Source organism: Peromyscus eremicus, chromosome 20 (assembly GCF_949786415.1).
Source record: "Peromyscus eremicus chromosome 20, PerEre_H2_v1, whole genome shotgun sequence".
NCBI lineage: Eukaryota > Metazoa > Chordata > Mammalia > Rodentia > Cricetidae > Peromyscus > Peromyscus eremicus.
In genome coordinates this window covers 26313050-26373997 of record NC_081436.1, presented here as the reverse complement: position 1 = coordinate 26373997, position 60948 = coordinate 26313050, and the positions used below count along the sequence as shown (strand labels likewise).

Sequence of the window (60948 nt, the reverse complement as noted above, 5' to 3'; positions counted from 1 at the left end):
TGGGGTGGCTTACATTTTCAGAGGTTTAGTCCATTATCATCATGGCAGGACATGGTAGCATGCAGGCAGACATGGTGCTGGAGGAGCTGAAAGTTCTACATTTTTTTTTTTTTTTTTGAGTTCTACATCTTGGTGTCTACACTGAGCATAGCTTGAGCACAGGAGACCTCAAAGCCCACCCCCACAGTGACACACTTCCTCCAACAAGACCATACCCACTCCAACAAAGCCACACCTCCTAACAGTGCCACTCCCTATCAGTTTATGGAGGCCAATTACATTTAAACTACCACCGTCTCCCAGGCCACTAGCTGGCCTGTCTTATGGTTCCGGTGTGACCTCATAGGGCTGAGGACTTTGACCTGCTCCCGACTGTATTTCTGGATCCAATTGCTCCTCTTCCTGCTCCACCTACCTCTCCCATCTGTTATATGAGGAGCTTGGTCTCAGAACACCCATTTCTTCCTGATAGTCTTGGGGTTTGTGCACCTGCAATCTTTTCGTCCCAGACACATTGCACCCCAATTACTCCCAGACATCTCAGCTACAACAAGCACTTCCTAGGTCTGGCAAAGAACAGCTCCAGAAAGAGAGGACCCTGAAGTAGGTGCCTCCGCCCTGGATTCCCCGGCTCGAGAACTTTTGTACCCACCTCATATGTGATACTCCGCCTCCTGCCAGACACTCCAAACCCAGTTTGGGATTGAAGGCATGACACACTGCTTCCAGAGCCAACCAGAAGGCAGCTTCCCAGCTCCGGCAAGTATGGAAAAAAAAAAGGAGGTGGCTCAGTGTGGCCTCAAAGAACACAGTGGTCAACACAGCATGGTCTCTCGGCCCTAAGGGGCAGCTGTTGAGAGGAATGTCTGCGGCCAGGAAAGCAGGGACTTCAGAGGGAGTTCTGGGGAACCAGGTGGTACAGGGCCCCTCCAGAAGAGTATTGCAGAAGGGTATCATGGAGAGGGAAGAGTAGGGGACACAAGATCCCAGACTCTAACTGGCATCGTGGGCAAGAAAGCTAAAGTGTCACTGGCTCTGGATGTGGCCGGCTCAGCAGGTGGCTCTGGAGGGTGCCGTCAACTGCCATTGCAGTCTGTGCGAGTGAGTGCAGAGAGCTGTAGTGAAAGTGTCCAAGCGTTAGCTTTGAGTTACACTGCCATCTTCCAGGGAGGAAAGTGAGCCTGGCAAAATTAAAGAGCCAGCTCAAGGGTCTGGGGAGATGGCTGTGTGGGTGAAACTGCTCTCTAGGAAGCCAAGTCCCTAGAACCATGCAAAGTCCCTAGAACCACTGCCGGGTTGGGATAGGAGGGGGAGATAGGAGAATTGCCCATAAGCTGGCTGGCTGGTTAGCCTGGCATGCACAGCACAACAGAAACTAAACCTCTCCTCAGAAGCTGGAAAGCAAGAACCGACTGACTGCCAGGCAGTGGTGGCACAAGCCTTTAATCCCAGCACAGAGACAGAGGCAGAGGGATCTCTGTGAATTCAATGACAGCCCAGGACAGCCAGGGCTACAGGAAAACCCTGTGTGTGTGTGTGGGGGGGGGGGGGGGGGGGGATGGGACGACAAAACAAACAAAAACAAACACTGACTCTTGAAAACTATTCCCAAACATCCAAATATAATAAACAAACAGACAAAAAACTTGTGAAAGACTCACCCCTTGGGCCTGGAGAGATGGCTCAGCGGCTAAGTGTCTTGCTGCTCTCAGCCCCCACAGGGTAGCGCTCACGCCCTGTAACCTCAGTTCCAGAAGATCTGACACCCTCCTCTGATCTTTTACAGGCACTGCACCCCGGACTCATGCATGTGGGCAAAAAACATTCATACGCATAAAATAAAAAAATATATATTTTTTTCTCTCAGAGCTGAGGACCAAACCCATGGCCTTGCGTTTGGTAGGTAATCGCGACCACTGAGCTAAATCTCCATCCATGTAAAGAAATAAGTCTTAAAACAAACAAACAAAAAGCTACCTCTGGCTGGGAACATAGGTTAGTGGGAGAGGGCTTACCTACCATTCATGAGGCCTCAGGTGATTTTGACAGAACTGGTCAGGAAAATTCCAAATGCTAGCTTGTCAAATGGGCATGGCGGCTCACATCTGTAATATCAGCACTTGGGAGGCTGGAGCGGAAAGGCTGCCACGAGTTCTAGGCCAGCCGAGGATAAAGAGTTAAATGCTGTCTCAAAATAAATAAATAAATAAATAAATAAAAGCCCAACCAACCAACCAAAATCCCCAAAGTGCCTCCTTGCAAGCACGAACCCGGACTCTCCCACGGGGCTATGCCGCGGGCGACCTCAAGGGGTCGCTGCGGCGAGGCAGAGGCCTGCACGCCTTGGGGGCGTGGCCCCTCCACTCTACCCCGCTCAGCGAGGAGAGTGCCGGGCCGGTGCGCATGCGCGTTGCCTACTCGCTCGCGCGGTCGGCTGGGCACCAGAGACATCTGCGGCGAAACCAGCCGGAGGAGAGCGCTGCCGGGGACATGTGGCGGCCGGTGAGGACCCCACCCCCGCACGCCCTGGACCCGGGCCCTGACTCTGTGCTCTCCGCACCCCTGCGTTGGGTCTAGTTCGGTACCCCCGAGGTCCTGGACCCAACCCAGGCCCGAGCGCTACCCATCGACCCCAAAGGTCCTCGGCCTCCCTTTGCTCCCCAGATCCCCCTTGGGAAGACTCAGCATCACTTAACCTTACCTCAGGGTCCTCTCCCTCCTGTCCTTATCCGCAGCCCATCCCACCGGGTCTCCAGGGGAAGCTGCTCTGTTTCCTCTACTTGCTTCTGGGGAGAGAGACACCCCATGATACCCGCTGGATTAGGCTTGCCCTCGCTTCCTTGGCCCCCTAGGGGTTCTGGCCTTGGAGATGTCCTCATCTATCCCCTGTCCTTGGAGTATGGCCCCTTCTGCAGTTGTATTGTTTTTAAACTTGGACTTCTCTGAGGTTGTTTTTCTAGTACATCTGGCCTTGCGGGTTATACTGATAGGCACAGAGTTGGGTTTAACTTTTGGCTTGCAGTGAGCTGCCCTGCTGTGGGCGTGCTTTCTGATGGAGTCTTGTCAACAGGTGCGGGCCTTTGGCACAGCCCTTTACAATTGCAAAACTTCTCCGTGTAACTTATCACTTAGTCTTCCACACAGCCCTAGGGAAAGGCAAATTTTGTTTTGTTTTTTCGAGACAGAGTTTCTCTTTGTATTCCTGGGTCTTGGAACTAGCTCTGTAGACCAGGCTGGCCTGGAACTCACAGAGATCTTCCTGCCTCTGCTGGGATTCAAGGCATGCTCCACCACTGCGGGACTGGAAAGGCACATTTTAACCTCTGATTAGGAGCTGCTGCCCAGTACAGTTGAGTCCTGTTGCGGGATGGTATTCTTTGTAACATCCACCTTTAGCTCAAATTTCCAGTCTCTTCGCTCCCAACTTTGGGAAATATTCTGTGCCTTGATTTCCCTTCCTGTTGAGGTGCACTGGGCCATCTGTCCTGTGCACCTTAGTCTGGTCACCTTTTTGAAGGGCCCTGCCCTGAGGCTTGACAGTCACTTCCTGCTACGTGCAGGCTGGCTCATATGGACATCGTTCATCTTCTGCTAACCCACTGAGTTTGGCTGTAGGGTTCTCCTTAGAGTATGGTGAGTTTTGCTGCTTCATGCAGTCATTGGAGAAGAACTCTGAATGTTTCTGCAGACAGATTGTCCACACAGTCCCTGTAAAAAGCTTGAGAACTACCAGGCAAGGCGGGGGGGGGGGGCACAGCACTGGGGAGGCAGAGGCAGGAGGATTTCTGAGTTCAAGGCCATTCTGATCTACACAGTGAGTTCCAAGCCAGCCAGAACCATATAGTGTGACCCTGTCCTTACAAAACAAAACAAAACAAAAAAACACAACCAAGCAACAGCATGAGAACCAGGTACAGGGAGCCTATGGCACTGTCCAAACTGGGAGGGGTGAAGGGGCTGTGGGACAGTTGTAGGCCATCATCACCACAGGCTGGTGAGTACGGACCTGGTCTCCTGGTGGAAGAGAACGCACTGACAGCCGTGTGGCGGTCGTGTTCTGAGCTGCCGCCACCAGTGGAGCTGTGGGCATCACAGGGACCTGGAGAGGAGGGTCATGGCAGACAGAGACATAAGACTCTGGGGTCACTGCAAGAATAAAGTGTGTATTTCCCCCACTACTGTTTATATAACGTTGAACTCGCTGGCGCTGCAGGCAGAGCTTGAGCAAACGGTATCTCTCAGCCTCTTATCTGAGTCCTTCCTTCTGCACTTCCCTGCCCCTGTGGCCTTGTTTTGCCCCAGAGGACACTCCTCCTTGGCCTTAGCTCCTGCCTGCAGTTTTCCCCACAGCCATGGGGCTGCTGCATGTGGGTCAGGGTTTGGGCTTGAGAACGGAACTGCAGACCATCTGGACCCACAACACTGGGTGGTTTTTGTTTGGGCTTTGTTTGGATTTTGGCAGGTCTGGCTGTAGGTTTGACACCCACCCCCCCATGCCTTTTGGGCCCTAAGATTCTTTCTCATTTGATGGGGATTTGAGAAGATAGCTTAGTGGGTGCTGGGTAGCCTATCCTAGAAGGACCCAGGCATGTGAGTAACCCTTGGAGAGGGTGGTAGCTCTGGGGTTTTCAGCACAGGGCTTTATCTAACTGACATCATGACTAGTATCTCCCACCTGACTGTGACCTTTTGCTGTAGATAAGTCCTGGTGGGGTAGAGGGCATTACAGGTACCTCCTAAAAGAATCTTTGTTCTACATCCTGAGTGGGGAAGGTTAAGAGGCAGCCAGAGCCCTTCAATTGCAGTGCTAATTCCTAAGAAGTTACGGGGGTGGTGGTGGTGGTGGTGGATGGCCCCTGGCCTGCAAGAGCAGTTTGTACCATGCTGGCAGTGGGGGAGAAGGCAGTGTGCTCCAACCAGTCCTTCCTCACCAGAGCCCCGACAGTGGTAGTCACTGGGAGCTGGAGCCTCCCATGTAGTCAACGGCAGCATGAACCTTTAGTGTCTTACCTGTGCGTTCTCAGTGTGTCCATCTCCCCAGCCTTTTAGAGATAAGAGGTGTAACACAAGTCCCCTTCTGGGCATGGGTGGACTGACCTGGCCACCAGCCTTGTCGCCTCTGCACTATGCCTTCTAAAGGAGGTTGCCATCTAGACACTGTATTGTCCCTACATCACCAGAAAACCCAAGGTGCCACCGACAGCTGGTGCTTGGCTGAGGCAGCACGGCCCGGTTGGAGATGAGCGATCCTGAGACACTTCTGAATCTCCCTGAAGGACCTTGTCTACATGGACGTTTTGGGTCATGAGCAATGAGCTCTCTCAGCTTGGAGCTCTGGGCTGTACCTTTACGTCAGCAAGGGGCTTATGTAGGCCCTTCCCGCTCAGTCTTGTAAGACTGGGGCTTCATGCTGCCTTCAGCCTGGGATTCTGGACAGGTTTTTGAGTCCGAGCTCTGTCCAGCACACAGGGCTTCCGTGTGTGAGATTTCCCGGCTTCTGTTGCCTTGGGTAATGTATATAGCCTGCCTTACCCTTTCAGCTTCCGGTCTGTTGGCAGAGGGTTTGTGCATCCTCTTGTGAGCGATAAGTCTCAAGGACCCGAGGCCTGTCCGCTTTAGTCACTCCACGCTTCTCTGCTCTTAGCAGTGACAAGCCTGATTCAGTGGCCCCCTTGAAATCTCAGCCAGTCCTCTCCTGTCCTTTTGCCCCAGCTACTGAAAGTCTTTCTGCATTCTCAGGGTGGAACCTGTCTGCCTGTGTTGGAAATGGTCTGATTTCCCTACTGAGAGAAGTAAACTGGTTTTTTTCCCCATTTGAAAAGCAGTGGGACCGAGTGGTGGTGGTGCACGTCTTTATTCCCAGCACTTGGGAAGCAGAGCCAGGTGGATCTCTGTGAGTTCGAGGCCAGCCTGGGCTACCAAGTGAGTTCCAAGACAGACTCCAAAGCTACACAGAGAAACCCTGTCTCGAAAAACCAAAAAAAAAAAAAAAAAAAAGAAAGGAAAGAAAAAAGAAAGAAAGAAAAGAAAAGCAGTGTGTGTTGAGGGGGTGGAGTGTGTGTGTGTGTATGGTGGCACAGGCCTTTAATTCCAGCATTCAGGAGGCAGAGACAGATGGATCTCTGAGTTCAAGTCCAACCTGGTTTATAGAGCTAGTTCAAGGATAGGCAGGGCTACACAGAGAAATTCTGTTTTGAAAAGAAAGAAAAGGAGGAGGAAGAAGAAAAGGAGAAGAAGAAGAAGAGGACGAGGAGGAGAAAGAGGAAGAAGAGGAAGAGGGAAAAAAAGCAATGGGAAGCTGATACTCAACAAACAATTCAGTCTGGAAAGTAGACTCGGGATTCTTATCTGTGTTAGATGGAGAGAGCTGAGGACACTGGGGACCAGCTCAGAACTGGCACAGGGCCAGAGCCTTGGAGTGCTATGTGGGGAAATCCTTGATCCCAGTGTGGCCTTGGTGCTTTGCCTGCTGGACACATACTCATAGTGTTTGGTATGTTAGGCAATGCTCCAAGGGTTTGTAAATCATTTTTGTGAGCTTAACTCACTCTTTTATTATGCAGTGATCCATACTTTCCAAAGCAAGAAACTGAGGCTTATTGAGGAAAATGAACTTGGTTTGCATAGATAAATGCTATAGCCAGGATCTTCTCCAGAGTCACCCAGGGGCTTCATTTGCTCTGCTGGTGTGAATAGCATCTCTAGTCTTTACCTTCCTAGTCCTTAAAATCCCCTTCTCCCATGACAACCCAGGCTATAGTGAGACCCTCTCTCAACAAAACAAAACAAGAAACCCTAAAAAGCACAATTTCCCCAAGTCAGGTCATAGTAAGAGTCTCTAGCTGATGGCAGATATCCCAGGCACAGAATCATCTCAGATTAGGGGCCCTGCTCTAAAATAGCGGTCTCATTTGCAGGATACTACCTCCTATCCTGGGATTTTGTTATTATAGAAACTCTTTTGTAATGTTTTCTCCCTTGTGCTACTGGATAATGAACCAGGTCTTGTGCGTACTACCCCTTTTTTACTCTCGAAACAGGGTTTGTCTGTGTAGTTTTGGTGCCTGTCCTGGATCTCGCTTTGTAGACCAGGCTGGCCTCAAACTCACAGAGATCTGACTGTCTCTGCCTCCCGAGTGCTAGGATTAAAGGCATGCACCACCACTGTCCCGAGATATTTATTTAATACTTAATTAAAAAAAATTTTTTTTTTTTTTTTTTTTTTTGAGACAGGGTTTCTTTGTGTATCCCTGGCCAGAAGTCCTGGAACTAGTTATATAGCCTAGGCTGGCCTTGAACTCAGAGATTCTCCTGTCTCTGTCTCTCAAGTGCTGAATGCTGGGATTAAAGGCATGCTCACTACAAACTTGCTATTGTTTGTTTTTGAGACAGAGACTCACTGTGTGGCTCTGGCTGAGTGGCCTGTCTTCTGCCTCTGGAGTGCTAAAATTAGTGTAGACCATGCCCAGCTTTCTTTTTACCCCCTAAGGCAAGGTATCATGTAGCTCAGGCTGGCCTCAAATACACCATGTAGTCAAGCATAGTGGTTTATGCCTTTAACCCCAATACTCAGGAGGAAGAGGCAGGAGGATCTCTGAGTTTGAGGCCAGCCTGGTCTACAGAGAGAGTTCTAGGACAGCCAGAGCTACACAGAGAAACCTGGCCTTGAAAAAAAATTTAATTTACAAAAAGGGGCTGGAGAGATGGCTCAGAAGTTAAGAGCACTAGTTGCTCTTTCAGAGGTCCTGAGTTCAATTCCCAGCAACCACACGGGAGCTTACAACCATCTATCTATAATGAGATCTGCTGCCCTCTTTTGGCCTGCAGGCGTACATGCAGACAGACCACTGTATACTTAAGTCCCGGCACCTGGAGGAAGAGGCAGGCGAATCGAGAGACAGTGGCCGCATAACCTTGAGCTGGATGGAGTATCGGGCAGCAGACATGGGACAGAAGCTTGTGCTTCAATAGCTGTAGCTCCAGTGTGCAGGCTCCACTTGGTTCCAGCACCCTTAGACTCAACACCTGACTTTTCCCACGTTCACTGACCTTCCAGAATGTAGTCACTACACTAGTGGGACACTTGGCCTAGATCCTTCACTTCCTCACTGCTGGATGACTGCCCAGGCCTCCTCTTCCGTACTGCCATTGGTACTGGAGACTGTTAGGGCGTGTGTCAAATGAGCTGCCAGGTCTATGGTACTGACAAGTCTCCCATCTGCCGAGGCTGGTTTCCTTGAAAACCAGGGCCTGTTACATACATCTCGTCTCTCGCAGAGCAGTGTCCAGTCAGTAGGCTTTTCTGGGAGGGTGTTACAGACCCTATCCTTTGACTTCTGTGTTATTCTTTTATTATTATTTTTTAAGATTATATTTATTTTATTATGTGCAGAGTGTTCTGCCTGGACGTATGTTGTATGTATTTTAATTGTATTCTCCCACTAATTAAATACTATTTAATTGTATTCTCTCTCCTCTTCCCACTCTGGATGATCCCCTTCTTTCTAGCTAGTCCACTTTCCACTTTCATGGTGTGTGTGTGTGTGTGTGTGTGTGTGCGCATGTGTCCCAGTGAATTTCATTATAGTCAGGAGCATGGGGCACTGCTTCAGAGGAGCATGGCCACCTTACCAGTGGCTTACTGCTGAGTCGCTCTCTTCTCCATGACGGGCTATTGATGGGTCCAGTCTTACACAAGTCTCATGAAGGTAACCATAGCTGCTTTGTACAAAGTTCAAGACTGCAATAGCGCCGGGCGGCGGTGGCGCACGCCTTTAATCTCGGCACTCGGGAGGCAGAGCCAAGTGGATCTCTGTGAGTTCAAGGCCAGCCTGGTCTCCAGAGTGAGATCCAGGACAGGTACCAAAACTACACAGAGAAACCCTGTCTCGAAAAACAGTAACAGCAAAGACTGCAATAGTATGTCATGCCCAGGGAAGAGCATTTCAGAGCATTCTACCCCATCCTCGGCTCTTCTCCCATGGTGTTCTTGAGCTTTGGAAAGGGTGATGTAGATGTCCCACTTAAGGCCAAGGACAGTCACTTGCTTATTTGACAGCATTTTGACTGGTTCTGAGTCTCTGCAGTTACGGCTGCCCACTGCAGTGAGAAGCTCTCTGACCAACGTGATAGTAGCACTACTCTGTGGACAGAAACATAATAATTTAGAAGACAATTGGATGGGCACGTCATGGCCACTTCGCCAACAGCCACTGCCACTTCCTCACGGGCCCTGTGACTTTCCCAGCTGTGGCTCTGCCCAGATTTCAGTTTCAGCTCTCCTTGAATCTTTTTGCTTTCAGAACAAGGTCCAACACAAAAGCCACTTCAGTGAGACCACGCTCTTCACATTTGGTGGGTGGGCATTGCTAACACTTCTCCCATGGTGTGGCCCACTTCCTCTGGCCACCGGTTAGTGGTGTCAGCACCAAGAAATAGTAAACGGCAGGTTAGGGGTGCCACCACAAAAGTGATGTTGGCCCTGATCACAGATAAGCCAGGTCCGGACGAATTTTCTTCCCTCAGAGATGAGGCATTTTCAGGAATGTCTTTCTGCTCCCGCCTTCGGCTTTCTCATCCAGTAGACAGCCTGGGTCTTTATTGCTAAGACTGGTGTCTAGGCAGCTTCCTGCCTGGAGCCCTGGAAGCACGGACAGCCCTTCCTGAGTGAGAGTTTGGGGATGCGTTGTTTGGTGTGGCTCTGCTCCAGGCTTCCGGAGGTGCCAGGCAGCACCAGAGGCGTGGGCCGTGCCCCTGTGTCCCGGCCCCTGCCAGCCTTGCCATCCACCCTCTCCACAGACGCGACTCTGCCACTTCCACTACACTCTGCTGCAGAACAGACAGAAGCCCTGGCCGTGCCCTGCCATATTCTTCAGGAGGAACTTCAAGAGCCCACTGGCCAGGTAATGAGGTCCCTGCAGCCAAAGGCGGGCCCCCTTCCCAGGCACGGAGACGACTGCGTAATCACAAAGATGGGGAGGCCCACCCCGGACCCCCAAACAGGATGCGTTTGTATCTGTGGCATCTTGGAACCTGAGACCACAGGGTTCCTGACCTGTGATCGGTCACACTCAGAAACATGTGCTCTCCATAAGAACTTTGTGATGAGCACACACTGACAAATTGGGAGGACTACAGACAGAGGTCCCCAGGCCATGAGAGACACAGGGGTCCTTTAGAGATGGAGGGTGGGATTGCCTCGATGGGGCGTCAAGCAAGGTGTGAGAACAGCCGGAAGAGGCGTGGTGGCTGCATGCCCTATGAGCAAGGAGGAAGGCTGTCCTTTTTCTTTTACTTCCTCCCTCCCTCCCTCCCTCCCTCCCTCCCTCCATCCCTCCCTCCCTCCTTCTCTTCCTTGTTTGTTTTTCGAGACAGGGTTTCTCTGTGTAGCCCTGGCTGTCCTGGAACTCTCTGTAGACCAGGCTGGTCTCAGACTCACAGAGATCCTCCTGCCTCAGCTTTCTGAGTGCTGGGATTAAAGGTGTGCGTCACCACTGCCTGGCTGGAAGGCCCTTTCTTTTAGTGTACCATGGCACAGAGAGGAGGCCGTGTGTGACATGGATGATGTTTCTGCTGCTGCTGTAGTCAGCATATGTGGATGTTTGCTGTCTTGGGCAGTATGGGACTCTAGTCTAGTCTTGCTTCAAGTTCTTGCTCAGTTTGGTTTGTGCTGGCTTTAGTACTACCAAGTCCCGCTTTCCATTAGGATCTCTTGCACCATCGGAGTGTAGACTGCAGATCTGTACTGACCTGCCCAATGAGGCAGCCGAAGAAGGCCACCTCCTCCAGCATCTGGCATTTGTGCTATTGTGGAGCCTAGGAAAAGGGCCTTGAATGTACTGGGTGTCTTCTGGTGGCCACATGGTCCCAATAGACGGGACTTAGAGTTGGCTCTGCTCAGGCAGGAAAGAGGGAAGCTGAGGCCCCAGCTCCCTCGGGAAGGAGCAGCGCTTCCAGCACCTGCCCATGTCTCCTCAGGACCTCAAGAACCAGGCTGCTGTGGAGGAGGGCGCTCTCGGTCACTATAGTGGGGGTGCCCTTGCTCCTCGGAGCCCGTTATTTCATGGCAGAGGCGCAGGAGAAGAGGAAGATCCGACTTGCGGTAGATGGTATTGGGCGCTTCGGCAGGTAGGAGGGCTGTGCCAGACCTGGGATAGCTTGGGTGGGATGGCCTTCTCCACATTCCTCTCCTCCAGGGGCTGTGGGGTGGTTCTCGGACTTTGCGGTTAACATGCAGCATGTAGACGGGAAGGTGACAGTGTCCCCACAGACGTTAGCAGGTCAGCCATAGCCTGGAGGGCAAGGGCTTCAGCCCTGGACATAGAGAAGCTGCTGAGATTAAAGGCATGTACCACCACTGCCTGACTCCTTCTCTGGTTCTTTTTTTTTTTTTTTTTTTTTTTTAAGATTTATTTATTATGTATACAATGTTCTGCCTGCATGTATATCTGCAGGCCAGAAGAGGGCACCAGATCTCATTACAGATGGTTGTGAGCCACCATGTGGTTGCTGGGAATTGAACTCAGGACCTCTGGAAGAGCAGTCAGTGCTCTTAACCTCTGAGCCATCTCTCCAGCCCCTTCTCTGGTTCTTAAAGAACTTTTCTCTTCCTCCCTTTTGCAAGTGACCCTCCTGGGACCATGATGCTGTCATGCCCAACACTGCTTCCTCTGCCCACAGTCCTCATCCCTCTCCCCACTGGAACTTAGCAGTCTGTGCATGAGTAGTATTCCGTGAGCTCATAAGGACCCAAGTTACTAGAGGCTGACCTTAGGCACAGGGGTTAATGGGTAAGGCCAGACTTTGGGCTTAGGGCAAAAGGACCCCCAGGATCTAACACACTCCCAGCCTGCCTGCGGCTGAAGTTGCCTCTGCCTGCAGGTCTGTGAAGGTCGGTCTGCTCATCTCCCTGGACTACTGGTGGTGCACAAATGTTGTCCTACGAGGAGTGGAAGAGGTTTGTCCTCATATCCCGAGCACATGCAGGGAAGGGACACCGGTGGTACGGGGTGCTGGGGGGACCAAGGAGTGGCTACCTGTCCCCAGCCTTTCTTCCATGCCTGTGGTCAGAACAGCCCGGGGTATGTGGAGGTGATGTCTGCATGTCACCAGCGTGCAGCTGACGCCCTGGTGGCAGGAGCCATCCGCAATGGGGGCCTCTATGTGAAACTGGGCCAAGGGCTGTGCTCCTTCAACCACCTGCTCCCACCCGAGTACATCCAGACGCTGCGTGTGCTGGAGGACAGGGCTCTGACTCGGGGCTTCAGGGAGGTGAGTCCAGCTGATGGGGAGGAGGAAAGAGGGAGCTGCCTCAGCAGCCCTGGCAGTGACTCCAAGCACATTCTTGCCAGGTGGACAATTTGTTCCTTGAAGACTTCCAGGCACTTCCTAATGAGCTCTTCCGGGAGTTTGATTATGAGCCGATGGCGGCTGCAAGCTTGGCTCAGGTGCACCGTGCCAAGCTCCATGATGGCACTGATGTGGCTGTAAAGGTATATCTATGCTGCTGCACACTAGATGGATCCCGGGCCAGTGGTGAGCCTGGATTTCAGTGTACCCTGGCCTACTGCAGGTACAGTACATTGACCTACGAGACCGCTTTGATGGGGATGTGCACACACTGGAACTCCTGCTGGACCTCATAGAGTTCATGCACCCCACCTTCGGCTTCAGCTGGGTCCTACAGGTAGTGCCCCCCATAGCAGGTGGGGGAGGGGCAGCTAGTGGTCAATGCTAAACCCAGATGTAACTGACCCGTCTGCCCATATATAACTTCTAGGATTTGAAGGGGACACTGGCCCAGGAGCTGGACTTCGAGAATGAGGGCCGAAATGCCGAGCGCTGTGCTCAGGAGCTAAAGCACTTCCGTTATATTGTTGTTCCTCGGGTGCATTGGGACAAGTCCAGCAAGGTGGGCTGGGTAGCGCTTTCCCTGAGGGTGGGGCAATGCACGGCTGCTGAGCTCACTCCGCCTCTTGCTCTCGCAGCGGGTGCTGACAGCTGACTTCTGTGATGGCTGTAAAGTGAATGACATGGAGTCCATCAAGAGGCAGGGGCTGGCAGTGCAGGACGTGAGTACCATGTGCTGGGGCAAGACCGTGCGTGGATGCTGGGCAATGGTTGTTGTCATGTATTCCCTATGCTCTCCCTAGGTAGCGAAGAAGCTGATCCAGGCTTTTGCTGAACAGATATTCTACACTGGCTTCATTCACTCTGACCCCCACCCTGGCAATGGTAGGAAAGCCCCCAGGGTGGGATCTCAGAGGGGTGGCTTGAGCTGACATGCTGTGTTCCTAGTTCTGGTGCGGAAAGGTCCAGATGGAAAAGCAGAACTGGTGCTCCTGGACCACGGGCTCTACCAGTTCCTGGATGAGAAGTAAGCTGGGGCAGGCATTGGGGGGGGGGGGCTTCCTTGGGCCCCTCTTCCTGCAGCTTGGAGCTCAGTTAGGCCTTCCTGCAGGGACCGATCCTCCCTGTGCCAGCTGTGGCGGGCCATCATCCTGAGGGACGATAATGCAATGAAGATACATGCAGCTGCACTTGGGGTACAAGGTAAGGGTGCGTATTTGTGGAACAGGCAGAAGCGTGCCACTGTGCACCAAAAAGGAACTCCTGCCTTCTCCACAGACTATATGCTGTTCTCTGAGGTGCTCATGCAGCGACCTGTGCGCCTGGGCCAGCTGTGGGGTTCCCAGCTGATGACCCGTGAGGAGGCGGTCTACATGCAGGACATGGCTCGTGAACACTTTGAAGGCATAATGGAAGTGCTCAAGGCACTGCCACGGCCCATGCTACTCGTGCTCCGAAACATCAACACAGTGCGTGCCATCAACTCGACACTGGGCACCCCTGTGGACCGCTACTTCATCATGGCCAAGAGGTTAGTGACCCAAGGGGAAGCCTGGAGGTGGAGCTGCAGGTCAGCAGGCTGACGTGTGTGTCTGATACAGTGCTGTCTCGGTGTGTGTCTGATACAGTGCTGTCTCGGTGTGTGTCTGATACAGTGCTGTCTCGGTGTGTGTCTGATACAGTGCTGTCTCGGTGTGTGTCTGATACAGTGCTGTCTCGGGTTGGAGCCGCCTGGTGGGTGCAGCGTACCATGGCATTTACAGCAGCAGCCTCCTGCGCCACATCAAGGTCATCTGGGAGGCATTCAAGTTTGAGGTGGCCCTGAGGTGAGTGACCATGGGCGCTGGATGGGTGGCTGGCTGGCCAGGATCTGCTCCTCATCAACTTATGACCCTTTACCCTGCCCCTCTAGGCTGCAGACCCTTGCCATGCGGCTCACGGCCCTCCTGTTGCGTGTTCTGGCCCGCCTGGGCTTTGCCCCCAAGGCTGAGGAGGTCTCCCAGTACCTGGAGATGTAGGTCTCTGAGCCAGAATGACTACAAGGCTGCCAGGGGTCAGCAGAGCTTCCAGCCTGGGCACACTGAGCAGGCCCAGTGCAGATATCTTTCAACCCGGGGCTGGAATGGGGAATACACTATGGGGCTCTTAAACACAATGACCACACACTCATCTGAAAGAAATCGTTTTTCTTTTATACAAAATGGGTAGAGAGAGATAAGTGTCCAGTGGCAGGGTGGCATCACAGAATTAGAAGTGAGCGGTGACACGGTCTGTCTCCAGCAAGTCGTCCAGGATCTGTGGGATGATGGGGAGGTAAAGATGTGGGTGGGTAGGGCAGGTGAGGCAAATGGGCTAGGCTGAGAGGTGGTACTCACAATGTCAGGCGTGGTACCTATCTTCTTGGCCAGCTCACTGCGCTCCATAGTGCTAAGGTATAGGTAGCGGTTTAGCAGCTCCCCATCAAGGACGTTGCGCACAGCATTCTGTAGGATGCGCCGGTCGACATGCAGCATTCTGGGGTGGTGGACAGAAGAGGGTCAGAGCACACCGGGGTGCAGGGACAGGCCAGGGAAGGGGCACACTCACCGGAAGGCACGGGGGTTGAGGCCAGCATGGTGGGGTAGCATGGTTGTCAGTGCGTTCTGCAGCATCAGCAGCCGTCGATAGGTCTTCTCTTGCATGGGCAGCAGGAGCCCGATGCCACCATCCAGGGTGGCTGAGGAGATGCCGTGTGAGCCAGGCTGGCCCTCCTGTCCCTGGACCCCAGGCTGGCCCCCCGTCCCTGGATACCCCACCCCAACACTCACCAAACCAGGTGATGTGCTTGTTCTCCCACACAACTGACTTCTTGCTGGGCCCCTCAGCAGCGCCTCGGCACGGGGTCCTCCAGAATGTGTTCACGTGGGCACCCACGTGGAAGTCTGCTCGGCGCAGCAGGCGCATGCCCCCAAAACTCTCTTTGGCTGGGGACAGGAACTCAGGTCATGGCCTGCCCACTGCCTGGTACCCAGCCCAGGAAGAGATCAGAGAGGAACCACTCACCTTCTGGCAGATACATATACACCATGAGATTGCGGTCTCGGTCGGACACTGATGAACAGAGAGACCAGAGTCAGCCTCAGCTACACCCCCCACCCCCCACTAGCGCAGCCTCCAAGGAGCCACATGCTCACCTAAGAAGCCCAGCTGGGCATTGTCCACCATGAAATCCACACTGTACACCTCCAAAGGCTTGGCATCCTGGGGAAGGGAAAGGACAGTGTGAAAGCAGGCACTGGACTGGTGCCCACCTGCACATCTGTCCCTCTGCGTACCCGGGACACCAGGCTCAGCGTCTTGCTCTCCTCCTGGTAACGCAGCAGTGAGATGCTCTTCATGACATCTGCTGCCAGGATGAAGTTCTTGACACTGATCATCTGGTGGATGTAGAGCTGCGTGTCGATGAAGGCCATGCCCGTCAGCTCGCTGGCCCGCAGGCTCCACAGGAAGATCTGAAGGGTGAGAGATGGTGAACAGGGCCGCTGTTAGAGGCAGAACAGCGCTCCAGGAGGGAAGCGAAGGACAGGAATAACACACCTTTTGGCCAATGGCTGACACCAGGTGGCCATTGCAGTGGCACAGCGCAGTCACAGGCCCCTTCTGCTCCTTCTCATACAGGACCTTGAACTTGTTCTTGGTCAGGGGCTGCCCAGGCTCAGGCACCACTTCAATCACGTCCATGATCAGGATCTGGAAGGGCAAGGGAATGCGTGGAGATGGCAGATTGTCTTCTGGGGGCTACCTGCCCCCCACCCAAAGGCCCTTACCCGCCCACGGCACGTGACTTCCTCCCCCTGCATGAGGCAGGTCCCAGCAGCCACATAGCCCTTTAGGCCTGAAACGGTCTCCTCACTGCGCAGTGACACTGTCTTCATGCACGTGACATGCTCCCATTCCTCTAGCTCGATCCTGCATGAAGCCAGGCTTTGTCAGCACTTGCCACCTCCAAGCTGCCGGCAGAGCAGCCCCTGGTGGATCCAGCCTCACCTGGCATTGGGGATGGCCTCCCAGCTGACCGGGGAGATGAGCTGGATGGAGAAGGCTTCTTGCTGGGGGTGGATGTATCTGTCATCTGTTGAGACAAGGAAAGTGAGTCACCTTGTAGACAGTGTACAGCCGAGTTCTGCCCCACCCTACCCTCAAGTGTTGCATACCTCTCTCAATGGCCTCAAATTCCTTTTCCTCACCAGTCATTCGTGGGATTCGAGTGCAGGGTGTATTGGTGCTGGTGGCCACAGCGTACACCTGGGGTGTTAGAGGGTGTCACATGCCAGAGGCCAGGCTCAGAAGGTGCCTGAGGGATGTGGGACAGGGACAGACCTTGGACTCTACATGGTAGGCCACATAGTGGGCTGTGCAGCGCAGTGGGATCTTCCTGACAGGCCATGGAGCATCATAGGACAGGTAGGCAGGCAGGACGCTGATCCTCAGTTCACCCTAGGGGTGCAGTGGGCAGCAAAGTCAGTTTGGTCTGGGGTGGATAAGGGTAGAGCCAATGAACCTAGGCCTCCCAAAATGTTCTCTAGCTCTGTGGTATGGGATATCAGGACTGCTGTGTTGGGTAGTGGCCTGGAGAGGCTAAAGCTGTGTCTAGGCTCATTTCACGTTAGTGGACGGTAGTACAGGGCATGGGAAGACCAGGGCCAGAGGACACCCCAGGGACTGGACACAATAGGAACCCCAATAATAGACAAAGGAGCCAATGTCCGTGACCCAGGCTACCCTTCACCAGCAGTTCTGTGTTGTTAGCCCCTGGAAAGCACCTGCCATCAGCCTCAGAGCCATACAGCAACTAAGAAGCGGAGCAAATGGTAAAGCCACCTCAGCCTGGCTCTTTAACGAAGTCTGAGGCTGTACCTCAAGTGCAGGATGGTGACCTCACTGGTCTCCCCTCCACACCCCAACTGTCTCATCCTTGGTCTTCCTAGGGTAAACCCAGAGTTGAATCCCTTGGCCCCATCAGTTTCCACTGTCTTGGCCCTCTGCTCCCACAGCTCGTCTGGCCCAGGGCAGTATCAGTGGCATTGGAGGAACGAGGCTGAGCCTCCTTACCTGTCTGTTGAAGTACAGGAAGCCACGGGGGCAGTTCACATTGTGGAATGGAGCAAAGGAGTCAATGGGGCCGTCAATGCCCATGGGATGCAGACGCAGAGCTCCACGGCCAGTCACCAGAAGCCAGTGAGGTGAGGGTCCACAGATGAAAACCTAGAGGCAGGCACCTTTGAGCACACTGAGAGTGAGGCGCCATCCTCCAGTCCTGCCAAGCCACTTGCCTACCCCTGAATAGCCATAAATATCCTCGAAGGAGCGGAAGCGCGCCACACGACCCCGGACTCCAGATCCCTCCTCAGTACTGCAGCCTTCTGTCTTCTTCTTAGATGGCTTTGGCTTCTTTTCACGGAAGTTGATGTTGTGGGGGACCTGGCAGAGGCCACAGTAAGCGCTAGGTCCTCCAGACCCTGCTGGCCTGGCCTTCCAATCCACCCCATGCCCAAACAGGGTCTAGCCACTGGCACCTTCTTGAAGCGGACTTTGAGATTCCCCTGGCCAAGCTGAGAGTCGTGGGGGAAGGCTTCATAGATAAGCAACTCCTGGTCCACATGTACCTGGGGATCCAAGCAGGGATAGCGCTTAGCTAAGTGGGGGGGCATGAGGATGGGGCAGGCCTTGGGGGGCAGGTGGTAAGAAGGAACCTACCAGCAGGTAGGGCCTGCTCTGCCGGCTTCCCAGGGCAACCAGCAACACCTCCTTGACCAAGGGCAGCTCCCCCTGGCGTGTGGCCTCCTCCTTTCGGACTTCACCTTGTGTGGTGGGCTGTCCAAAAGAGCTGTCCACCAGGACCCGCTGTCCCACAGGGAAGTTCTTAACTAGGAACACCAGCCGCCAGTCTGGGAGCTGGTAGATCTGGAGAGAGGACAATGGTTAAGAGTGGGGTCAAAGGTTACCGTGCTGTGACACTGCTGTGTGTGATGCACCCACCTCCATGGTGCCATTCTCCCGCACCAGCAGGCACCAGTGGGTGGGGTCTACCCTGAAGGGTGCAGGGTCACGGTCAGCGGGGGGCTGGTTGCTCCTGCGGGCCTCCTCTTTGCTGGGACTGAAGAGGGAGCCGGAGTCCCCATACAGCATCTCTTCCTCATCGTCCACGGTGGGGCTGGGAACCAATAGATAGATATGTCACAGCGTGCCATGGGAACACTGGCACCTCACATACCAGCCCCTACGCACCTTGTTTCCGAGCCCAGACCTTCAGCCTCTGAGCCACTTCGGCCCCCCAGTTCGTCACGGGCCCCACCCAGGCGGCTCTCGGTGGTGAACATGCCACTGACATCACGGTACAGGCAGAGTGCAATCACCTTGGACTGCTGTAGGAAATGGGATAGGGTTCAGACAAGGGCAGGGGGCAGGCAGGGGGAAGACAAGGGCATCAAGGGTAGGGGGCCTACATGATGCAGTGGAGGCTTGTGTAGTGCCAAGCGGTGGTGGCGGCCACCGTATGAATCACTCTTGAGCAGGAACATGGTAACGTGGCCCTCAGCACTCATGATGACCACGTAGGGATCAGCCACAGCACACTGCACGATGGGGGCACCCAGGTCCACAGGGATGAAGTGCAGTTGATTCACTGTGGACACAAGGTCGTTAGGGTGAGGTGGCAATCTATACCACCTCAAGACCCATTCACACAGACCTGCCCACCTACCGCCTTCCAACAGGCGAATGCCCAGAGGTGAGACTTGGACAATATAGCGATTGTCCCCAATGTTTCCAGCGAAGACTGTGGGGCCCTGTGTGGCAAAGCCACTGGTGTCCAGCTCCATGATCTCCTGGCCAGTCTGTAGGATCTATGGCGACAGTGGTGAGTGGTGCCCTTCCCCAGGGGACCCTGTCCCTGGTCCCAGACTCGACTTTTTTTTTTTTTTTTTTACCATGGTTGAGTCTTCCCGGCTAAGAATAAGGAAGCCATGTCTTCGTCCGTCCTCCTCTGTTTTGGGGGCAGCAGGTTCCTGCTCTGTGCTCTCTGCTTTGGGGGTTTCTTCCTGTGAGGGCAAGAGAGGGGCAGAGCAGGGGCCACAGTTTAGCAAGGGCAGTGTGTGACTGTGACCACCTGGACCCCAGTGTCCCCAGGAGCTGCACAATTCCCTGCCCCTCTTGGTCTCCTCCTCAGCCCAGTTTCTACCTCCTCTTTCCGCACAGGAGCGATGACCGTCCACATATCATAGCAGCCAGGAAGTTCAAAGGTTGTCACCACCTGGGGCCGGATACTCTTCTGGAATAAAAATGGGGTGGGAAGGAGTGCTCAGCTTGACTAAGCCGTACCAGGAGTCGTGTCCGTCCGTCCGTCCCCCCCCCCCCCCCCGTCCCGTCCCGTCCCCTCCCCCCACCCCCCGTCCGTCCCCCACCCCCCACCCCCGCACACACCTGCAACACTGACAGGGCCCCATTCTTCCCGTAGCCGGAGCAAACCACAATCTCCAGGTCTGGCTCAGGACTGTTCTGGAACTGCAGAGCAGGGTAAGGACACAGCTTTCCATCCCACCTCTAGGCTCTATCTACCTATCGTCCCGGCCCCTTGGGTACCTCTTCAGACAGGAAGGCAGGCTCGCCCACAGCAGCGTTGGCACAGGGTCCGATGTTGAGCATGCTGTCACACACCTGTGGGCACAGCAACGGTCAGGTAGGGTCAAGCGAGTGGATATCCACTGCCTTCCCCGGTCTTACCTCAAAAGAGTAGGTGGCCAGCTGTGTGCCTGACTGGGCCTCGCTGCCGTATACTTCAATTTCATCCACCTCATCCTGTGGCACCGTCTTGCCTCCTGCAGCAGACAGAGTCCAGCTGAGTCCAAGCATGGACTCTGGCCCTCCCTTGCTCATCCTAGTCCATCCTCTCACCTGTCCAGCCCACTGCAGGGTCCACTCGCTTCTTCTTAGAGGGAGGCTCTTCCTGTGAGGCATGAGAAATGAGTGAGTAGCCCTGAGGCTGTCTCACACATGGGGGCCATGGAAGGACAGGCCCGGGGACCCTACATTGTGGGCACTTACCTTGTCAGCAGCCTCACGGACAGAGCTGGCGGGGGGCTCCTGCAGCTTCTCCGTGTACTTGAGGAGGAGGGAGTTGCCCAGGCGAGAGCCTAAGAACAGGTACCCAGGCTCCATTGTGACCATCTGAGGGAGAGGTGTGAGTAAGATACAACCAGACCTGACCCAGGACACTCCCAACCCCGTTCCTACTCACACTGGTGGTAAGGACACTAGCAGCTGCCTTGTCAAAGTGAAATGCTCGGACACTGCGCATGCCATCAGTGATGAGGGTCAGCACGTAACTGTGGGGAAAGGTAAGGGCATTGAGTGGGCAAGGGACACCGAGGCAAGGGGAAGGGAGTATATGGGCATCCCAGAGGTCAGGGGTCATAGGCTGTGGGCTTACATCTCGCCTCCCTTGAGGGAGATGACCATCTTGTCATAAGAGATGAAGGCTGCCTGCGCGCAGTCCAGGGTGATCCGTACGCCCTCTTGGGTACCTAGGGGGTACATGATGATCAGGCACACTGGATGTCTTGCCCTGAACAGAGCGCACTCTGCACCAGGCACATCCCACCTTGCCCATAGTACACCCCACTCACGTAATGGGAACGCGGTGGTGCCTGTGGTGAGACTGTTGAGAGCCACACCGTACGGCGGCACGCTCTGGTTCAGGTACAACAGTGAATTGACAGCGAAGATCACTACCCCACCTGGAGGTAGACGACACCACTGTTACGCAGTTCATTGCCGCCCCCTGTCCCCATTGCCATTCAACACAGCCACACCCTTACCTATGGGCTTGGGCACAGCCAGGGCCTGGGTACAGTCAAAAGGCAAGCTGGTGAGGGACCAGATGACCGGATGGACTTTCTGTGTGATGTTCAGCGAGATAGCCACAATGGAGCACGTGTCCTGCCTCACAGCCACCCGCCTAGAGCAGCAGGTAGGTCATCCAGAGGCAGTCACATTGCTCCCAAGGCCAGTGACCCAGTCACCCCATCCCCCTCTCTATAGCCCTGCCCGGGCAGGACCTCTGGGGGCCCACAGCAGGGGCCCCAGCCTTACCCGGGCCAGGTCTGGTTGGGTTCAAACAAGATCAGCAGGGTGGGCTCATAGTAGCCATGGAGGAACTGCAGGTCGATGATGTTGAGCAGCTTCTCATCCAGAGCCCGCACGTCGATGATGTAGCTGGGCAGGAAGCTGGACCTCTGCCTACAGACCAAAGGGCAGAAAGCTCAGGGCTCTTGGGTGCTCGAAAGCACAGCCACCCCGGCTTGGTACTCACCCTTCGCCCATGAGGCCCTCATGCTCCTCAGCCAGGCTCTCTCTGCGGAAAGGCAGAACTACCAGCCTCGTGCCGTAGATGAGCATGGCTGCACAGCGCCCGTCAGGGTCCACCCGCACACGAGGTGTGTGCACATTCTGCACAAAGCCATCCTGGGGGCAGAGGGGACATCAGTTAGGCTACAGAAGATCTGAGGGAACTCCTGGGGCAGCAGGAGAGATATGTTAGAGAGAATTGCTAGGCTTAGCCTGGGCACTCTTGGGCTTGGCTTACCCTAAGTTCAGGCTCCTCAAAGTAGTGTAGAGACAGGGTCTTCAGGTCATGGGTGCCTGGGTCATACTCCACCACTGACAACTGGAGGCAGGAGGTCAGAAGCGTGGCCCGTTCAATACCAACCCTGATAACCTGACAGACCCCAGCCCAGCGCTGCTCTCTATAACGCGCTCACCTTAGCATCTTTGAAACTGAGCAGCAAGGCATCACGTTTGGCGCCCGCAAGCTGCACGCTGGCCATGGACATGACATTGCCAAAAAAGGAGAAGGAAGCTACCAGCTCCAGTTTCTCTCTATGGGCCTTCCCCTCTGGAGTACAGGTCAAAAAGTCAGGACTAGGCCCTGTTCCCAGGCCACCCATACACGCCCCACCCAGGTGCAGGGCTAGAGGGGCTATCCCACACTTACCTGTGCTCCCATCATTCTTGGTCAAAGCCTGGAAGGGAAAAGGGAGCAGTAAGGAACCACACACCAGGTAGACCTATCTCATCCATAGTCATCTGAAGGACAGGAAAGTCCACCCAGGGCTGGCACCGGCCATCAGCAAGGTCTACTTTGCAAGGTCAGTGTATAAGCTAGGTGATCCCAGGCAAACTTACATTCACATATCCTAACCCTATCCTCTCAGGGCTCCTCACTGGAAAGCTACACGTCTAGCTTTCCTGGAAGCCCACCCCTATGCCGCACACGGTCATTCTCTACAGTCTCAAACTTGCTCAGCTGCGCACCTGTAGGCTTATACCTGAGACCAAGCAGCTCAGTGCCAGCTGCAGGTCCAGCTGGATACCTAGATAGCTGGACCAATACAGAGTCAAGGGACACTAGAACCAAGAGGTAACAGGCATGGTAGCACATACCTGTGATCCCAGGAGGTCAAGACAGGAGGATTCTAAATTCCTGTCCAGCCTGAGTTACATGGCAAGACCCCCCCCCCCAAAAAAAATAACAACAAGACAGAAATGAGGCCTTGAGCTTTCCTGGCAACTCCAGGTGACAGCTGTACCGGACTGGGTGTCCCCACAACACACAGCTGCATATTCTAGATCCACAGGAACAGACTCAAGACAGCAACAACAAAGGACACATTTCCCTTTAAACGTACTGAGGGCTGCTCTGAAGGACAGGCTGTGGGAGCAAGGACCATGTCCTCCTGGAAACCTAAGTTCTAGGAAGATGTCTGACGAATCTTAGGCCATAAGCTGCCAGGATAGGCACACAGAACAGAACAGAAGAATGGACAGATCACAGCCCAGCCTGCCCCTTCTGAATTTGCCCAAACCTGACCACGGTGTGTCTTGACACACTGTGCCCATCTATCTTAGGTAGCCTGTCTCAAATCAGTGACTGGACTGAGCCCTCCATCACTTCCACCCCCTGTCACTTTGCACTTCGGTCTGTGGGACAAGAGAAGCCATACTGTTCTGCTAGGGCCAGAAAACGAGCAACTGCTATCGGTAGCTGCAGCTTTTGTTTCAAAGATCTCTCTTGACAATGTACCCCAACCATGAAAAATGTAAACACTCAGCAGATGGAGACAGGAGGATCTCTGTGAGTTCAATGCCAGCATGGTCTACAAAGCAAGTTCTGTGACAGCCTCGGCTGCTATACAGAGAAACCCTGTCTCGTCCCCCCACACACACACCAAAGAGCAAACACTCCCGTTAAATCCCAGTGTACAGTTATGCTGCTTTCTCCCTCACCTTTAAAACCCTTTCTCTTGACCTGAGTGCCGTTTTTTTTTTTTTTGAGACAGTTTCTCTGTGTAGCTTTGGAGCCTGTCCTGGAACTCACTCTGTAGGCCACCGACCAGTCTGAGTTCCATTCTTAACCCTCATATCAGGCGGCTCACAACCACCTTTAATCCGGCTCCTGGAGATCTAATGTCTCTGTCCTCTGTGGGCACTTACTCTTACGTGCACAAACTGACACAGAGACAAACAGACAATTAGAAATAAAAACGGGTACTAGAATGATGGCTCAGAGGTTGAAGAACACTGGCTGCTCTTCTAGAGGACCTGGGTTCGATTCCCAGCACCCACATGGCAGCTCACAACCATCTGCAAGGAGGATCACTAGTGGTGCAGACACTCAGATACACAATAATAAAATAAAATTATTTAGCTTTTTTTTTTTTTTTTTCAAGACAGGGTTTCTCTGTGTAGCTTTGCGCCTTTCCTGGAACTCGCTTTGGAGACCAGGCTGGCCTCGAACTCACAGAGATCCGCCTGGCTCTGCCTCCCGAGTGCTGGGATTAAAGGCGTGCTCCACCACCGCCCAGCAATAAAATTATTTAACAAGTAAAAATTAGCCGGGTGGTGGTGGTGGCGTGGCGCAAGCCTTTAATCCCAGCACTCGGGAGGCAGAGGCAGGCGGATCTCTGTAAGTTCGAGGCCAGCCTGGTCTCCAAAGCGAGTTCCAGGAAAGGCGCAAAGCAACACAGAGAAACCTTGTCTCGAAAAACCAAAAAAAAAAATAAAATAAAAAATTAAGCCTTTAATCCCAGCACTCCGGCAGAGGCAGAGGCAGGCAGATCTCTGTGGGTGTGAGGCCAGCCTGGCCTACAGAGTGAGTTCCAGGACAGCCAGGGCTATTATACAGAGCAACTCTGTCTTGAAAGAACAAACCAAACCAAACCAAACAAACAAACAAAAAAACAAGTAAAAATTAAAATGAATCTCTAAAACCCTTGCTCTCTCCCAGTTACTGCTCCGTTTCTTTGCTGTCTTGTTTGTTTGTTTGTTTTTTAAGACAGGGTTTCTCTGTGTAGTTTTGGTACCTGTCCTGGGTTTCACTCTGTAGACCAGGCTGGCCTCGAACTCACAGAGAACTGCCTGCCTCTGCCTCCCAAGTGCTGGGATTAAAGGTGTGTGCCACCACCACCCGGCTCTTTGCTGTCTTTTGGATAGGTCTTCTTCCAGCCAGCTGATTCCCTGCTACCAATTCTCTTCCACAGGCCTCAACCATCCTCACTGGCACCCCATAGCCTTTTGTCATAATCACTTAAGGCTAAGAGCACAGAACCAGTGCAGGACCCTCTTCCAACTCATTACCCTCCCAGCCATGTTTCCTGAGTGGCTCTCCGCTCCTGGCCACCATGGAACAGCAACACTACCCCTGTAACTGCTAAGACCAAATCCAGACCTGTTACCCACAACCCTGACAAAATCCTGGCATCATTCTCAGTTCTTCTCAAACAGCACATCTATCCATCCTAAATCTGATGGCTTCCCATCACCACATAGCCACACTGGTCCAGGCCACCATTAATTCTTGCCTAACAGCTATAGCCACTTCCTGACTAGTCTCCTCGGACAGCTGTCAAACCTAAGTTGGGTAAGATCATATCTTTGACAAAATTCCCTGCTTGGAGAGTGTGGCATGGAGCCCCACCATGTTACTTCTCTCCCTGCCTATAGCCTCTATCACAGAAACAGTTTTGCTTGAAACTACTTTGTCTCACTCACACATACTTCTCCATACCTCGTTGTCTATTTAAATCACATCTTCTACAGGTTGAGACTTCGCTGCAGCCCTGCCCAGGTTTGCTGCCTTAACACTGCATCTCCTTGTCTATATGTGACCTGTCATTCCCTGGGGGGCACACTCCACAGAGCAGGCTTCTCCCCAGAAGTCTCATACAGCAGAAGCTAATAAGTGTCTGAGAAAGCCAGGCAGTGGCGGTGCACACCTTTAATCCCAGCACTTGGGAGGCAGACGCAGGTAGGCCTCTGAATTTAGTCTACAGAATGAGTTCCAGGGCAGCCAGAGCTAGACAGAGAAACCCTGTCTTGGGAGGAAAAAAAAAAGAACATTGGCCCTCTCTCATAGTACCCATGGTTTTGCCACCTCATGATTCTGCCTGAACACCTCCCCTATCAGCAGAGGTATGTGCTGCACCTTGGCTAAGATGCTGCCTCTTTAGGGGCTGGAGTGATGGCTTAGCCATCAAAAGCACTTGCTGCTCTTACAATGGACCCATTTGGCACAACCATCCATAACACTGACCTCCATGTACACTAAGCATTCATGTGGTACACATACACATAGGCAGAACACATAAAATCAAATGAATAAACCTAATTTTTAAATTTCAGGGAGGAAAAAAAATGGAAGAAGCTAACACCCTTCAGGCTTCATTTTTGTTTTCTTTGTTTGGTTTTCTTTTGAGACAGTCTCACTATGTTGCCCTGGCTGGCTGGAACCAGTTTAGACTGGAACACCCAGAAACCTGTCTGCTTCTGCCTGAGACTGAAGGCATGCACTACCAAGATTCCACGGAAATTGCCTCTTTGCAAGAAGGCTTCCTTAACCACTTGCTGTCACTCCAGCAACCAAAACATCCCTATATCTTATCTATTGATGGGTTTGTTCCACTTTGCTACATCTACTGCCAGTAGTCGGTCCCCAAGCTGCATCCAGCCTTGCTCCTTTAGGTAGAAGTGTTCTTCCCCCAACAAACCCGATCAATCTCAGAAAAGCTCTGGTTTGGAAGCACCCAGCCTCCTTCACCGAGTCTCACTCCCGGAGATACTGCGGCAGTCTGTATATACTCATTTACTAAAGGGTCATTTCGCTCAAGGGTCTGGTTCACTGCCATGTCCTTACTGCTAAGCACATGGAAGGTCTGCAACAACCTGCTGGAAATCCCAAACAAATAGGAGACCGTAGGCAGGCAGGGGCATTCCCTCAGGGTAGGATGAGGCCAAACAACGTGGTAGTGGAGAACCGGCTCTGGGGACGAGAGGCCTTAGGCAAAGCTAGGTTCCTGTCCTGGGGAACCTGCCGAGGGGACTGTGGCACGGCCTCGGCATCTCTGCTCCGGAGACAGGGCTTACCTCGGCGTCGCGGTTCAGGCGGTACACATACAGCTGCGAGGTGCCGGCCACCACGAGGTTGCGCTCAGTGTTGTTGAAGAAGTTGCAGTACATGGCAAACTCCAGCCCGGTGGGCGGGTGTGCCTGCTTGTACACCGCGTACATATTGCCGCCACTGTCACGCCGGAGCCGCCGACTCGGGGGACAGGGACGGCAGCGGACTCGGCCCGGCCGCGCGCGCAAACCCAGCCACCAGGTTCCGAGCTTCTGCGCCTGCGCTTCCCGCCCGGACCTGCCGTCTAGGAGGACCGACCTGGTAGTTGAGAAACACAGTTCCGGACTACTTCGTCTATGCGCCTGCGCGCCGAGGCTGCACTCGAACAGCGGCCTCTAGTGGCCTAGTTTGATAAGAACTGAAGATCCTGGTCCCAGCGCTGGAGGGCTCCGGGACGGCCCTTCGTTCCCAGTCTGCTCCCTCCAAGCTTTTCCTCATTGGCTAAATCTAGAACCTCGAAATCCCAGTTCTGGGATTAAAGGCGTGCACCACCACTGATCGGCCCTAAGATCTCTTTTTAAAGTATTTTGTTGTTGTTTTCTTTTTTTCTTTTTTCTTTTTTTTTGAGTCATAGTCTCGCTATATGGCTGTCCTGGAACTCTGAAGACCCAACTGGCCTCGAATTCACAGAGGTCTGCCTGCTTCTTCCTCCCAAGTGCTGGGATTAAAGCTGCACAGTCAAGCTGGCACATACACACATAATTTAAAAAATAAAATCTGCCCTCGGGAGGCAGAGGCAGGCGGATCTCTGTGAGTTCGAGGCCAGCCTGGGCTACCAAGTGAGTTCCAGGAAAGGCGCAAAGCTACACAGAGAAACCCTGTCTCGAAAAAAAATAAATAAATAAATAAATAAATAAAATAAAATCTTAGCCGGATGATGGTGGCTGTAAATATAACTTTACCTATACTTCTGTAAGTAGCACGCCTTTAATCCCAGCATTTAGGAGGCAGAGGAAGGAGGATCTCTGAGTTCAAGGACAGCCCGGTTTACTGAGTGAGTTCCAAGACAGCCAGGGCTACACAGAGAAATCCTGTCTCATAAACCAGAATAAAATATAACCTTACAACCTTAAACTGGGCGTCGGTGGCGCACGCCTTTAATCCCAGCACTCAGGAGGCAGACAGAGCCAGGCGGATCTCTGTGAGTTCGAGGCTGAGGCTAACCTGGTCTACAGAGTGAGATACAGGACAGGCACCAAAAGTACACAAAGAAACCCTGTCTCGAAAAACAAACAAACAAACAAAAACCAGACCTTAAAAACAAGTCTTGAAGACCTCTCACACGGCACCTCACACTTGTAATCCTAGCACTCTCAAGGACTGTGTACATTTGAGACCAATCTGGTTACCTAGTGAGCCCCTGTGTTAAGTAGCAATTGAAACAATCCTCCAAATTGAAACATTCTGTTCTAGAGAGAGGTTGTTAGGACTCCAGAAGTAAACAGCATTTATAAGGTTCAAGGGTTCCTGAAACTCCCAGAGTGGACTTTCCAATACCTGGAGCTCTAAGGTGAGAGTGGTCAGGCAGGCAGGGTGAGCTTTTTGTGGTTTTCGTTTGGTTGGTTGGTTGGTTGGATTTTCAAGACCACGTTTCTAGCTGTCCTGGCTAGAAGGCTGGCCAGGAACTCAGAGATCTGCGTGCATCTGACTCCCTAGCACTGGATTTAAAGACCAGGCCTGACGCTAGGTGAGCTTTTTGGTGATGTAGCTGCTTATGAATCATCCTCATTCCTGTAAATATAACTCTTTACCTATACCTCTGTAAGTAGCCCCAATAAACTCATTAAACTAGTTTGCCAAGTTGAACTTTAGTGAAGTAATTTTTTCCTCTGTTGTGATAGCCTATCTGGGGTAAAGACACATTTGTTCATATCTCCCCAGGAAGCCACACAACACACTTTCTTTTTTTTTTTTTTAACTAAATAAATCTTTAATTTTTTTTTTAAAATTAGCAGGCGGTGGTGGTGCATGCCTTTAATCCCAGCACTGGGAGACAGAGCCAGGAAGATCTCTGTAAGTTTGAGGCCAGCCTGGGCTACAGAGTGAGTTCCAGGAAAGGCACAAAGCTACACAGAGAAACCCTGTCTCGAAAAAACAAAACAAAACAAAACAAAACAAAATCAGCCTATGTACTTTAAAGATGTGTTGGTCTCAGAATGGAAACCAGGATATGTGTTAAATTGGAGAAGAGGTTTTGCTTTTGTTTCCACAGGAGAAGAAAAACTTTGGATACCATCAAAATTGATAAAGATAAGATTTGAACAAGAGAGACCTCTTGATTAGAAGAGATGATAGTTCATCAGCCAATGTGACCATTCAATCTAAACTAACTTATAAGACTAACAAATGCTTTTTCTTTATTTCAGATGTAAATTGCCAAAAGGGAAACTCCCCAAAGTTAGGGTTGGGACAGAGTTTTGTTTTTGTCTTTCCAGGAGAATGAAGGAATCCAGCTAAAGAATCTGAGGACCACTGGACAAGTGAAGAAAAAGGATGAATCATACAGAGAAAATGTCCCATGAAAAAGTGTAAATTGGCCTATTGGTATATCACATTTCCAACAGGATAAAATTTCATAAATCTTTTTGCTGTGGATATCACTCTATATAAATAAAGCACTGATTGGCCAGTGACCAGGCAGGAAGTATAGGCGGGACAAGGAGAGAGGAGAATTGAGGAAGGAAAAAGGAAAGAGAGACCGGCTGGAGCCACTGCCAAGACAAGGAAGATGTCAAGTACCGGTAAGCCACAAGCCACGTGGCAAAGTAAAGATTAATAGAAATGGGCTGAATATAAGAGTGAAAGCTAGACAATGATAGGCCTGAGCTAATGGCCAAGCAGTTTAAATAATGTAAGAGTCTGTGTGTTTATTTTATAAATGGGCTCCGGGACTGGCTGGACTTGGTGGTGGGAGCTGGAGAAAAATTCTCCAGCTACATCTTTTTTTTTTTTTTTTTTTTTTGAGACAGGGTTTCTCTGTGTAGCTTTGCGCCTTTCCTGGAACTTACTTGGTAGCCCAGGCTGGCCTGGAACTCACAGAGACCAGCCTGGCTCTGCCTCCTGAGTGCTGAGATTAAATGTGTGCGCCACCACCGCCCGGCAAATCTCATAAATCTTCTCAAAAAAAAGTAACGTCCAGCGGTGGTGGCGCACGCCTTTAATCCCAGCACTCGGGAGGCAGAGCCAGGCGAATCTCTGTGAGTTCGAGGCCAGCCTGGGCTACAAAGTGAGTTCCAGGAAAGGTGCAAAGTTACACAGAGAAACCCTGTCTCGACAAACCAAAAAAAAGAAGAAGAAGAAAAGAAAAATTAGCAACAGTAAAGTACACAGGTCTTTTTTTTATTATTTATTCATTTATTTTTCTATTATCAACTTGATACAGTATAAATTCTTATCCTAATACTGAAATGTTTCATTGAGGCTTGCCTAGTAATTGAGTAAAACCCAAAACTTATTATAAGCCACAGTCATCCTAGGGTCCCCCCTGCTATATAGCCTCCCTGGTTCTGTGGGTTGCAGTCTGATTGTCCTTTGCTTTATATCTAGTATCCACTTATGAGTGAGTACATACCATGTTTGTCCTTCTGGGTTTGGGTTACCTCACTCAGGATGATATTTTCTAGTTCCATCCATTTGCCTGCAAATTTCATGCTGTCATTGTTTTTCTCTGCTGAGTAGTACTCCATTGTGTATATGTACCACATTTTCTTAATCCATTCTTCAGTTGATGGGTATCTAGGTTGTTTCCAGGTTCTGGCTATTATGAATAGTGCTACTATGAACATAGTTGAGCATGTATCTTTGTGGTATGATTGAGCATTCCTTGGGTATATGCCCAAGAGTGGTATGACTGGGTCTTGAGGTAGATCGATTGCCAATTTTCTGAGAAACAGCCATACTGATTTCCACAGTGGTTGTACAAGTTTGCACTCCCATCAACAGTGGAGGAGTGTTCCCTTTGCTCCGCATCCTCTCCAACATAGACTGTCATTAGTGTTTTTGATCATAGCCATTCTGACAGGTGTAAGGTGGTATCTCAGAGTCGTTTTGATTTGCATTTCTCTGATGATTAAGGATATTGAGCATTTCTTTAAATGTCTTTCAGCCATTTGTGATTCTTCTTTTGAGAATTCTGTTTAGCTCTTTAGCCCATTTTTTAAATGGATTGTTCAGTATTTTGATGTCTAGTTTCTTGAGTTCTTTTATATACTTTGGAGATCAGTCCTCTGTCAAATGTGGGCTTGGTGGAGGTCTTTTCCCATTCTGTAGGCTGTCTTTTTGTCTATTGACCGTGTCTTTTGCCCTACAAAAATTTCTCAGTTTCAAGAGGTCTCATTTATTAATTGTTGTGCTCAGTGTCTGTGCTGTTGGTGTTATATTTAGGAAGTGATCTCTGGTGCCAATGCATTCAAGATACTTCCTATTTTCTCTTCTATTAAGTTTGGTGTAACTGGATTTATGTTGAGGTCTTTGATCCACTTGGACTTGAGTTTTGTGCATGCTGATAGATATGGATCTATTTGTAATCTTTTACATATTGACATCCAGTTATGCCAGCACCATTTGTTGAAGATACTTTCTTTTTTCCATTGTATAGTTTTGGCTTCTTTGTCAAAAATCAGGTGTTCATATGTGTATGGGTCTTCAATTCGATTCTATTGGTCTATACGTCGGTTTTTATACCAGTACCAAGCTGTTTTTATTACTATAGCTCTATAGTAGAGCTTGAGGTCAGGGATGGTGATGCCTCCAGAGGTTGCTTTATTATACAGGATTCTTTTAGCTATCCTGGGTCTTTTGTTTTTCCATGTGAAGTTGAGTATTTTTCTTTCCAAGTCTGTGAAGAATTGACAACACCCTTTCTACAAAACAGAAAACCAAAGCTCTTTGTAGTGTGCACAACTTTAACCCCAGTACTCAGGAGGCAGAGGCAAGCAGATCTCTGAGAGTTTAAAGCCCTGGTCTTTGTATGAAGTTCCAAACCAATCAAGAATAATGAGACCCTCCCAAAATTAAATAAATAAAACATAACATTTGTTATATAAATATGTAATTTACATATAACTGTGTATAATATAAAGTACATTTATATAAATTTATAAGTTCATATAAATTTATATGCAGATATCTTAATCATGTATATTTTATATAAATTATTTATAAACTATATTATATATACTTATATAATTTTACTTTTTTACTTATTTAATTTTGGTTCTTCGAGACAGTTTCTCTGTGTAGCCCTGGCTGTCCTGGAACTCACCAGTAGACGAGTGCTGGGGTTGAAGATATACACTACCACTGTTCATTTATTTATTTATTTATTTATTTTTGGTTTTTTGAAACAGGGTTACTCTATGTAGCTTTGGTGCCTGTTCTGGATCTCACTCTGTAGACCAGGTTGGCCTCAAACTCACAGAGATCCGTCTGGCTCTGCCACCCGAGTGCTGGGATTAAAGGCATGTGCCACCACCACCCGGCACATTGGCAGCTCTTCCAGAGGTCCTGAGTTCAATTCCCAGCAACCACGTGGTGGCTTACAGCCATCTATAATGGAATCTGATGCCTTCTTCTGGCATGCAGATAGAACACCATATACATAAAATAAATCTTGAAACAACAACAACAACTTTTGGTCTTGCTTAAATGCTTTGGAGTGTGTGGTGACTTTGAGAACCCAGACCCACTTCATGTGCCCAATGACAACTTGTCTTTGGTCTTCTGGCCTCTAAAACAATGAGGGAATACATTTCAGTTGTTTAAGGCACCTAGTCTTAGGTAGACTTCTATGTCAACCTCAGAAGACTAATGCAGCGGGATTTGAGATAGCCAATCCTGCCAAGGGCTGAGGAGCAGCCCCGAATCAACAGGTTGTCCTTTGCACACCTCTAGGCTGGTGTTCATGACAGAAAGGAACCCTCATATATGTGAGCAATACTGGTGATGTTAGTTTTGACTGGAGACAGGAACTCACCAGATCCTGGAGAACACTGACCATTCCCTTGGCTTAATTATAGAAAAGACAAGCTGGCTATCCATAGGAAATAAAAATAGCAAGGAAGGAGGCGGTGCCCTGCCCTAGAGCTTTCACCGGGAGGTGCTACAAGAAGAGAATGCATTCGGTTCTAATGGACAAGAGGTCTTTATTGAAGTCAGAGCAGGGAAGTGAGAGCTGGACCCTGTGGCTACTCAGTGGATCCAAAAGTTAAAGTCTCAAGAAGGTGAAGCAGTCTAGACAGGGACGAGGACTGGGAAGGGGTAGAGCCATCAGAAGGTGATGTTGTCTTCGTACAACGACAGCAGCAGCAGGACGGTCCAGCCGCCCAGCAGACCCACATTGTGCAGCAGGAAGAGAAGCCAGGGGCGCTGGTCCCGTACATTCATCATGGCTGGGAGCTGGGGAGAAGTGGGGCGCCAGTTCAGTAGCCAGCTGGGTGGACCCCACCCCACCCCACCCCACCCCCCGTTAGTTCCCCACCCCGGCATAGGCTCTCCACCATCCTAACCATGTCACAAAGCGCCACATAAAGGAAGAGGCCGGTGGCTACCGCCAGAATCCAAGCTTCGCCCTCCTCCCCTACTCCGACTGCGAGAGCCACATAGAGGCCAATGAATGCTGTGAGCGCTGAGGCCAGGTTCAGCAAAAGCGCATGCTTCACAGTCAGCCCAGCATGCAGCAAGGCAGCGAAGTCCCCTAGGACAGAACAAGTCTTAGTAAGAGGTCTGCCCGCCCACACGTCAGGTACAGCCCATCAGACCAGTTAACACTCTCATCCCAGACAGACACACCCATTCAAAGGCCAGGTCAGCTCCAGTCCCCCTCCCATCGCCCTGCAACCCACCCTATCTCTAGCCACGCCCACCGATGACTGGGCGCTGCCTTCGAAAGGCCTTGTTTCTTCTTCTATTGTCTTGCTCATCTCCAGAATAGATCTCTCCCACTGAGCCCCGCCCACTCACGCCACGCCCCACCGCTCACCCAGTTCGTGGGGCAGCTCATGGCAGAACACTGCCAAAGAGGTGGCCAGCCCAGTTTTCCAAGAGGACGCGAAGGCTGCGCCCACAGCGAGCCCGTCAGCGAAGTTGTGCACCGCATCGCCCAGGGTGATCAGATAGGGCAGCAGCCTCAGTTCTGTGGGCACGTCAAATGTGGGTCCTGTAGGCCAGGTTCTGCACATGTGCCTAAGGGCAAACCCCAGATCTACAGCCCTCCCTGTAGGGCTCACCTGTTTTCAGTCGCTGGGACTCTGGGAACAATAGTTCTGGGCTCTCCTCGGTCACCTGCGGGGAGCCAGAATGAACCCAGCCTCAAACAGGGCAGAACTAAAAAGGGCTCCGCGTTGGGTAGAATTCACCACTTACCAAATCTGAGCGGGAGCTGTCGTGGGGCTGCTTTGACTGGCGGAGATTGCTGGGTGTCAGCTGCATCGACACTCCATGGCTGTGTCCCCCATGGCTGACAGGCCCATCCTTCTCAGGATCCTGTGGGAAAAAACTGTTCAGAACCGACGAGCCCTCCCTCCCTCCCTCCCTCCCTCACCTATCCCACCTCCTGGTTCTCCAGAGCCTGACCTGGTCCCTGGGCAATAAGAGGTTGAAGAAGCTCTCAAACAGGAAGAAGATGTAGAGGCCTCCAAGTACAGCCAGCAGGCGCCAGGTAGACTGTGCACCAGTGCCCACTTCCTCGTGGGAATGGCCTTCCTCACCGTGTGTGTGCAGTCCCAGCACCTGAGGAGGAAGGGGGTGCTGACCGGGGACCTCAGGGCCACAAGGGGCTGGGGCTGGGGCTAGGGAAGGGCAGGGAGGGAGGTGAGGACCCTGTTGAGTGAGAGCTGACCTTGGGTGTCAGGTGCAGAAGGGCATCGCCTGTGAGTGCCCCCACAGCCAAGCTTAGGAAGGTCTGCATGACGTAGTGGGTGACTGTGCTGCATCTGGTACAAGTCAGTAGCAGAAGGCCGAACACAGCGCAGAGGCAGATGATCAGTGTAGCCAGAGAGCCATACAGATACCCTGTGGGGAAAAACTACACTGAGAATACCCAGCTTCCTAGAGAGGCACCCAAGGCCAGCCCAGGAGTGAGCAGGCGCTCAACAGATCTGTGGGCTGTCAGTTGGGGCCCTCTTGCCCCACTAAATCCACTATCCTTCCCTTCCTTACTGGCTTCTCAGTCCTCAGTGCCCATTCCCCGCCCCCCCCCCCCCCGCCCCCCCCCGCCCCCGGGAGCCCAATGACATGAGGCCAGCACCCAGGGACTGAGCCAGCCAGGCACACCTCGGGGTGGGCACTCACTCTCGGCTTGGCTGAGGTGGTCCTGAACATGGGCAGTGGGGTGGAGACTGCAGGCTCCACTTAGCCGCTGCTGGACTAAGGCAGGGCTCAGCTGGGCCCAGGCCTCAGGGCTCACCCCAGCCTGTTCAGACAGTCCATACACAGCCATCACATCTTTGGCACTCAGGCACACCTGGAGGCACGGGAGTACGACAGGAGTCAGGTGTCTGACCAGACCCGGGGAAATCCACCTTTCTCCAGAACTGCAAGAGGCTCACCGTGTCCCAGACACTGGAGCTACTGTTGTGGGTAGTGTGGTGCTCGGAGTCTTGGTGATTCGCTTCCCTGTGCAGATGATCGTGGTCATCGTGGTCACTGTGATCCTCTTCTCTACCCACCCCAAGTTGATGCATCAAAACCTCCAGTTCTGGCAGGAAGAACAGTCAGTGAACAGTCTTAATGGGCTCCAGCCTTGTCCCCTCCTCCCAGAAGTAGAGGCTGAGGATCTCAGCCTAGGCCTCACCAGCCAGCGTGATATTGGGAGCCTCGCTACCGCGTTGCCGGAACACAAAGTCCACAAAGTACTGAGGGCTAGGCAGGCCTTGGAAGCAGGACCCATTAATGACATGGTCCAGCAAGGCAGTCAGGACCAGGCCGGGGCTTCTGGAAGCTCCTGCTTCCTCAGCCTCCTCCAGCAGTTGGGGAACATCTACACAAGTCTGGAGAAGAAACTGGCCTCAGTTCTAACCTCAGCGTCAACCTCTGGAGTCCATTCTAGAGCAGCCCACTGGATGGATTGCCCATCAACCCACCCCAACTCACTCCCCGCCCCCCACCTCCTCAGACTACTCAGATTTCACCAAAGACATCAGCTGGCTACAGCCCCTCCTTATACCATAGCCTAGTCCTGCCCCAGCTAGTCACAGCCGCCTTCACTCTGGCCTCCTCTGGGCCTCAGAGCTTTCCTGACCAACACTTCCCCAAAGGGTTCCCCCAGACTGCAGTCCCTGTCCCACTCAACAGTGAACACCCAATTTTGATGCCCCAGACACTCCAGCCTCCCAAGTATCAGCTCGGATGCCAAGGAGGCTTCACATGGGACACATCCCCTGCTGGAGCAGCCCCCCTCCCATGGCACTTGGGTCCTTCTCACTACTCCCAGCAGCCCCCTGGGCCCTCACCTCCTCCCCAGTGGTTTGGTTGGCATCGCGGGCCTCAATCTTCTGCAGTAGCTGGCTCAGACCCAAGGTCACGGCCTCTGGACTCTCCAGTAGGGTCAGGTAGTTGTCCACACGGGAGGCCAAAAGGCCATTTTGGATGTCCTCACATGTTTCCTCTGGGTTGCTGAGGTAGAGGGCCGCGGCAGTACTAAGGTAGCTAATGTATCTGGACTCCAGGACTGGTTCTGGGGCAAGCCCTGGCTTGTCGGGTCTGCCTAGGGCCAAGACATCCTCCACAGTCAGGCACTATGGGCAGACAGGTAAACAGGGTCTGGGCTGGATTGGGCCCACCAGGCACAGCCAGGGAATGGATTCTATCAGCTATCTTAAGTCCCGTTCTGCCCCTTGTATGGTTATCTTGACTAGGAACCCACACAGAGGGGTCCCCAGCAGTTACTCCCCCATCCTGAAGAGGGGAGGGTGGGTGGTCCTGGGTTCACTGCAAACCTGACAGCCTAGGAAGGGGAACGGTGTGTCCCAAGAGGGAGGCCAGGCCTGTGTAAGCCCCCAAGAGGCAGAGGAGGATCGGTTCCAGCCTGCAAGTAGGCTCAGACATCCAGCCTCCAGACCCGCCTCCTGGAGTTTGCCCAGGTCCCTTTGCTGTCGGCCACAGGGTGGAGCGGGCAGGAAGGGGCCGGGGCTGGGGGACCCGTCGGGTGGGGCTGTTACCTTTCCACACGGCCCGTTGGTGCAGTGCACACGGTCCGCCAGCGTATTTAACAGGCGGTCCAGTGCCTGCCGATCCAGAGCACCCTGACCCGAGATGAGCAGGCTTAGCAGGCGATTGGGCTGGACTGCTGCTGTGACCACCAGCATGGCCAACAGGAGCCCCAGTGTGAGCCGGGCTGGGAGCCCCATGCCTCAGGCTCCCAAAGTGCTCCTTGCTTATGGTGCTGTGTGGAGACCGCTGGCGTCGGGGCTGGCTGTGGACTTGCTGGGGCGTCCTGAGGCCAGACTGGGGCTGGGCTCAACTTGCGTGGCCCTAACTCCAGGACCTCTCCCAGGTATTTCCTGCACGGCTCTGTGATTGGCTGCTGGGTTAACCATTCCAGTGGCAGATCCTCCCTGAAAGTCTGGGGGCAAGGAGCTGCTGCTTCCAGGGGCCGGAGCTAGAGCTGGGTCCCTTCCCTTGGGTGGGCGGCTTGGGAGCATCCCCTCCCCTGCCTGTCACACCCAGATCTGCCACGCAGAGCCTTCTTTGCTCCGTGAAGAGCCCAGGTCACCCCCTCCTATGACCTTGCCTATGGAGCTCAAGCTAGGGGACCAGAGGCAGATCTGCATAGACGTTACCAAGTCAAACATGGGTGTTCTATTTGACATTTTCAGGAGAGCCCTTAGGCCTGCCTCCACCCTTCCTCGGCTGCCTCTCAGCTCAAGCAGCTTAGACAAATCCCAAGTCTTGCGATCTGGGTGGTGGTGGGGGTGGTGTTCTTGGATCCTGGGCTATGGCCTCAGGGCCCAGCATGAGATTTCTGAAAGGTACTTGCTGAGTCATGTTCCCCACCCCCAGCCCTCAGGGGGAAAATCCCCAGGAAATGGCTAAAGCCCCAAGCCAGACAAACAGGAAGAGAAGATGTGACCTTGGTCCTAGCCAACATCTGGCCAGCCTTTGGGGTCAGGGGGAGGTTGAGGACCTGCTGTGAGCTCTAGGCCTAAGCACAGGAAGATTGGGGTAGGGCTGGGGTTCCCAGCTTTGGCCCTCCCTGATCAATCCCTTTAGCCTTTGACCCAAGAGCCTTATCTCTACCCAGGTGGCAGGCTGGAGGAGGAGTTGGATCACCAGGGAGCTGACAATCCCCAGGTCACAAGGCCTTCTGAAAGGGGTATTGGGCCCTCTTCTACCTAGGTTCATAGCACTCCAGACCCTAGCCCTCTGGGGTGTGGTTTGGGTGTGGAGCTGGCAGCCTAATGCCTAGAGGACTCTGTCCCCTAGTATTCTGGAGGGTAGGGCAGGGTGGGGGAAAGAGTCTGGCTGAGTATCCTGAGCCTAGGGGTCAACTGCTTTGGACCTGCTCCTAACACACACACACACACACACGTCAATGATTCTTAGGGCTAGGGTCCCTACAATGTAGCTTCTAATTGTGGTCCTTCGGAGGCACTATATTTGAGAACTGGGAGTGTCAGTGTGAAGACAATGAAGAGAACATTCCCACATGTAGCTCTGAAGATGCCATATACCCAAACTGGCTTTTCTGTTTCCACTGCTGGGCTGCTGGGGGCTGAGCCTGGATTGGTTTCCTTCCCCTGCAGATTGGCTGCCCACTGTTTAAGCACTCAGCTGTAGGGGACCCAAAACAGCTTGACCACACAGCTGCCATGACAGGCTTACTGGCAGGTACTACTCGGTCTCCAGGAAAAGCCTAAGCTGATCCCACCCAGGGAGGACCAGCATCTAAGCAGAAAGTACCCGACATCCCAAATATTCTAATCCTTAAATAAGATTAGATAAGATTGCCAGATGTTGACTGGGCAGTGGTGGTGCACGCCTTTAATCACAGCACTCAGGAGGCAGAGGCAGGTGGATCTCTGTGAGTTCGAGGTCAGCCTGGTCTACAGAGAGAGTTCCAGGACAGGCTCCAAAGCTGCACAGAGAAACCCTGTCTTGAAAAACAAAAAACAAAACAAACAAACAAAACAAAACAAAATGGCCAGATGTCCCTGAGCCTAGCACACATCCATTTCCCCTTTTTGCCAAGACACCTCTAGACAAATGTCAGCCCATCAGGGTCCTGAACCCTGGAAATTCCCTCACCTCAACCTCTACTATGATTAAAAAAAAAAAAAAAAAACCCACTCTGCCCAAGCTCAGGGCTGCTGTGGGATGTTCTGTATGGCAAATGTGTTGCTAATTAGTCAATAAATAAAACACTGATTGGCCATTGGCTAGGCAGGAAGTGTAGGCGGGACAAGGAGGAGAATAAAGCTGGGAAGTGGAAGGCTGAGTCAGGGAGACACTGCCAGCTGCCACGATGAGAAACAGCATGTGAAGATGCCGGTAAGCCACGAGCCATGTGGCAAGGTATAGATTTATAGAAATGGATTAATTTAAGCTGTAAGAACAGTTAGCAAGAAGCCTGCCATGGCCATACAGTTTGTAATCAATATAAGTCTCTGTGTTTCTTTGGTCGGGTCTGAGCAGCTGTGGGACTGGCAGGTGAGAGAGATTTGTCCTGACTGTGGGCCAGGCAGGAAAACTCTAGCTACACAGGGCTCTCTGCTCTCACTGCTGCATCAGATAGACAGAGAGTCCAAGCTCGAGTTTGAAATAAAGGCTCTTTGCTTTTGCATATGGATTTGGTGTCTCCATGGTGGCCTTTGAGGGGTCCCTGTGATCTGGGCATAACATCAACCTCTATCTTTTTTCATGTAGGCTTGGCAGTCCAGGCTTCCCTAGATTTCTCCTTCAAAGGGGGGACCTGCCCGAGTCCTGGAAGGCCAGCACAGCCATGTACCTGTGTCACTGTCCCTGTCTCGTTTCCAGCACGCTCACTGCCATTGCCACTATTATATAAAAAAGTATAAGACCAATGTCTGGAGTAGGTGAGGTGGCTCACGGGGTAAAGGCACTTGCCACCAAGCCTGATGAACTGAGTTCTACCCTTAGAATTCACATGATTAAAGGAGAAATCCAACTCCTGAAAGTTGTCCCCTCACCTCTATTGTATGCCATAGCAATTGCTCCCGCAGGCAAATAAATAGCAAATGGGAGCCTTACTACAGATTGGGAAGATGAAATTGTAGAGATGACCATAGCGTGGATGGGCTTAATGCCACTAATTGTGATCAAAATGATTATAATGGCAACTTCTATATTTTATCACAGTAAAAATTAAAATAGAGCAAAACAATTCTACTTGGTTATCAATTCCTTGTGATTATTGCCAGCCTTAATTCAGCAGCTACATATAATATACAAAGAAGTGAAAACCAGGCTTCATGGCATACATCCCTAATCCCAGCACTGGGGAGGCAGAGGCAGGCGGATCTCTTTGAGTTAGAGGCCAGCCTGGTCTACACAAGTTCCAGGCCAGCCAGAGCTACATAGTGAGATCCTGTCTCAGAAAACAATGAAAGTCGCCTGCATTTAATCCCAGCACTGGGGAGGCAGAGGCAGGCGGATCTGAGTTCCAGGACAGCCAGCCCTACACAGAGAAACCCTGTTTTGGAAAAAAACAAAAACAGAAAACAACAAAAGTGAAGGGGTTGGAGCAGGCCTGATCTGAGCTTGGTGGCATATACCTGTTATTCCAGCACCAGGAATCCAGAAGGCAGGAAGGAAACCAGGAAGGCAGAATCAGAATTGTATTTGAGGCCATTGTGGGCTACATAGGGAGACCATTTCTTTCTTTCTTTTTCTTTCTTTCTTTCTTTCTTTCTTTCTTTCTTTCTTTCTTTCTTTCTTTTCTTTTAAATTTATTTATTTTTATTTTATGTGCATTGGTGTTTTGCCATGAGTGTTGGGTCCCCTGGAACTGGAGTTACAGATAGTTGTGAGCTGCCAGGTAGGTGCTGGGAATTGAACTCGGGTCCTCTGGAAGAGCAGCCAGAGCTCTTAATTACACTGAGCCATCTCTCCAGCTCTGTGAAACCATTTCAAACAAAACAAAACAGAAAGACAAAGTTGGGCTGGAGAGATGGCTCAGCAGTTAAAAGAACTGACTCGTGTTCCAGAGGACCTGGGTTCTGAGCACCAACATAGTAGCTTATAACTAGTTCCAGGGGATCCAAAGCTTTCTCTGGCCTCCATGACATCAGTCATGCATGTGGGGCATAGACACATATGCAGGCAAAATACTCATATTCATAACATTAAAAACAAAAAACAAAACACCCAAAAAAACCAAGAGCTGTGAATGTAGCTCAGTGGTAAAGCATTGCCTAGCAACATGCACAGGCCTTGGGTTTAATCCTTAGCACCAAAAACACCATTTGCCTAGCCACTGAAGGCAGGTGCTTCAATTAAACCCTGCCATAAGGTTGGTATTGGTGGCAAACACCAGCAATCTCAGAATTGAGGAGGTTGAGGCAGGGGTATAATCTTAAGTTCAAAGACAGTCATAGCTACATTATAGCAAAACCATGTCTCACAAAAACCAAAGGCCAGGTGTGGTGGTACACGCTTTTAATCCTGGCACTCAGGAGGCAGAGCAAAGGCAGGAGGATCTCTGTGAGTTGGAAGCCAGTCTGGTCTATACAGCAAGTTCCAGGTCAGCCAGAGCTACATAGTGAAATCCTGTCTCAGAAAACAGGAGTAGCGGGGCGGTGGCGGTGGTGGTGGTACACGCCTTTAATCCCAGCACTCGAGAGGCAGTGGATCTCTGAGTTCAAGGGGAGCCTGGTCTACAGAGTGGGTTCCAGGATAGCCAGGGCTACATAGAGAAACCTTGTCTCAAAAAACTAAAACAAAAAACAAAAACAAAAGCCAGGCAGTGGTGGCGCACGCCTTTAATCAGCACTCAGGAGGCAGAGGCAGGTGGATCTCTGTGAGTTCGAGGCCAGCCTGGTCTACAGAGCGAGATCCAGGACAGGCATCAAAACTACACAGAGAAACCCTGTCTCGGAAAAAACAAAAACAAAAAACAGAAAAACAAACAAACAAAACAAAAACAAAAACAAACAAAAACCAACCACCCCAAAGTGAATGGGCTCCTTATTTCTGACAACACAGATGCCACCACAGTGAACTTTGGAGGACTACATGTCACATGGCAGGGTCACAGTGCCTAACTCAGCACAGTACAGCAGAGGGGACCTGCCTGTGGTCTGGACTGGATTTATGGAGCCTGCAAACTGCCTAGAGCTCTCAGGTGGAAGGCCGTGATGGCAGGCAAGGAGGCAGCCACCAAGGCTGCCAGATTCCAGTCACATCTGGCCCAGTGGAGGGTCTATGCACGTCCCACTCCAGGAGCTGTGAGGACTCACCTTGCCGCTGTAATTGACCAGCTAGCATCTCCTATGGAGGCAACTCTGTGTGGGGGCTGAACAACAGGGCCACAACACTTTGTTGGTTTAGGGGCAATGGCTTCAGGGGTTCTGTAACCCTCGGGGGCAGGGCTCTGTTCCAAGGTCAGGAGGGTAGATAGAAAAAAACAGGACAGGCTCAACATAACTACCCACGGCAGGAAGGTCAGACAGATCTTTATTGGGGGTAACTTTCGACAATATAGACATCTAGGACAGGCGTAGATACTGGGGGGCTGGGGCGGTACATCTCCATGAGTCTCACTCCTGCCTCGCTCAGGCTCAGGCATGTAGGAAGCGGTTGAAGGCATTGTAAGCTGACTCCAGATCGAAGAGCATCTGGCGAACCTGGGAGTCATCCAGCTCATCAGAGGCCGACATGCCACTCAGGGTCTGCAGCCTAGGGGCACAGGCACAAGTGTATATGAGCAGTAGGACTATAACGCCACCCGAGGCTCCCCCTGCTCGGGAAAGCCACTCACCATTGGCTGACTGTTTGGCGGCCCTCAAAGTCTGCAGGCAGGTGGCTCATTCGGTGCATGGTCTCCATTAGCTCCCGGAGGTCTGGTTGAATCTACAGATACAGGTGCCGAGCTGAGACCCGATCTACCTTGCTTCTGTTCCCCTCCACCCAGGCCCAGGCTCCCTGCCCAACTCCTGCACCTCGTCCATGGCGCGGATCTCCAGACGCAGCTTGTCCATGATTGTAATGAAGAGCTGGAGGGGTGGGGGGGGGGAGCACATGCATTAGTCATCTCCTAGTCAGTTGGGGTGCAGAGACCCTTTGCAGCTTACAGGCCTGTCACAAGGGCCGGGTTCCCATCCATTTTCCTCCCCACACCCTGTACTCAGGGCTCCTTTCTGTCTGAGAGCTACACTTGAAGACCTGCCTAGATTGACCTTTGGGGTCCACAGATATTGGGGGGGTCACAACTGTAAGAGCAATGTGGGAATCTAATGTACAGTTCTACACAGCCCTTCAATCCATGGCTCTGCCAGAGTAGATCCTGTGTTATGTTTCCCTCCACAGAACGGAACTCAGTCAGGTGGGGCTCAGGCTCCACGGATGCTTCTCCCCTCACTCACAGCTGAGGTGATCCCTCCCAGGTTACTGCTTAGCTCCAGAAACTCCACGAATACACACTCATGACTGACCCAGGCTGGTAGTCCCTTCCCCCTAATTCCACAGGGCCCTCCCAGGAGCTGCGGGACACACCGAAACTACGTCTGCAATGCATCGGTTGAGGTTGCCCTTGTCATCCTTGATAGTGATGGGTCGGTCCTCCTTGATCCGCTCCATGGCAAGTGGGCAGTCCAGCTAAGGAGAACAGACATGGGTTTGGGGCATCATCAGGCCTCCAGGAGGCCAGGGTATCATCCCCACGTTCCACCACACCTTTCCTGCAGGATGGAGGGAAGGTTTGGCTCACTCACTCTGAACTTCCGGCAAAACTCGTCAATGGAGCTGATCTCTGAGCCTTGAACCTGTCGAAAGGCAGCTTTGTACTGGACCAGGAGCCTGGAGCATGCTGCAGTGTACCTAGGGAGAGGAGCAGTTGCTGCTGGAGACTGAGACCAGTCTAGCTTGGCTCATTGTGCTCTCCCTCAGCAAGTCTCAATGCAGCAGCTTTCATGGTAGGCTAGGGGGGTCAAAGGTCTCCTGATGGGTCTGTACATGAAGAGAGCTCTGGCCAAGAGCAGGGAGGTATGCCCTATTACAGGGAATCTGTGTGGGCTGACCGGGAACTCAGCACAAGAGCCCAGATGTCTACTCTGTTCGCCCTAGACCACAGACCTCCCTTACCACCGGGCAGCTCCTGGTCCAGTCAACTGGCTTGTTATCTCTGAACAAAGCACCAGCATCCGTGTTGGCTACCCAGACTGGACAGTGATACTTTAGACTATGCTGTCCCCAGGCTGCAGCTCACCTTCTGAGGTCAGAACCATACAGAGTGTCCCTGGCTGATACGGCCCTGAAGCTGGTAACTACCAGGAGCACCCTTATAGCTTGAGCTCCAGACCTACATTTGTGCTGCCTACTGAACCCACAAGCTTCACAGAAGGGAGACACATGCTTCTGAGGATTGGTGGCCACCGACAGCTGAGGCCACAGGCTTGCTCACTCATTCGGGGTGACGCAGTCCTTGATGTACGCTTTCTCCAGGGCCTGCATGGTCTTCACCACTGCAAACAGCTCTGCCATGTTGTCATACCTACGACAAAGGCATCCATCAGGCCACAGCTCCGAGGCAGGGACGCCTAGGCATCTGGAACCTAGGGCAGCCAATTGCTGCTCTGCAGCCATGGCACAATTCAGCCCACCTCTCACTCCATCCCTGGTAGATAATCCTCAGGCACTATCTCCCTAGCCCGACCTCATTTCCTCCCCAACCATTGGTGTGGTGGCGGGTTTGGGAGGAGACCGTTGGGCCTGCCACGGAGGCTCAATTGGGCGTGTGTGTGTGTGTGTGTGTGTGTGTGTGTGTGTGTGCTGGTGGCAGCTCAGCTATTTGACTTACTTCTCCCGTTCCCGAGCATTCTTGTACAACTTTACTTCCTGTTGGAAAAGTGGGCAAGTCAGTCAGCATCAATAGGTGGTTAGAGAACCAGTGACAGCCACGTGGTCTTCGCAGGGGCCATGGCCAGTTAAGTGTCTGCTACTCACCTCGTACAGCTCCGGCTTGTTCCCAGGGGCTGCAACAAAAAGAGCAGGCAGGAGCTGACAGGTGGTCCCAAGATGGCCCCGGGGTGGTCCCATTTTAGCTACGTCCCTGAGAATGTCTCCCATGTCATGTCCCAAAGAGCTGAGTCAGAGGAAGCTACAGAATAGAGGCTCTAGCTTCTCCTCCTACCAGCATTGCCTCCAAGAGGCTGCAAACTGAATGCTGGGGTTAACTCTCCACCCACAACAAGGTGATCATACTTTGTCGACAGAACCACGATACGGTACAAATATAAGTCTGTCACACACTTCATAACCTAGGGTTGGAGACCCAGAGATGCTCAGGATGCCAGAGGTTCTGGCCACATTGAAGTCCATTATCTTTATTAAGCAGGGTACAGCTAGGCCCTCCGAATTCCACCATAAATGGCTCTGGCACTAGTCACTCCCCAAGGCCTATGAATATGAGATGGAGGTGGCAGCGTGGTTCTTTCCCAACAGCCCCTGCAGCAGGGAAAGCCTGGGCCCCTCCATTTCCTTCCAGCTTAGGCTACACTCACCTCCAATGCCAGGAGTAGCTGGGATCCCGTGAAACATCCTTCAGGCCCTGGCAGCTACAGCACAGAGACCTGGGAAGCAAAGCCAACACTAACTCAAAGCAAAGCCAACACCTCAAGAACTGGGCTTTGTGGGGTCAGAGCCTTGTGAATAGCTTTCCTGCTCCCTATAGAAACAACACAGGATGCTATAGGACTGTCATGGGGAAGCCAGGCTTGGAGGATAAAAACTGAGAGAGAAGGTGCCAGGGGAGTCCTGCCTAGAAGCTTGGTTAAGGTAGGGAAGAGCAGCTGATAGAAGAATTGGGGTAGCATCTTGAGCTTGGAGGAAGGGTCCAGCGTTGCAACACCTTTCAATGGAAATGATCTTGGAGTGTCTAGGGCTCTGGGAATGGGAGTAGAGGACAGTTTTACTCTAATTCTGTGGGAGCTACTGGAGGAATGAATAAAGGCAAGCTTGTTGGTTGATGCAGTCTAGAAATGGTGGAAGCAGGGCCCAGGGAAGGAAGGTCCTGTCTAACAAGGAAGTTGATGTCAGTGGCTTAGCCAGCTAAAAACCCGCCTCAGGATTTGAAATGGGGTGAAAAGAAAACAAAGCTCAATGAAGGCAGGCAAACTGAGATGGGGTGGCCTGATGAGGAGCCTGAGCTACTGAGGTCGCAGGAGCTAGGAACAGCCAGCGGAGTCCCCGAAGAAAGGTGGATACCCTCACAGCCAGGGAAACCTGAGCTATGAGCCACTAATGCCACCTGACAGCGCCCACCGCCTACTGAGACACGGACCGCGCGGCAGGGGCCGCTGAGCCCAAAAGGAGACGGGATCGGGACATTGAGCCCAAAGGATGCCTTTGCTGCGGGACCTGGCCATAGCCACTGCGTACCTGGGGCGTTTGGAGTCCCGGAGATGGCGACAGCAGCTCGGCGCTCGCTTTTTCCGCCTGCGCCTCCCGGGAAGCCTGATCGGCAGCTCGGCGCTCACTCCTGCCACTTAAGCCTACGCACAGAGCCCGACCAATCAGTGGGTCGGCGCTCGTCCTCTCTGCCTGAGCCTGCGCTCTGAGGCAGCAGCGGCTGTCAAGGCTCTAAGTCTCACATCGTCCACCCCTTTCCCAGACAGCCACACGAAGGGGACAGCAGCTTAATTTATTAAGGTTTTTTTTTTGGGGGGGCAGAAACGACAAGACCAGGGTCAGAGGCATTTAAAGAAGAGCTTGGGACCTTGGTCCAGTGAGCACGCGCCGGCCGGCAGTCTCTGACACACGGCGTCTCGGTCCCTCGCGCTCAGGTGTCTGCTGCACAACTGCAACTCTTGCAGCTGCACGAAGATCTTGTCCCAGAGGTCGGAGTTCAGGGGCCCCCGGATGCAGCAGCCTGTGGGGCAGGGGGGCAGGGAGAGGTAGGTTTAACTTGCAGGCAGGCTTTTCCGCCTCACACACAGGAGGCAGGGTGCTCATCATCTACCGCAGAGCCTACATTTTTGCTTGGCCCGACAGAAAATGTACTCAACAGGGCTTTGAACATCTGTACATTCTGGGCCCGAGGCTCGCTGGAGGGCTACTGAATGCCAGGACTTGATCATTAGCCCAGAGATCTCAGTAGGCTTTAGGATATCAGGGAGCGGTCTGAAAGGGCACAAGTGCCAGAAATACCGGTGTGCAGGAAGCAGGGGGTAAGGCACAGGACGACCACAGGGGCTCCCCTGTGCTCAGGTTTTCTCAAATTTCAGCTGAGCAAGGCAATGCCTGGCCAGTCTACCAGCTATACCTGTAAGGGGGAGATTGCCTTGGTGTAGCAAAACAAGCTCCCCTACCAGTAGGCAGGGTTTGAGTAATCCCTCCTGCCAGGAAGGAGGAAAGAGTGAGCTCTTTAGTGGAGCTTGTACCACCCTGGATTCCATTCATCTTCCTACCGACAAGAATGAGGAAATAACTCTTGCTGTAAATGACAATGGTTTGCTACTCTCCTGACCCAGAAAACCCTACATAATCATGCAAATCAAGAGGTTCAAAATCGCCAGGCGGTGGTGGCACACGCCTTTAATCCCAGCACTCGGGAGGCAGAGACAGGCGGATCTCTGTGAGTTCGAGGCCAGCCTGGGCTACCAAGTGAGTTCCAGGAAAAGGCGCAAAGCTACACAGAGAAACCCTGTCTCAAAAAACCAAAAAACAAAAACAAAAACCAAAAAACAAAAAAAGAGGTTCAAAATCTTCCTGTTCATTTTAAGAACACCTGTGAAACTGCCTAGGCCTTCAAGAGTATGCACGCACATCTGAAAAGCCACCAAGTATCTGGAAGATGGCACTTTAAAAAAGCAATGTGGCGGGGGGGTGGGGGTGGGTGGGGGGGTGGGGGGTGGGGTGGCGGCACAGGATTTTAATCCCAGCATTCGGGAGGCAGAGGCAGGCAGATCTCTGTGAGTTCCAGGCCAGCCTGGTCTACAGAATGAGATCCAGGACAGCCAGGGCCACACAGAGAAACACTGTCTCGAACCTCCCCCCCCCCCCACTCCAAAAACAAGCAATGTGTGTGCTGTCCCAGAGGTCTAATGGTGGAGTCGGAAGATGTTTGCCTGGGCAAACAGCGGTGTTGGACACAGGGTCATAGTCTCAGTGAACTTTAGATGTAGATTCTCTAGTCACAAAGCAGCTAAGATGCATTGCACTGTGGATCTTAGAGAGTTCATGGTGGATTAATCCATACATGAGCTCCCATGGCCTCAATGACATGATCCTCACTGAAAAGGAACAAACTGTTCCTAGCCAGGAGGCTGCACAGACAAAAAGATAACACAGAAAAAGACAAAGGAAAATCTATGACACAAGAGTAAATTCAGCATAAAGTAAATGCGAATGGGGGACTGGAGAGAGAACTCAATGGTTAAGAGTACTGGCTGCTTTTTTTTTTTTTTTTTTTTTCCCTTGAGACAGGGCTTCTCTGTGTAGCTTTGGCACCTTTCCTACAACTCTGTAGCCCAGGCTGGCCTCGAACTCAGAGATCCGCCTGGCTCTGCCTCCCGAGTGCTGGGATTAAAGGTGTGTGCCACCACCACCGCCTGGAGAGTGCTTGCTACCTTTTCAGAGGGTCTCCGTTGGGTTTCCTGGCGCCCCATGGTCAATTTGCATTCATCAGTAACTCCAGTTCCAGGGTTACCAGACGCGCACATGGTGCACGTGCATACATACAGGCAAAACACTCATACAAATACAAGAAAAATAAGCAAATCTTTTTCTTATTTGTTTTGAAACAGGGTGTCTATGCAGCCCTAGCTGTCAGCTAGTCTAAATTCTGGAATTAGGGCTGGAGAGATGGCTCAGAGGTTAAGAGCACCGACTGCTCTTCCAGAGGTCCTGAGTTCAATTCCCAGCACCCACATAGTGGCTCACAACCATCTCTAATGAGATCTGGTGCCCTCTTCTGGCCTGCAGGCATACATGCAGACAGAACACTGTATACATAATAAATAAATAAATCTTTTTTTAAAAATGCAAACAAAGGCTGGAGAGATGGCTCAGGGGTTAAGAGCACTGGCTGCTCTTCCAGAGGTCCTAAGTTCAATTCTCAGCATCCACATGATGGCTCACAACCATCTATAATGAGATCTGGTGCCTTCTTCTGGTGTACAGGCATACTATATACATGGTAAATAAATCTTAAAAAAAAAATGCAAACAAAAGTTTTAAAAAGGAATGAAGAAATAAACCTATGGAAAAGGCCCTTAATGCTTTTTTTTTTGTAATTTATATAACTTTATTTTATGTGCATTGGTGTGAAGGTGTCAGATCCTTAGGAACTGGAGTTATAGATAGTTGTTAGCTGCCATGTAGGTGCTGGGAATTGAACCCAGGTCCTCTGGAAGAACAGCCAGTGTTCTTAACCATTGAGCCATCTCTCCAGCCCCGGTCCTTAATGCTTTTTGTTGTTGTTGTTGTTTTGTTTTTCCAAGACAGGGTTTCTCTGTGCAACAGCCCTGGCTGTCCTGGAACTTGGTTTGTAGACCAGGCTGTCCTCGAACTCACAGAGATCCACCTGCCTCTGCCTCCTGAGTGCTGGGATTAAAGGAGTACGCCACAACTACTTTTATTTTCATTAATTTTTTTTTTTTTTTTTTTTTAGCCAGGCAGTGGCGAAGCATGCCTTTAATCCCCAGCACTCGACAGGCAGAGGCAGGCAAATCTCTGAGTTTGAGGCCAGTCTGGTCTAAAGAGTGAGTTCCAGTATAGCTAGGGCTTCACAAGAGAAACCCTGTCTGGAAAAATCAAAACAAACAAACAAACAAACAAACAAATGAAGTTTGTTTGTATGTATACTGGTGTTTTATCTGCATGTACATCTGTGTACCATGTGAACTCAGTGTGCCTGCAGAGGCCAGAAGGCAGCTTCAGGTCCCCTGGAACTGGAGTTACAGAGATTGTGAGCTGCCATGTGGGTCTGAGAACGGGGGTCCTCTGGAAGAGCAGTCCTTCACTGCTGACCATCTCTCCAGAGTCTCTTTTTTTTTTTGAGACAGGGCTTCAGTATGTAGCTCAGGACACGTTTGAAGGAGTCTGCCTTAGCTTCCCTAGTGCTGGGTTACAGGTATGAGCCATACCTGGTTCCTTCCTGCCGTACTCTGAGCAACAGGACGGAGGCAGTCTCACCTTGCCCCCGTTACACCACAAGCTGCCTTTCGCCACGACAGCCTCACAGAGCCTGGCTGGTGGCAGTGACCGACCGCCTCTTCCTCTGGCAGGTCCCTGGGAAGTAAGTCCTGCGTTAGGTGAGGCATGGCAGGAGCCGCCGTGGCTTCCAGCTCTTACCTGACAAGCCAAGGAAGCTGAGGCCCTGGGGCCGCTCTTGGAGGGCAGATAAGAGGTCCTCCAGACTGGCACAGCTGACCTCAGGGTTGGCAGACAAGTCCAGAGAGGCAAGTGAGGGGCAGCACGGGAGACACCTGGAATACCATGGGAAGTGAAGGGATGAGCTTCCGGGAAAACCGGAGTTTTATTACCAGGGAAGGCTGACCCAGACAAACCCACAGGTCTGCGAGCCAGGGACCACGCCTAGCAGAATCTGCTGCAGCTTGGTGCAGGTACGACCTCTACAGTACCTGTGTGGGGCAAGACTGCAATGACCAGCTCTGGACAACTCCTGACCCTGCCCTGAAGGGCAGCTGAGGCTCTAGGAGCATGATGGGAGGAGGGGGAAGGGGCATTTTTACCAAGGAAAACAAAGGGTAGACCAGAGAGAAAAGTTCTCGAACGACAGAGACTTAGGAGAGTTAATATGCCTGCCAGAGCCATGCCTGGAGACACTACCTGACCCATCTCCCCCGGCCCTGGGTTGTTCACATCAGGCTCCCTCACAGGACTGTCAGTGGCTGAGGGATGGTCTGTTACCTGCTCAGTTCTCTCACAGCCTTGTCACTCAGGCAGTTTGCAGACAGGGTTAGGTGGGTCAGAGCACAGCCTTCCTGGACATAAGCACAGAGCAAAAGGCCATGCCTAGTGGGCACCTATCTGCCTTCCTCCTGGCAGAGACCCACACCCAAGAAGACTGTTTGGAGATGGAAAGGAAACACCTCTCTTCTAGGCTATGGGTTATAGATGCTTTGTAAAGATCACAGGGGCCTGGTGTGTCTTGTCTAAAAGAACAACAGCCTGCTCCCGGGAGTCTATGGGTGTTTCCTCCCAACCCACTAGCCCTTTCCTCAGACTGTGCACCACTGCATGGTTTGAGCTGTAGGGCCTGGGGTTTTTGGCCTACAATGAACAGAACGTTGTGTTCTGGTGTGGCAGTCCCCTCCGTACCTCATACCTTGGTCAAGTATTTGACAACAGGCTCCACAAGACTCAAGTCGCTCTTGCTGGCTGCCACGGAGCTAAGCTCCAGGCGCAGGAGGGCACGGGCCGGTAAGCTCTGCAGCACCCTGGCCAGGGCTGGAGCACCGAGCGTATTGTAAGACAAGGACAAGGTCTTCAGGTGTTCAGCGTCTGTACAGTGTAAGAACTTTCGTCAAGCCATGCAGCTACCCACTGCCCTTTCCCTACCCTAGAGTTCTGACCCCAGAAGCCTCGTGAACCCTGTTAAAGAAACTGTTACCCCTGATTTTTGTGTGGGGAGATTAAGAAGCAAAGGCTTGTGTCCAGTCTCCTGAACTCAGTTTCCCCCATTTCCCATGTCTGGCTGCTGGGGATGAGGCTCTGGGCCAGGACATCTGTGAACGGAGGTCAGGACAGTGCTCTGACCACGGCCACCTAAGCCCACGCCCCACCTTCTTTTGGGTGGCCCCAGTTCCCAGCCCTCTGTACTGGGGCAATGTCACTGAATCAGGGGGCCCATGAGGAAATTGCCTCAGGAAAGTAGAAAGCTTAAGGCACAGGTGTAAAGGGACTTTGAGGGCAGACATGGCCTCTCTGAGACTCTATGTGTGGTGTGTGGGGACTGGGATGAATCCCTAGAACGGCCAAAGCTGGTTAAGAACCAATTTCTGCTGGAGCCCCAGCTAAACCCACATGTATACCTGGGTGCCAACAGGAACTGGGCCTTCCCTCAGAAGCCAGGTCCTTGTATCCTGGGGCCCCTCTGCTCAAGGTCCTAATGCTCTCAACACTGGGCTCAGGGAACACACTTTACTGGTCATCTTACCTTGGAAGGCGCTACCCAGAGCAGCCTGGTGGCTCTGGAAGAAGCTGGGGCTGAAGCCACAGGCTTGTAGGCGCAGGGTGCTGAGCATGGGGCAGGCCCGCAGAAGGGAGGCCAGGGCCTGGCCACAGCCATCTCCTAGTGGATTCATGCTTAAGTCCAGTTCCTCCAAGTTCTATAGAAGATATGGGTTGGGCACCGAGTACCCAGATACCCATGGGCCCACCTCCTCACAAAGAGTCTGGTATCTATATAGGTCCCATTCAAGGGCTCTCTCTCTCTCTCTCTCTCTCTCTCTCTCTCTCTCTCTCTCTCTCTCTCTCTCTCTCTCTCCCAGCCGCACCATATCACCTATGAGTGGCTCAATGGGAATACGAATGCCTTGCAGTTGATGGCCCACTGTGCCCTGGGTCTTTACCTGCAAAGCAGCTTGGCCCGAGGAGCCTTCAACAAGCTGGCGCAGACCTTCCTGGCCCAAGTGATTGGAAGAGAGATCAAGGAGGACCAGGTTAGGCATGGTGCCCAGGGTAGCCAGCAGCTCAGGAGCACACGCATCGCCTAGTCGGTTCCCAGCAAGGCGCAGCTCCCGGAGCGCTGTGTGTAACTTGAGGGCCCGCAGCAGGGGCGTGAGCCGGGCTTGGCACAAGGCCAGGGAACAGGCACTAAAGGAAGGGCTTGAACTCTGGTGCTCCATGGCCTGCAGCACTTGCTGGTGCTCCCCTGAGAAGAGAGACACAGGGTCGCCAGGGTCAGAGCTTGGACCTGCCCTCGAACCCTGCAGGCAAAGCCAGTGGCCCCGGAGGCAATACTGAGGACTGAGCCCATTCCTACACGCCTCGGATTTAGTGCAAGGAGCTTGCACATAAATCTGGGGGGCTCTGATCTCCCTCGGCCATACTCACACCTTCCAGTCTTGGAAACAAGCTTCCTGGTGACCTCCAGCCCCTCCCTAGGCTTTACCTGTGACTTAGGTTGCTTCGGGAATTCTCATTCCAAGAGCCCATGATCTTAGAACTGTCTGCTCCTACCCGTCACCCACATGTGCAGAGTGTAACAGGTATAATGCTCGGAGGAGAGTTGGGTTTCTCCGGACATGGGTGTGTGCAGGGTAGATGGAGACTACCTGCCCAGCTCCTCTTGCCGGGGCTAGCTCACCTTGCCCCAGGCTCTGGCAGGCTCTGCGGTAGCGGTCAGTTAGCGGGGGAAGGTCCCATGAAGTCACTTCAGCCAACACCTAGGATGTATATCTGGTGAGCAGCCCTGAAGCACCCAGCAACAGGGGAAGCCTGTGCCCACGGCCCTGGCCCTGCTGCCCCACCTCATCATTACTCTGCAGCACATCGGGGATGGGGTCCTGTGGAGCCAATAGTGCTCCATCCTTCCGTAGGGTGAGCCTTGGAAGTAGCCCACAGGTTTGGTAGTAGCGCTGGGCAGCTTGCTCTGCTAGCCAAGCCACAGAGTGGACATCACTGCTGTAGAGAAGAATAACATGCTGAGCTCAGATGCCCTGGGGTCCTACTATGGTGCCTAGGATCTCCAGTTCATTCACCTGGCACTTCCATCCCTCCTCCGGATAACTAGCCTCTTATCTGGGCAGCCCAGCAGACTACCTGCTCTTCTGGCCATTTCTTTTTTTTGTTTTTGGTTTTTCGAGACAGGGTTTCTCTGTGTAGCTTTGTGCCTTTCCTGGATCTCTCTCTATAGACCAGGCTGGCCTCGAACTCACAAAGATCCGCCTGCCTCTGCCTCCCGAGAGCTGGGATTAAAGGCGTGCGCCACCACTGCCCGGCCTCTTCTGGCCATTTCTAAGGCCCACAGAACCTTCCTAGGCTGTGCTGAGGATCCCCGGGGCCAAATCAGGAGTCTCTCTCACACATCCCATCCTGATACACACACAAGGGTGCTGTGTACCCTACTGCCGATAGCTCAGGCAGAGCTGCATGACAGATAGAAGAGTCCGGGAATAGGAGAGGGCAGATGCCTTACCTGTGTGGGACAGGGATGAGGAAAAGGTTATCCTGAATTTGAACTCGAACCCGGATGGGAGGAGGCTGGACCAGAAGCTAGCAGGTAAGGACAGAGGGAGGGGATGGTCAGAGAACAGTTTTCTACCCCGACCTGTCTCAAGCTGGAAAGACAATGCTTATGCACCCACCAAAGGTTGGCCTGCTGCGCAATTTTCCCTGTTGGGTCCCGAGGTCCTAGGCATGCTGAGGTTCTCTGGAGACTCTGCAGCCAAGCTGCCCTCTCCCGCTTTAGTCCGTGTACCCCAACCATCAAGACACGTCAGGCGACTCTGCTTGCCACGATTCCGGCGTCGGACAGGGCATCGCTCATAGTCTGACCCTGAGGTACTGGGCCTGTTGCTATGGGTCAGAGGTGTATCTAACTCCAGCCATTCCCCAGCCAGGTATTCCTCCTCGGGAATGAGCGCTGCCTTGGGGCCAGGGACTTCATCCGAGCCCCGAGGCAGGCTAGGTACCAATCGACGGCTCTGGGCACTACCCACTCCTCGCATGGCTGCTTGGTAGGCAGCCCGGCAAGCACTTGATGTGGCTGCCTCTCTACTTTTGGACGACAGGTCAGCTGTCTGGGCTTCGTCCTGCTGTGCTCTGGTAGAATGTCTCAGTCTTTTGTGAGATGGCCTGCAGGGACCCATGCTGTCCTCATCCTCTGAGCTGCTACTGCTACTGGTCGGCCTGTGCCTATTCCTTCGAGGTCTGGACACAGCAGACACGGCTTCCTCCAGAAAGACCTCAGCAGGGCCTGGAGAGGCCTCTGGAGGTCTAGGGGTACCCCGGGAGGGTTCTGGACAGGGGCTTGAGCGGGGAGAGGTCTCGGGGTCAAAGAGATGGTTACTGGGAATGGTCTGGAGTACAGGGGAGCCATGGAGGGCTGAAGAAGAAAGAAAAGATCATGAAACAGGACCCCACCTCTAGGGCTAGAGACAAGGAGAGACAGAGGAGGCCCTGCTTACCTTGGCCTGAGGAGGCCATCTGGAGCCTCCTCTCCATGGACGCTGCCTTCTGTCTTGTCTCAAGGTCAAGGTCCCTGAAGTACAGCTTCACCCACTGCTGCAGTGTCTCCAGTGGGCTGAGGCCCTATGCGGCACTCAGTTGAGCAAGGTAACAAGACTCCATTATAGTCCCTGCTCTCCTTGCCCATGCCCTGGCTCACCTTCCTGGTACGGAGAGTTACAGATGCCCCTCGCTCAATGAGTAGTTCAGCTACCTCAAAGTGGCCACAGTTGAGGGCATCATGCAGCGGGGTGATGCCATCACACCCCTGGCCACCTGGGTCATCCACTGCTGCTCCGTGGTCCAGAAGGAAGCGGACGATCTCTGGGGGCAAGAACATGTGGACTCAGTTCCCAGTACCATTCCCACTTACCTCCGGACTCACATATCCACCACATGCTTGGCCTGACCCTGCTTACCAAGATGCCCATAGTTGCATGCTTCATGTAGAGGTGTCCAGCCGCAGTAGTCTCGGGGATTCAGAGGATGGCCCTAGGATCAAGGAAAGATGGGTCCTGGCCCTGGTCCCAGCAGAAATGGCTTCATGGTTGGGACCTCTCCCAGAACCCTGAGTGGGCCTCAAAGGTCTACTCCTTGGTATAACTCTCTCTTTCCCTCTTTAGGTATTACAAAGGAAAAAGGGGAGGATGCACCTGCCCCTCCCAGTGCCTCGCTGGCCTCACTATCGTAGTAGACTCCTAGGCCATGTGCCATCCTGTGCCTTGGTACAGATAATGCCTGACTACAGGGCTTGGGACAGGAGGGAGGATGCCAGAGGTCTCAGTCTGTCAGCCATTCCTGTCCTGGCTTGGCCAGCCCATTCACGCACAACAGGGATGCTATACAGGTACTTGGCATCTTGTCTCCTTTTTTTTTTTTTTGGTTTTTTGAGACAGGGTTTCTCTGTGCAGTTTTGCGCCTTTCCTGTATCTCGCTCTGTAGACTAGGCTGGCCTCGAACTCACAAAGATCCGCCTGCCTCTGCCTCCCGAGCGCTGGGATTAAAGGCGTGCGCCACCACCGCCCAGCTGCATCTTGTCTCTTTTAAAACCAAGCAATAAAGGAGATTTTGCTTGGGCCCACAGCTCCCTGAGGAAGCCAGGGCTCAGTGGTCTCTCTTGTGACTTTGACCCACCTGCCTCACAAGGTCCTGGACGCGGCGCAGTTGGCCTTCAATGCAGGCTCGGTGCAGCAGGGTCTCTCCCATGTCATTGCGCCGGTTCCACTGTAAGAGCAGTTGCCCGGACATGGGGAGAAGTGTGAGGGGCGGGAGTGCTGCTGGGTACAGTGCTGCCAGACAACACGGAGGGTAGGGCATGTCCTCACCTTGTTTACCTTCCGCCGGCCCAGGCAGCCCTGAAGCTCCTCATCTTCCTCCCTGTCAGCATCATCCTCTAGAAGAGTAAGTCCACCGACCCTTAGCCTAGAGCATACTATCTCCCCTGACCTCTAGGGCAGAGAGAGCAGCCAGAAGCTGGAAGGTAGAACTCTGGGGTCTATGAGCTCTGAAGCTAAGTAAAGCAAAGCGGACTCCCAGCCCAGCCCAACTCCACCAACAGCCCACTCATGTATTATTTGTTTGTTTATTGATTTTATGGTTTTTCGAGACAGTGTTACCCTGTGTAGCCCTGGCTGTCCTCGAACTCACAGAGATCCACCTGCCTCTGCCTCCCGAGTGCTAGGATTAAAGGTGTGCGCCACCACTGCCCAGTCCACTTCTATCTCACTATTCCACTACACACAGGGACTGAAGAAAGGGCGTTACCGTTCTGCCCCATCATCAGAGGAACTGTTCACTCATCTCCTGTCTATTATGTGCGGGTCTGAAACCAGACCTGCCCTGCAGATGAGTCTCCACTATAGACTTTCTCTCTGAGGAAGCACCCTTGTCAGGGTAAGTCCCTTGCTTCGGCCTGCTGCCTTGTACGTTACTGGCCTCTTTCTAGTGATTCTTGCCAGATGCACCTCACTAAGCATCCCTTCTGGCATCCTCTGGCCCTTGCTATAACTCTTTTCTTCTCTGCTCTCTCTTGTGGCTGTGGCTACCAGCTGAACGACACTCCCTAAAGTTGAAGTAATTGGTCTCTCTTCTCGCTCATAACACCTATATATCAATACTCAACCTGACTCATCCTCTTTAAGACATGGCCCAAATACCCAGGTACTGAGGCGCTAGCCCTGTAAGTTCACACCTGAAGTCAGGCTTTCCTAGAAATCAAATCCACAAACCACCCGGCTGGAAGTCAGCCCTCAGCTCCATGGCCTCCTTCCTGCTTTGTCCCATATAGCCAAGACACTCTCATTCCCAGCACTGTACCACCAGACCCCTCAACACACAGGCCTTGAGTTCCAGGAACAGGATGAAGCAGCTGGATCATTGCCAACACTGCTGGAAAGTCTCATGTGAGGGGCATAGCACGGGGCCCCAAGCACGGTCTACCACCCATAAGGCCATCCGTGACACACCATCTCACTGCCCCTGGACACGGGCTTCTACTGGGACCATCTTCCTAGGCTTTGACCCCAAACAGCTTTTCCTGTCTGATGCCCACTCTGCCTCTGAGCAGTAATTTCCTCAGAGCGCTTCTGACTACTATGTCCCATGTTCCACAGAAGCTGCCAGCCTCCTCCATTCACTCCCGCAGATGAACTGATTGCCCTCCCTAACTTCGGCAGGCTCCATGGAGACACAGCTCCAGTACACACCAGTCCATCCCAGCCATCATCTCAGAGCAGAGCCATCAGAAAAGGCAAGTGTAGCACACGGGGCAGCATTTGGCCCTCACCGCTCTCTGAAAGCTCCAGTTCACTGGTCTCCAGGGCCTCACTGGCTTCTTCCTCTTCTTCCTCCTCCTCTTCCTCTTCTTCTGGGCCTTCTGCCATACTCAATTCCTGCAGTTTAATTTCGGTGCCAGGGGCTTCTTGGGGCTGCAACTTTAGTTGCACGGTATAAAGGTGCTGTAAGATCTGCCTCTGAGGAGCAGAGATGTCCAGTTCAGGAACAAGCAGGACCACAGAGAGCAATGAATGCAAGGAAAGACAGGCTTGAGGCAGGAGGATTCTAAGTTCAAGGCCAGCTTGAGCATCTTAGTGAGACCGTCTCAAAATGAAAATACAAAAAGAGTGGGGATATATACAGGTCACAAGCAAGGTCTTAGGTTCAAAAGAGAAAAAAGGCTAGACTTATTTTGGGATCCAAAGGTGGTGGGATGGGCTCTTATACCTGCAGCTGGAACCGCTGGGCCCGCTGGGCACAGCTAAAAGCCTTCTGGAAGCATGGTGCTAGCAGTTCATACGTGTCCCCAGCTTCCTCACGTGACAGTGCAATATTGAACCAAGTCTTAGCTTCCTGGAGCAGAGAAAGAAAGGCAAGGTTGGTGGCTGCCTAGCACACCCAGCTGGCCAGCCATAAGCTGGCTTCCCTCAGCTGGTCACACGAAACTGGAAGATGTGCTCTGTTTCCTGTCCTAGCTCCAACTGACAGCCCATGACAGTCCTCGGAAGGAACAGCCTTTCCAGGGGAAGCATCCACTCACACCCACCCACCGCTGGAGAAATGGTGGGCTCAGAAATACAGGACCACAGAAATACACCCAGGGACAAGGGCATGTCACCTCCAGGGCATTGCCCTTGCGAAGCCTCAGCTCCTCTTCATAGTGGTGCACGGCCCTGCGGTGATCCTTCATGTCTCCCAGTGTGGTGGCCAGGGATACATGGATGACAGCCAGCTCGACATCTGGCCTGCTCAGCAGCTCAGCAAAGTGCAGCTGGGGAGGTCGGCAGTCACAGTAAGGCTCAGGACCACTTTATACACCGCTGGCACTTTCCTCCCATCCCACGACGGGGCGTGGCGCTCACCTGCTTCTGGTAAGCCTCTAATGCCTTTGGAAAGTCACCCGCCTTGGAGAAAAGGTCCCCCAGTTGTTCACAGATAGCCATGGCACGTTGAGGATCACTGCCCTCGGCCTCTTCCAGCTGCTGCTGCAGCTGGATCACGGCCAATACTGATGGAAAAAGTCTTGTGTGAGGGGGCAACACAGCACAGGGCCCCAACCACAGCCTACCACCCAACAGCCATATTCCCTTAGGCGGGGAGCCTGGGAGCCTGGGGAAAGTGCCTCCATGTGACTATTGGTAAAAGGGGGAGTAGGGGGAACGGACTGACCACTTGGGACTTTTGAAGGTTAGAAGAGCCGGTATGCTTAACTGGCCATCACTGCCAGTTTCTGGGCTACAGCATGCCATCTATGTGCCCATTCGCTAATGTTGCTTTGTGACAAAGCCACAGTCAGTTCCCCCGCACACCTTCTCGTGCCCTAGACACGCTGTACAGTAGGCTTGGACAAAAGCAAGGGTCTTCGCCGGGCGGTGGTGGCGCACGCCTTTAATCCCAGCACTCGGGAGGCAGAGCCAGGCGGGATCTCTGTGAGTTCGAGGCCAGCCTGGACTACCAAGTGAGTCCCAGGAAAGGCGCAAAGCTACACAGAGAAACCCTGTCTCGAAAAACCAAAAAAAAAAAAAAAAAACAAGGGTCTTCAATTGGCACAAGTCTACCCTTGCTGTCAGAGGCCCATGTTCAAGTTGTCACTTCCCCAAGAACATAAGCTTGGGTCTCTCCTGCTGGGAGAACAGCGCCCTTTCCCCACCCCTGGGGCTCAGTTCCAGGCCTCCATGCAGCCTCACCATACTTGAGACTCTGACAGACAGCCGCTCTCTGGACAGGCTTCTGGGAGCCCAACCTATAGGCCTTCTTCAGGGATCGTTTGGCAGCCAGGAAGTCCCCCAGATCTTGGAGAACCTGGGAAGAGAAAAAAAGTGAGACCCCTAGACTCCCCCAGGCCCGGGCCGAAGCAGGGGAAAACAGGAGAGATACCTGAGACACCACCATGCAGCATTCACTTTCCATGAACCTCATCTTCATAGCACGCGCACACTCCCGGGCTCCCTCCAGGCAGCGCATGGCCTGAGAATGCTGCCCTCCGCGCCAGTGGATGGCACCCAGGTTGTATCGGGCCCGGAACAGATCTTCATAGAGATGGTTCTGCCTGTGGAGGATGGGGTGACAGGAGCTCAGAGTGGGCCGTGTCCACCAGCTTTGGAACAGTGGACTCTGACATACCTATGATGCTACTGATGCTCAGCTAGGTATGGCTACTAACACCACCTAGGCCACAGCCTGACTATGCTGCGGTTTCAGGTCTAAACCTGCTTCCCTCAGCCTGCGGCATAGATGTGAACGGAAAAGGAACAACTTAGACAAGCTGTCCTCCTGGAAGGATCCCAGGGGACCACCTGTTCTCTCTTGGGATGGGGATGGTGCCTCACTCAGCGAGGAAGATGCTCTTCTTGAAGTAGTCATTGCACAAGGCTGTCTGCTGCAGACTCTCAAAGGTGAGGCCCAGGTTGAGATAGAGCCGAGTCCTCATCTCGCTCAGTTCTCGCTGGGTCAGCATCCCTGGAAGAGAACAGCTCTAGAAACTCAGCTGCCTCCTCTGGAGAGGGGTTTTTTCAGGTACTCCTGTTCTTTATCCCAACTTGTATTGAGGGAACCAATAGTCTGCCGCAGACAGTATACACAGAAATAAACAGGTGCCTGATGAGTTCAAGTTGGTAATCAACACAGACCTTGGGAAGGGAGGGCCCAGAAAGCAGGATATGGGAAGAGTCCGGGGAAAGGGCACCTACCCTCTAGTTTCTCATCCACAATAGCTAAGCTCTTCTCAAAGGCAGCCTGGGCCTGCAGTAAGGCATCTCTTGACTGGCAGTGATCATACACATCTAGATGGGTGCGGCCAATGGTGG

The 60948-nt window shown here is 52.5% G+C and overlaps 5 protein-coding genes across 6 annotated transcripts in view; 1 reads left to right on the top strand and 4 right to left on the bottom strand.

Annotated features, from left to right (window-relative positions):
- The first annotated feature begins 2395 nt into the window (after positions 1 to 2395).
- Adck5 (aarF domain containing kinase 5) lies at positions 2396 to 14517 on the top strand. 2 transcript variants are annotated; one of them, XM_059246916.1, is made up of 15 exons: positions 2396 to 2502; positions 9799 to 9902; positions 10978 to 11127; positions 11881 to 11956; positions 12070 to 12270; positions 12351 to 12491; positions 12572 to 12685; positions 12779 to 12910; positions 12987 to 13070; positions 13152 to 13233; positions 13297 to 13375; positions 13460 to 13551; positions 13627 to 13879; positions 14058 to 14174; positions 14261 to 14517. In XM_059246916.1, exons 1-15 carry the CDS (start codon positions 2404 to 2406, stop codon positions 14364 to 14366), a joined length of 1830 nt encoding a protein of 609 aa, XP_059102899.1. In that variant the 5' UTR covers positions 2396 to 2403; the 3' UTR covers positions 14367 to 14517. The 2 variants fall into 2 exon arrangements, with proteins under 2 accessions (XP_059102899.1, XP_059102898.1); XM_059246915.1 differs by having other exon boundaries at positions 12046 to 12270.
- Positions 14518 to 14519: 2 nt separating this feature from the next.
- Cpsf1 (cleavage and polyadenylation specific factor 1) lies at positions 14520 to 27045 on the bottom strand. Its single transcript, XM_059246914.1, has 37 exons — positions 26806 to 27045; positions 22379 to 22406; positions 22146 to 22279; positions 21971 to 22051; positions 21698 to 21849; positions 21478 to 21624; positions 21204 to 21343; positions 21012 to 21122; positions 20816 to 20909; positions 20624 to 20711; positions 20431 to 20553; positions 20281 to 20332; positions 20110 to 20204; positions 19969 to 20043; positions 19810 to 19890; positions 19568 to 19657; positions 19317 to 19427; positions 19091 to 19232; positions 18834 to 19012; positions 18616 to 18752; positions 18367 to 18541; positions 18085 to 18291; positions 17904 to 17993; positions 17665 to 17808; positions 17440 to 17592; positions 16708 to 16824; positions 16542 to 16632; positions 16375 to 16459; positions 16155 to 16296; positions 15925 to 16077; positions 15663 to 15839; positions 15522 to 15588; positions 15391 to 15438; positions 15156 to 15311; positions 14935 to 15064; positions 14724 to 14862; positions 14520 to 14643 (listed from the first exon to the last, which is right to left on the bottom strand). The coding sequence occupies exons 1-37, from the start codon at positions 26947 to 26949 to the stop codon at positions 14596 to 14598; spliced, it is 4326 nt and encodes a 1441-aa protein (XP_059102897.1). The 5' UTR covers positions 26950 to 27045; the 3' UTR covers positions 14520 to 14595.
- A 5912-nt stretch (positions 27046 to 32957) lies between these two features.
- On the bottom strand, positions 32958 to 37466 carry Slc39a4 (solute carrier family 39 member 4). Its single transcript, XM_059247174.1, has 12 exons — positions 36997 to 37466; positions 36289 to 36573; positions 35631 to 35826; positions 35386 to 35534; positions 35129 to 35300; positions 34677 to 34849; positions 34412 to 34567; positions 34202 to 34321; positions 34066 to 34120; positions 33819 to 33971; positions 33346 to 33533; positions 32958 to 33235 (listed from the first exon to the last, which is right to left on the bottom strand). Exons 1-12 carry the CDS (start codon positions 37183 to 37185, stop codon positions 33107 to 33109), a joined length of 1965 nt encoding a protein of 654 aa, XP_059103157.1. The 5' UTR covers positions 37186 to 37466; the 3' UTR covers positions 32958 to 33106.
- A 4986-nt stretch (positions 37467 to 42452) lies between these two features.
- Positions 42453 to 46520, bottom strand: Vps28 (VPS28 subunit of ESCRT-I). Its single transcript, XM_059247414.1, has 10 exons — positions 46391 to 46520; positions 45514 to 45582; positions 44957 to 44985; positions 44811 to 44848; positions 44415 to 44504; positions 43726 to 43831; positions 43508 to 43609; positions 42955 to 43008; positions 42774 to 42865; positions 42453 to 42691 (listed from the first exon to the last, which is right to left on the bottom strand). The coding sequence occupies exons 2-10, from the start codon at positions 45548 to 45550 to the stop codon at positions 42574 to 42576; spliced, it is 666 nt and encodes a 221-aa protein (XP_059103397.1). The 5' UTR covers positions 45551 to 45582; positions 46391 to 46520; the 3' UTR covers positions 42453 to 42573.
- Positions 46521 to 46680: 160 nt separating this feature from the next.
- Positions 46681 to 60948, bottom strand: part of Tonsl (tonsoku like, DNA repair protein) — a 15306-nt gene continuing 1038 nt past the window's right edge. Inside the window, exons 4-26 of the mRNA XM_059247263.1 lie at positions 60832 to 60948; positions 60472 to 60601; positions 60020 to 60191; positions 59830 to 59944; positions 59005 to 59150; positions 58761 to 58913; positions 58370 to 58495; positions 57933 to 58119; positions 56473 to 56540; positions 56282 to 56371; positions 55567 to 55639; positions 55308 to 55471; positions 55108 to 55231; positions 54286 to 55025; positions 54117 to 54193; positions 53449 to 53602; positions 53286 to 53364; positions 52549 to 52850; positions 52134 to 52305; positions 51303 to 51478; positions 50885 to 50958; positions 50306 to 50439; positions 46681 to 46880 (exon numbers count right to left, since the gene is read on the bottom strand). The exon at positions 60832 to 60948 is cut by the window's right edge and continues 67 nt beyond it. Of these exons, the coding sequence (XP_059103246.1) occupies positions 46699 to 46880; positions 50306 to 50439; positions 50885 to 50958; positions 51303 to 51478; positions 52134 to 52305; positions 52549 to 52850; positions 53286 to 53364; positions 53449 to 53602; positions 54117 to 54193; positions 54286 to 55025; positions 55108 to 55231; positions 55308 to 55471; positions 55567 to 55639; positions 56282 to 56371; positions 56473 to 56540; positions 57933 to 58119; positions 58370 to 58495; positions 58761 to 58913; positions 59005 to 59150; positions 59830 to 59944; positions 60020 to 60191; positions 60472 to 60601; positions 60832 to 60948 (3755 nt within the window). The 3' untranslated portion in view covers positions 46681 to 46698. The remainder of the gene's footprint in view (positions 46881 to 50305; positions 50440 to 50884; positions 50959 to 51302; positions 51479 to 52133; positions 52306 to 52548; positions 52851 to 53285; positions 53365 to 53448; positions 53603 to 54116; positions 54194 to 54285; positions 55026 to 55107; positions 55232 to 55307; positions 55472 to 55566; positions 55640 to 56281; positions 56372 to 56472; positions 56541 to 57932; positions 58120 to 58369; positions 58496 to 58760; positions 58914 to 59004; positions 59151 to 59829; positions 59945 to 60019; positions 60192 to 60471; positions 60602 to 60831) is intronic.

Excerpts from the sequence above, each read along its gene's own strand:
- Adck5 (XM_059246915.1), top strand. The coding sequence starts at position 2,404 with ATGCGCGTTGCCTACTCGCTCGCGCGGTCGGCTGGGCACCAGAGACAT. Across the intron at positions 11,957-12,045 it reads TCCTACGAGGAGTGGAAGAG|CCTTTCTTCCATGCCTGTGG; the intron begins GTTTGTCCTCAT and ends ACCTGTCCCCAG. Across the intron at positions 13,552-13,626 it reads AGCTGCACTTGGGGTACAAG|ACTATATGCTGTTCTCTGAG; the intron begins GTAAGGGTGCGT and ends CCTTCTCCACAG.
- Cpsf1 (XM_059246914.1), bottom strand. The coding sequence starts at position 26,949 with ATGTACGCGGTGTACAAGCAGGCACACCCGCCCACCGGGCTGGAGTTT. Across the intron at positions 22,280-22,378 it reads CAAGAATGATGGGAGCACAG|AGGGGAAGGCCCATAGAGAG; the intron begins GTAAGTGTGGGA and ends CCTGTACTCCAG. Across the intron at positions 21,850-21,970 it reads TTGAGGAGCCTGAACTTAGG|GATGGCTTTGTGCAGAATGT; the intron begins GTAAGCCAAGCC and ends CTCTGCCCCCAG.
- Slc39a4 (XM_059247174.1), bottom strand. The coding sequence starts at position 37,185 with ATGGGGCTCCCAGCCCGGCTCACACTGGGGCTCCTGTTGGCCATGCTG. Across the intron at positions 35,827-36,288 it reads ACCAAACCACTGGGGAGGAG|ACTTGTGTAGATGTTCCCCA; the intron begins GTGAGGGCCCAG and ends TTTCTTCTCCAG. Across the intron at positions 35,301-35,385 it reads GCTCCAGTGTCTGGGACACG|GTGTGCCTGAGTGCCAAAGA; the intron begins GTGAGCCTCTTG and ends CCGTGCCTCCAG.
- Vps28 (XM_059247414.1), bottom strand. The coding sequence starts at position 45,550 with ATGTTTCACGGGATCCCAGCTACTCCTGGCATTGGAG. Across the intron at positions 44,849-44,956 it reads ACAAGCCGGAGCTGTACGAG|GAAGTAAAGTTGTACAAGAA; the intron begins GTGAGTAGCAGA and ends CTTTTCCAACAG. Across the intron at positions 42,692-42,773 it reads CGCCAAACAGTCAGCCAATG|GCTGCAGACCCTGAGTGGCA; the intron begins GTGAGTGGCTTT and ends CTGTGCCCCTAG.